The 71,193-nt window shown below is 36.6% G+C and overlaps 5 protein-coding genes across 9 annotated transcripts; 4 read left to right on the plus strand and 1 right to left on the minus strand.

Moving 5' to 3' along the window:
- The first annotated feature begins 11,788 nt into the window (after positions 1-11,788).
- Positions 11,789-17,712, plus strand: LOC113348935 (dolichyl-phosphate beta-glucosyltransferase-like). Its single transcript, XM_026592848.1, has 11 exons — positions 11,789-11,922; positions 12,010-12,074; positions 12,166-12,214; positions 13,068-13,174; positions 14,432-14,477; positions 15,898-16,032; positions 16,258-16,347; positions 16,432-16,560; positions 16,638-16,721; positions 16,886-16,950; positions 17,215-17,712. The coding sequence occupies exons 1-11, from the start codon at positions 11,875-11,877 to the stop codon at positions 17,399-17,401; spliced, it is 1,005 nt and encodes a 334-aa protein (XP_026448633.1). The 5' UTR covers positions 11,789-11,874; the 3' UTR covers positions 17,402-17,712.
- Positions 17,713-18,077: 365 nt separating this feature from the next.
- On the plus strand, positions 18,078-22,705 carry LOC113348936 (calcineurin B-like protein 3). Of its 2 annotated transcripts, none has more exons than XM_026592849.1 (9): positions 18,078-18,175; positions 18,941-19,092; positions 19,345-19,427; positions 19,595-19,654; positions 19,917-20,025; positions 20,441-20,493; positions 20,801-20,881; positions 21,979-22,091; positions 22,333-22,705. In XM_026592849.1, the coding sequence occupies exons 2-9, from the start codon at positions 18,972-18,974 to the stop codon at positions 22,388-22,390; spliced, it is 678 nt and encodes a 225-aa protein (XP_026448634.1). In that variant the 5' UTR covers positions 18,078-18,175; positions 18,941-18,971; the 3' UTR covers positions 22,391-22,705. The 2 variants fall into 2 exon arrangements, with proteins under 2 accessions (XP_026448634.1, XP_026448635.1); XM_026592850.1 differs by lacking the exon at positions 18,078-18,175 and adding an exon at positions 18,240-18,836.
- Positions 22,706-23,336: 631 nt separating this feature from the next.
- LOC113348937 (calcineurin B-like protein 3) lies at positions 23,337-28,067 on the plus strand. 3 transcript variants are annotated; one of them, XM_026592851.1, is made up of 10 exons: positions 23,337-23,481; positions 23,981-24,034; positions 24,553-24,704; positions 24,968-25,050; positions 25,221-25,280; positions 25,571-25,679; positions 26,102-26,154; positions 26,470-26,550; positions 27,585-27,697; positions 27,942-28,067. In XM_026592851.1, the coding sequence occupies exons 3-10, from the start codon at positions 24,584-24,586 to the stop codon at positions 27,997-27,999; spliced, it is 678 nt and encodes a 225-aa protein (XP_026448636.1). In that variant the 5' UTR covers positions 23,337-23,481; positions 23,981-24,034; positions 24,553-24,583; the 3' UTR covers positions 28,000-28,067. The 3 variants fall into 3 exon arrangements, with proteins under 3 accessions (XP_026448636.1, XP_026448638.1, XP_026448637.1); XM_026592853.1 differs by having other exon boundaries at positions 23,981-24,030; XM_026592852.1 differs by lacking the exon at positions 23,981-24,034.
- Positions 28,068-40,722: 12,655 nt separating this feature from the next.
- LOC113351828 lies at positions 40,723-41,814 on the minus strand. Its single transcript, XM_026595754.1, has 3 exons — positions 41,597-41,814; positions 41,215-41,467; positions 40,723-41,091 (listed from the first exon to the last, which is right to left on the minus strand). Exons 1-3 carry the CDS (start codon positions 41,812-41,814, stop codon positions 40,723-40,725), a joined length of 840 nt encoding a protein of 279 aa, XP_026451539.1.
- A 6,720-nt stretch (positions 41,815-48,534) lies between these two features.
- LOC113353849 (DNA-directed RNA polymerase II subunit 4-like) lies at positions 48,535-51,569 on the plus strand. Of its 2 annotated transcripts, none has more exons than XM_026597326.1 (10): positions 48,535-48,745; positions 48,972-49,031; positions 49,181-49,258; positions 49,366-49,467; positions 49,996-50,107; positions 50,218-50,295; positions 50,420-50,453; positions 50,556-50,624; positions 51,086-51,172; positions 51,278-51,569. In XM_026597326.1, exons 1-9 carry the CDS (start codon positions 48,661-48,663, stop codon positions 51,152-51,154), a joined length of 687 nt encoding a protein of 228 aa, XP_026453111.1. In that variant the 5' UTR covers positions 48,535-48,660; the 3' UTR covers positions 51,155-51,172; positions 51,278-51,569. The 2 variants fall into 2 exon arrangements, with proteins under 2 accessions (XP_026453111.1, XP_026453110.1); XM_026597325.1 differs by having other exon boundaries at positions 48,536-48,745; positions 51,292-51,569.
- The last annotated feature ends 19,624 nt before the right edge of the window (positions 51,570-71,193 follow it).

The raw sequence follows: 71,193 nt of genomic DNA on the forward strand, positions 1-71,193 counted from the left end.
GGGAATTTGTTGTCAACACTGACAACCATGCTTTGAAGTTTTTGAATACTTCTGCTAAAGTTAACAGAATGCATGATCGATGGCTTTCCACACTCAACAAATACACTTTCTCCGTGAAACATAAAAGTGGCAAATTGAATCAAGTTGCTGATGCCTTAAGTAGAAGAAGTCATCTATTAACAACAATTCGTAATGAGAGTTATGCATTTGACTATATCAAAGACATTTATCCAGAAGATGAAGATTTTAGCAAACTATAGGATCAATGCAGTTCTCAAACTCATGGGGTTGATGATTTTCTTATACAAGAAGGTTTTCTTTTTAAAGGGAATCGATTATGTATTCCTCAAGGGTCTTTACGTTTACATCTTATGCGATAATTACATGGCAGTGGTCTTGGTGGTCATTTTGGGATAGATAAAACCATTGCCCTGATTGAAGAAAGATATTTCTGGCCATCTTTGAAACGTGATGTACAAAAGTTCGTACAAAAATGCATGGTCTGTCAGAGAGCAAAGGGTACAATTCAAAATACCGGGTTGTATACTCCTTTACCAGTTCCTGATGCACCTTGGGTTGATATAAGTATGGATTTTATACTTGGTTTACCTCGTACTGCTAGAGGTAATGATTTTGTTATGGTCGTAGTTGATCGTTACTCTAAAATGGCTCACTTCGTAGCTTGTAAGAAATCAACTGACGCTTCTAATGTTGCTTCTTTATTCTTTAAAGAAGTAGTAAGATTGCATGGGGTTCCAAAGTCTATCACTTCTGACAGAGATACAAAATTTTTGAGTTATTTCTGGAAAATTTTATGGATGCGCTTAGGCACAGTTTTACAATTCAGCACAACTTCACATCCGCAAACTGATGGACAGACTGAGGTTGTTAATAGATCACTTGGGAATTTGATTAGAGCTAAGTGCCTGGATAATAGTAAGCAGTGGGATGTGTTATTGCCACATATGGAATTCGCTTTCAACACTTCTGTGAATCGTTCTACTGGGAAAACTCCATTTGAGATTGTGTACTCTAAAGTACCTAATCATACTCTTGATTTGGTAGCCTTACCCACAACACAAAGTACAAACACTGCAACCGACTCTTTTGTAGACAAAGCAACTGAATTACATAATGAAGTAAAATCTAAACTGGAGAAGTCCAATTCTAAATATAAAGAGGATGCTGATAAACACAAGAGGTTTAAAACCTTCAAGGAAGGGGAGCTCGCGATGATACATCTAAGAAAAGAGAGATTTCCAGTGGGTACTTATAACAAAACCAAGATGAACAAATATGGTCTTTTCAAGGTTTTAAAGAAGATCAATGATAATGCTTATGTTATTGATCTACCAAATGATTGGAATATCTCCAACACATTTAATGTTCAAGAGATTTTTACGTTTCATAGTGACAATGAACTTCTGGTTTGTTTGGACAACTCGAGGACGAGCTTTACTCTAGAAGGGGGGACTGATGCAGGGCATACTACAATTCCAGAAGATTCCGCTTAGAGGTTTGGCTTCCATGGTTTCCTAGTTTCAGTCTTTCTTATTTTTAGGATTCTTTTAGATTTCCTTTTAGTTTTCTGTTTCCTAGTTTAGTTATTCTTCAAGACTATATAAAGGCTAGATTAAGTCTTGTAAGAGCTATCTATTACTCAATCAAATTATTAAACACAAAACTTATATTTCTCTTCTTGCTTGAATTCTCTTCTCTTCTTGCTTATAGCAATCTAGTATTGCTTTCTTTTACCTTGTTCCACATTAACTTCACTTTTCTATTTCCATTTTCTTATCTATCCATGTGATTTCAGTATGCGAGTGTTGTGACAAACGTTGCAACAAGTACGATGACTATCTTAGTAGAGTTTTGCAATCAGGTTGAATGCCACATGCAAGTAATTGCTTATGTGTGATGATTGGAATGTATGTGGGATGTTTGCAGCTAAAGGACTTATGCAGGCTAATTATTTGGCTTTATACTTTGTGTCTATCCTTAGCAGTTCTTCCAAGGCAAGAGATTGGAGTAGGTTTTGTGGGTATACCTCTTGTAAGCCCTCACGAGACTATAACTCGTCCACTAGAGGTTTAAAGGCCCGTTATTCATGCTAAGAGTAACCGTATCCTCAACGAGATGGAGTTGTTGTATTTAGGATTAGTTTTATTTAGTTTTTATAACTCGTCCACTAGGGGTTTAAAGGCCTGTTATTCATGCTAAGAGTAACCGTATCCTCAACGAGATGGAGTTGCTTCAACGAGATGGAGTTACTGTATTTAGGATTAGTTTTATTTAGTTTGTTCGAGAACTAGTAAAAGCTAAGTGTGGGGAATTTGACAGGTACATAATCCGCCGACCAAAGGGAGGCCTTCTGTAGGATGAGAAATATGCATCTGCCGTCGCAATGTTTGTGCAGAAAATTTCAAATCAGTTTTGTTGAAATTACAATTTCATGAAATTAAGATTGATCTTGAAATAATTGATAGAATTGACCACAAATTTACTTCAAATACAATAATTCTAACAAATTACCAGATATTTTTTTTTTGAAATCTCCATTAGATCGACTGGAATCGATCAATTTCGTCATCATATTCATTGAAAGTAGAAAAAAAAATCACCAACTCTATGAAACCGATAGATAAAAGCTTTCATACTTCCATTTGATACAAATAAACTTTAAAGGGTTACAAATTTCATTGACTAAAGCTTCAAATCTTAATTTACCGAGTAATCTTAATTGAAAGAAACATAATTTACAATTACAGAGAAACAATGAATGAGCGAAACACAGATTCGGAGGAGAAGACCAAGAGAAGATGAAGTTATTTCCACCCAACCTTTACGCGCACCGGCCGTTTCAACCCATTTGCTTCTGCTCGGTTTCCGATATAGTAAGTTAACTGAGTCACCCTTTTCCCAAAATTAATTTTCGTCTCCCCACTTTCAACATCTGAAACAATTTACGTGATTCAATTATCTTATTGCTGTAATAATGCTCAAAAAAGTTGATATCCTCTGAATTTAGTTGAAATTATCAAAAACACATAAATTAACCTAAACCAGCTGGTATAACCGATCTTCATGACTTCATCTTAATTTTCCAAAATGGGTGGGTTCACCACAAAATTTGTTCTTATTTTCAAACTGAGACGTATCTAAGAGAAATTTTTAGTGCTGGTGAGCTAGATTTGCTGCGCACAGAGATGGAGATGGACTGTTGGTTGCTACTGGTAAATGGAAGTAAAGGAAGGCAGTAATGACGTGAAAATTAAGATGTTTTCTTTTTGCATTTTGATAATTGACACCTGTTATGAATGCATGTTGGAAGCAGTTATACGTGTAGCCATTGATTTTAGTTGAACATCTTGCATGCGACAAAACGTATTAGCCAAATATATGTTGTGTGACACTGACACTTACTCAAATACTGACGCACACACCTTTTTGATACATTTGAGACTTATATTTTTTAAATTTAACCATATAGGAATATATAGATATATTTCTCATTTTCTCTCTTTAAATAGGTCACTCTACGCGCGTTTGTATTTTTGTCGGCCTTCCACTGCTGTAGCAGTTATCTAGTTCATATGATTTTAGTGTCCATTCCATACTTGTTTTAGCTATTATTCTTCCATATTTTCGTATTATTACTCTTGTTTGCTCTTGTTTGCCTTTATTAGGTGAATCATCCAAAAAGGAGCTACAAAGTGCTGAAAAGAGCTAGGAAGAGAAGTATTCCAAGTATCCAAGTGCCCAATTCCAAGAGAAGTTGAAGAGGTGCGACGAAAAGGAGCAAAACGCTCAAAATCAAAAGAAGGGTCAAAGACCGATCTTAACTCATTCAAATTAAGGATTTCTCATCACCATCTTGAAGAGAATTTAAAGAAAAAAAGTATGCAAAAAGAATGAGGTCTTCCGAGTTCGGATGAAGAAGTTGTGGCCAAAATAAGTTTTATTGAATACCGAAGACAGTAAAGTTCGCGGACGGGTTTCATACTTTAATTCCGAAAACTTCTGCTGGAATTTGAAGTTTGCGGACTGGGTTCGCAAACTTAGGTAGTAGGAAAAGTGTATTAATACCTTGGAAGGCCTAAGGTCACGTTTGGATTCGTTATTTCGTTATTCCGGGTCGGGTTCTTGAACCGAACTAAATACTTGGAGACCAAGCAATGTAAACCTATAAAAAGGTATTAGGTTATGTAAAACGAATCGAATCTCATATCACAAGTTCTACATCAAAACCTAGGTTTTACCCCTTTAGGGGGAAACCACCATTATTCATCTTCTTTGTAATATGAGTAGATAAATCCTTTGTTGATTAAGGATGAATTCAATGTTCTAAGCGTGAAGCTTTATTAACAATACAAATCTATTGAGAGTTTTTATCATCATCGTTTGTCTTTACCATATCTAGGGTTTATGAATAATTCTTAGATTGATTTGGGATGCATACTAGATTAGTCTATTGATTAATCTATCGCTAGTAGAAGTTATGAGATAAGTAATCTCCGATTAACTCTCTACACAAGTAGAAATCGCGAGACCTTACAGAGGGATTCTGTGGAGCAATCGTGTGTGAAAAAAACACCAACAAGTAAAAATCGCGAGACCTTTGTTATTTACTTTATTTTGCTAATACAAATAACCTATCAATTACACAGCTGTCTGTGGGAATGATCTCCTACTACCGCTATATTACCAGTTAATTACTGAGAAATATATTTATTAATTTGTTGAGCCTACGACATCCCCAACAGATAACGGGTCTCCTTGTCGAATACCCCTAGTTGGATTAATTTTTTTCCAGGTAATCCATTGCAAAGGATTGCGATGGAGGGGGTACTGATGCATTGATGAATCAGTGAGCACCAAGACTCACTGAAGCTAAGCCTTTGCATAAGTTCCATCAGATACTCCCAACCGACTCTATCAAAGGCTTTACTCATGTCCAGTTTTATTCCCATTAGTCCCCCTTTACCTTTATATTTTTTCATTTTATAAACAACCTCCTGAGCCATAAATATGTTGTCGGTGATTTTCCTATTCTGCATAAATGCAGATTGGAAAGGGGAGATAATTCTGGAGATTATTTTGTAGGTTGTATTGCAAAGGCTGATAGGTCTAAAGTCAGTTGGGGACGAGGGATTAAGAGTTTTTGGGATAAGGGCTAGGAAGGTAGAATTTATCTCCTTAAGGAGATGACCAGTGCGAAAGAAGTGTTGCACCTTAGCAATGACATCTTCTTTCGCAGTGGACCATTGGTGGAAAAAGAATTTAATATTGAAGCCATATGGGCCCGGGGATTTTTCAGTTGCTAGTGCCTTGACAACTCCAGTAATTTCAGAGGGGGCCGGATGGAATCGCTGTTAAAGTTTGATTCTCAGCAGCCGAGACTTCAGACTCAAAAAGATCAATAACTGGATGAGAGTTAAGGTTTGGGATTTCCGTAGAAATATTTTTGAAGTGCTGGGTAAAAATTGCAGACATTTTGCTATGAGTATTGTGGATGGTACCGTTCTAATCAGAAAGAGTTGAGATTATATTCTACCTATGTCTATTGAGAGTATAAAAGTGAAAAAAAATTGGTGTTCCTATCTCCAAATTTGAGTTTGTTTTCATTATATTTTTCTTTTCATAGTTGTTCTTCCTGGTTATATAGGATTTCTAGTTCTCTTATTTTCATTTGGATAAGGTCATCCTTAGTTCCATCAATATTTGAGTAATGAATCAAATTTATCGTTTCTAAGGAGTTTCTAATATTCGTCTGAATTTTCCCTAAAACTTCCTTATTCCATTTCGAAAGGTCTTTCTTAACTAGCTTAAGCTTAGCATAGACTTTAAAAGATGGTGATCCAACTATTGGCTGGTTCCAACACCTTTGAGTGATTTCAACTGTTTCAAGAATTTCCAACCAAATGCTGAAAAATTTATAAAGGATAGGGTTGGAAACTGCAATATGTTTGCAGTTAAGGAAGATATGGGAATGGTCTGAGCCTATCGGAGGTAGGTGAGTAAGAGTAGCATTGTTGTTTGCATCCAACCAATCAGAGTTAGCAAGCGCTCTATCTAATCTAGCCTGAATCCTAGAGTGAGACTCCTGTTTGTTAGACCAAGTGTAAATTGGTCCAATAAAACCAAGATCCACCAAACCACAGCCGTGTATGATGTAAGTGATGTTCGTAATAGAATATTCTTGGAAAGGATTCCCCCCAGATTTCTCCACAGCTGACAAGGTGACATTTAGGTCCCCAATGATGAGCCATGAAACATCAATCTGATCAGCTAATTCTTCTATGCAAATCCAGTCTTTTATTCTCTCATACTTTTTGGGATTACCATACAACAAAGTGATGAATTTATTATTATGTGAAGCATCTGCATTTTTAACAGAAATGTGTATCATTTGTGGAGTACATGGACATACATATTTTCATTCCAAGCTAATCCAAACCCCCCTGAAGACCTATAGGCGAAACTAAGGTGAAGTTACTGAAACCACAAGCTTCTAGAGTTTTAGAAACTCAATCATCCTTGCAGCGAGTTTCAGAGAGAAATAAAAAACCTAGTTTAGGGGAAATGCGAAGTTTACTTATATGGGAGGAGGTCTTAGGATTGCCAATTCCTTGGCAATTCCAGGAGAGAATATTCATAGGAGAGAAGCGCAATGAGATAAGAGAAAACTACTACTTTGTTTAATTTCCAAACCTAGCCGTCCTATGTATCTAAAATACACCATAACTAAGTCCAAACCTCATACAAAGTAAGGTTTGACAACAACCAGAGCCAACCTCTTAAACACTAGGGACAGACTGAGGAGAAACAAAACAAAAGAAAAGCAAAGGTGAGGGAGAAGGCAAATCCTAGGAGATAGAGAGATCAAACTGATATTACTACAAAAGATGTCCAACTGATTTCGATGAAAACTTCTAGGCAGTCAAAAAAGGGCACACTAAAATAAAATGCAAGGGAAAGAACTGAGACAGAGTTCTAGAGAGGCTAAGCCAAATTAGCTTTCAAAAAATTAAAACATAGCATAAAGGAGCTGCAGGTCTAAAAACTAGAGCATACAAGTATCATAAACATTCAAATGACATTAGGCTTGCATAGATATCCTAAATATTCAAATATCCTAACATTTAATCTAGTTTTACACCAAATTCCAAAAATAAAGGAAGGAAATTTAGGATTTTAATTCTAAGTTGTTCATAATTTAAAAACTAGGTAAAAGGAGGTGTGGAATTAGAAATTAGTTCATTGCAAATTGTGTCCCTATGTTCAAGATTAGCTCTAAATTAAGGTTCTCTGAGATTTGAAAATTTCAATCTGGTATTTCTAAGTTGCCATAAACTAAAGCATAATCTGGCTAAATTCTAAAAAGTATAATCTTATTCTAGGAACTAGTTAAAAAACAAGAATGATAGTGAGGATGCAATTTAAAAAAATAGAAGGATGGATTGATAACAGGTGATTATAAGCAAATTAATAATTGGAGTCAAGAGAGAAATGATTGAAGAAAAATTTGGTAAAGTTATAAGAGGGGTACCATGGAATCCATCTCCTTCTTTGACCGGTACTTCATAATTGCAGAGCTCGGCTCCGTCTTTAATTTTCCTTAGGAAAGATCTTCATCATCTTTTAGATTTGACCCATACTGATCAAGAAAGAGAGAAGCAGAAGGAAGAGAGTTTGAGTTTTTGCTAGAACCATCCCCCTAAATTTCATCTATTAACATACTAATGAGGCTTTTGGGATAGCGGCTCGGGCCGGAATATGAGTAAGGTCCAGTTTAGGGAAAGGGCCTTTCCTAATGACATGCTCACTGGACCGGTTCTTAGAAGATGAATTGTCACCAAGTTCACAACAAAGTTTTTTAGCGGTGAGAATGAAGGGCTAAAAATATCACCCAAATCAAAGGCTCTTTTTCCTAGCACAGATGAAGATGCAGAAGCATCAAAGAAAGAAGAAGCACTAGAATATGACATAAAGAGTTCACCATCTAAGACATGGTTAGAAGATATCGCCAAGTTAGGCTTCAATCCAGAGATATAGTCAGAGAGACTCTCAAAAAATTCCACTACCTGACTAGGTTCTGTATAACCATTGTACCAATTATCCGAAGCTTCCTCAGACATATGTGTCTCAAGCCTTTGGTTATAAATATTATTAAGCAAACCATTGTGAAGAATAAGGCAGAGATCAATTCAGTGAGAAAAACGGAAACAATAAATACAGAAACGAAAGGGAAGGTTGTCAAACCCAAAGTTAATGGTAGTTCTAGGTGAAACTCCCACTGAAACAAAAACTTGCTTAACAAAGGGTCTTTCTATGTAGATTATTATTGCTTTTATTTTAACTGTACTATCTTCAAGAGGATACAGTTTTCTGGCCTCTTGCACAAAACCATTCCTACCTTAGAGGCTATTTGGGATACTACCATTTCATTTTGCATATTAGATAGAAGACCATGAACAGAGAACCAAGTAGTGATATAACGGAGGTCGCAACAAGGGATAGGGATGAAAGGGAACCATGAAGTAACACAAATTACATCACCATAAATAACCCAGTAGTTAACCATGGTTACCCACGATTTAGAGCCATGTTTTTCAAAGATAATCTTAAAATGATTATGTCAGATGCAAGAGATGATGAACTTATTTTTATTCCCCCACAAAAACTGTAGGGCATCAGTAACATCTTGAAAAGAGCGGGATGCAGTTGTGAAGAGCCTAGCTAAGATACAATATTTACCTTCTACAATAAGAGGTGGATGAGACTCTAAAAGGGTAGATGGATGTGGTCCAAGGATGGATTCAGTGGAGTTAATGCTCATTTTAGCAAATTTGCTAAGCATAGTAAGTAGAAGCAGAGTAAATACTAGACAGAGGAAACGAACAAGAAAGAGAATATGCAGAGAATAAATGAATAGAAGGAAATAGATTCTTAAGAAGTAAATGCAGTGAGAGTGAATTTAAAATATGTTAGACAATTCTTTTCTGAGAGACCAAGAATAAGACAGGAGAAGATAAGGGAGGTTTAAATCAATTTAATTACCGGGTGTTTCAACAATCAAAGCAATAAATATTGATTGAAACAAGAGCAAAGGTACACAGAGACTATTTGTAGACTTAGTTGTGATAAAAATTATAGGCAGAGACATTTAATGGGACATGACCCTAAAGGTTTTGTTTAACCTGCTCCCTGACTAAACTTCAACTTGGCCAGACGCAAAGAGAAAAAATAATAAAAGAAAAGTTATATGCCTATACTAATGCAATTAAGAGGGGGTGGGTGGGGTGGGTGGGGTTAGTTTCAAAAAGTACTAGCTCCCGCGAGATGAAGTAAGACAGAATATGTGATGCCATATCTAATAAGAGAGAAAATAGTTCGACCGTTACACAAACCAAGGTTAATCAAATCGCTCAAAACCGACGCTAGATGTACTAAAAGAGGATGGTCAAAAAGTCAAAGATACAAGTGAATGAATGAGATCCAGTAATACAGTTTCCCATCAGAGAAGAAATTCAAAAATAAAGAAGGGTAGAGGAAAATTTGGTGAGGGCATTAAATAAGGAAAGACAATTTATATCTATATATGATTTCCAACTAAAAACGAAGGGGATACCAATTCAGAAAAGCACGATCACTGAGAAATTACCATCCAGAGCAATTTTACCTTAACCTAGAAGATGGCTTGTAACCACCAGGTAATTCTTAGAAATGTTGTGGTTACATTAACTAGAACAATGCGCTGTAGGAAAGGCCAATTTCATCGCATTTTATTTTACAATTGTGAAGGTTGTGGCAATCAATTGATTATGCAACCAGCTGAAGTGCAAAGGTTAGTGGATTGTAATGAAGGTAATCAGATGAAAAGGTATCAAATTCCTCTAGGGTTTGAAGCAGACTATGTGGACCGAGCCGAAGAGGAATATCAAGGAATCCACCAAGTTGGATAAATGAATATGGGTTAAGTAAATCTCTATGTTCCTTAAGGTGGGATTATAATGTGGAGATATGCTGGAAAGAAAAGAATGTAAGAACTATAAATGAATAAATGAATCTAGTGAACTTTAAATTTAAAAAAGAACTGGTTTGGATTTTTATTTTTTTCATTTGATTCATGCACAACAAAGATTTTTGTTTTTTGAGATTCATGTAAAGTAAAGGTTTTCTCCCTTTCCATTCCAAACCAAACACTTAGATGAAAGATCAAAAAGTATTGGATTGAAACTAAAAAATAGAACAGTCTTGACAATCACTCATGAGGATACAACAAACTTGAAAATCACTCATATGAGGATTCCAATTCCTCTGAGGTACTATATAAATCTAAGGATAGATCTGAATATCAATCTTATTCGAATAGTTACAATATGAATCTAAGGATTTCAATTCCCATGATTCACCACAAATTCACATTAGGGTAGTTTGGTTTTTAATCTAATTTCTATCTACTCAAAGATGAGATTCGAATAACTGAAACAATGGAGAAAAAATTTCTATTAGTTTGGATAAAACGAAACCGCTAAGGCATGCAAGCACTTTGCGAACATAACATGAATAGAGAATCGGGAGCAAATCATTATCACAAGAACTAAAGCCTACCATAAATATAACAACTCTCTAACTTTTGCATTACTAGAAGTTAAGAAATTAGAGAAATAATCAAACATAAGTGCTAGAAGTCTAGAAAAAGAAGTTTTTCATTCAGAGAAGATAAGGTCGAAATTTGAGGAAAACCCCTTCTTTAGAATTATGTATGGGTCTAAGAGAATCATTAGAGCATTGAGCGAGATGAACCGAGCTGCTGAAGAAGACCGATTAGTAGCAGGATCAGGATACCATAAATGGATATTACTCCATTTTTGAGTTTGTAACGACTAGTTTTTTTTATTGTTTTGAAAAATAACCTCCCTCTTTCTGGATGACCATGAATATGCCACATGATCAATCATATGCTCAATAATCTATAATTTCCCTGTTTTCACATGAGTTGCACAATCCAAACATTTGAAAAGAAAAACTAATAACCGACGTGTAAGAACATAAATTTAATGAGATAGTTATATTTTATTTGGAATAATGTGACGAAATCGTTTAGAGTCATGTTTTCAGTATCTGTCCTAGTTAACCAGTAGGTTACAACTGCTTTTTGTAATTCACATGACTCGTCTAAATCTGATGCATTATATCTGATCCGACTTACTATATTTGACTCATTTTTATTTGAAAACAATAGCGTTATAAAATTTTCAAGCCCAGTCAGATGTGTGTCTCACGGTTAGGCTCGTGTTCCGTATCATTCAACATTTTCAGTATCAACAGTCACTAATTTAGACGACAGAACCAATCACAACAAAGTACTTGCAAGTAATGAGAAGTTGGAATGCACATATGCCGCATAATATGGACAAGAAAAAAAAGATTTATTCGAGTTTTATTTCGATAACCGTATTCATTCAATTTGAAACACAAAAAATAAGGACAACAAATTCTTGCCGTGGCAAAAGACCAAGCATGGACTAAACTCTTTCGGCTAATATAGATATCTGATCGTCCTTTTATACGACCGGAGTCAGAGGTACAAGCCGAGTCAGAGTTATGAGACAAGTCGGACTTCAGAAAAATAGAAAAAAATAGTAGATGATTTGAAATCTGTCTCGGGCTGAGTCAGATTGAGAATCAAGGACAAGGTGTAACTACACGTGCACATAAACCTGCAGCAAGCATAATGACTATATGATTTAGATCTGAACAGAAGTCTTCCAGAAACAAACGATCCTACGTATAAAATGCGTTAACGTTTATTTGAAGGTGAATTGTGATAGCAGTTGTACCAAATTTTATACCAGAGCAGGAGCAGGCATGGACTGGCTGTGGACTCTCGTCGAACTTCTTCTCATCCCGGCTCTGGTTATTTTCCTCTCTCAATATCTTTATCATTCTCGCAAATCTCTATTAGGTTCTCACTTAACGAATCTTGTTCATAACCATCTACAGGTATTATTATTAGGGTTTATTGTATCGCTTCTGTTTGAAGCATTCAGAAGAAGATCAACTTCTAGGTAAATTACAACGAAAATCCCTTAGATTACATCTATTTGTCTCTGAATTGCGATTATAAGCTAATTATTATGCTAATTTTCTTTGTTGCAGTCTTCACGATGGCCATCCTTCTTTTGAAGATCCGAAATCGAAAAAAAAGGTAAAATTTATGTTTTTTGGTCTAGAATTAGGCATCTTGAAGAGATTTGATTGAATTTATTTTATTTCGATTTGAATTTGTGGTTATATTTTGCTTTGTTTATAATTCAATCAACAATTTGAGCTGATAAATGAACTTGTACAAGTACATCGAATTGAGTAATTGCTAGTGGCTTTTGACGTAGGCTTGTGATCCTAGCTGAAATTGAGGTTATCAATATAAAAAAAAATGAGTACTTTAAACATCTGTTTAAATCTTTTGGTTCATTTTATTTATATTTCACCATTATATTCTACTGGGCAATTTCTGCTGCTTCAGTTTAAGCAATTGGTTATACATGGTATTATCTCCACCTTTGTTGATGAAGCTTTGAATAAACCATTCAAGACTTTCCCATGTGCACCTCTTATAAACTTCGAGCATATTCCATTTTGTCAATGAATAGTATTGCTCACAACTTCATCTATGATCGCATGCAAATGATCTGATGACTGAATCTCTTGGAGTCTGATATCTTTATTACGTTGATCAACATTAAATCTTTAGGTGAAGATATTGTTTTAAATCTGATGCTTATAATTATGCACAATACGGGTGCACTTGATCTTGTTCGTTTTAATGTCTTCACATGTAAGGATTCAGTCTACAAATCAATAGAACTTCACTGGGTGCTGAAGTTGTGGATTTGTGATCACTAATGTGTTAATTATGATATAACCTGGTGCATTTTCATTAATCACGCATACACTGTTGAAACTGAATGGTGACTGCTGAAAAAACAAACTTTTTAGATACACAGAAATCGAATGGAAACCTTATGATCTTCTGATTGTGTTGGTAACATTTGTGGCAGGTGCCATTTCCCACGATATTTGATCCTGCCGAGAAGTACATTTCTTTGATAATTCCTGCATTCAATGAAGAGCAGAGGCTTCCTAGTGCGCTTGACGAAACTCTGATGTAAGTTGATTTGTAACCAATATGAGGTGCACTCTTTTGCTTTATATCTCAATCACCATTTCTTTTGTTGTTCCATTAATCGCCCTTTAGAAACATCAGTTCATAGTTATATACTAGAATTTTTTTTAGACCCATGATGTTTCTTAATGTGATGTCCACTATGGATAATCAGTGAGAGGTGCACTTGTATACTTCTTTATTTCCATTAGCATAGCTCGAACTATCTTGATCCAAGCTAGAGCATGCAGAAAATTAGGGAATTGCAGATCAACTAGCAACAAGTTATAAAAATGAAAAATTGGCCAACTATACTGTACTTGTCTAAAGAAGAGGTGTACATATGCAGTCAAATGTTTACTTTTTAGTCTGAAGAATAGCCTTTTGTGCTAGGTTCTTGAGTTTGATTCTTTTCTTCATCTGGAAAGTAGGAGTGGTCACTGCAGTAATTTTATTTCTTTCACTCCTATTCAGTGCCATTAGAAATTTATGCTCTTGCTTGTTCTGGAGCTTTATGGTGTCTATTAGCATCCCTGACTTGCTAATCCGAAATGACGTGCTGTTAGAAAAGCTGAATTCCCCACCTAAGTCATGGAACGCCTATTACTGCTGGCAACACCACTCATTAAGTAGGTCCTCGACACTCCTTCTGTGAAGAGGTTCATCGCATTCTGTTCCATGAGAAAACATCATAACACAGAGGACACCTTTTTATGTTATGGTCTTAGTCTTGTGACTGTAGATGATCAGATGCTCGCAGTTGAAGTGTTTCCTCGTTTATTATAAGAATGAGCCTAAGATGACAGAATATTATACAAGGGTCTGAAACCATGTCAGGTTATTGCATTTAATCGTTAGGTTTATGTCATATAGATCTCTATTATTATAATGGCATTATATAATGGCTTAAATAAGCCATGTATACAATTTCGTAATTTGAAATAAAGCAACTGAATCTAACTAACCAAAAATCTAATAATCTAATAGCTCAGTGACCCCATAGATTCTTGACCTTTAATCTTGATACAACCTGGTAATATGATAAATTTACAACCCAACAAGCAATTATAAATCTGTTTTCCTTAGAATTTTCAATTTGCGGTTGCAAAATATTATCTCTTACTAGTGCACATGTACATGACATGATGCTTGTTCTTGGTTTTCCAATGTAAAGGATGCCTCTTTTTGTTGCTCAGTTAAGTAATAAAGTAGTTACAGTATAGCTAAATCTCTAAAAACAGTTGGTTCTCTAATCTGTAGTTATCTTCAACAACGAGCTGCAAATGACAAAGCCTTCTCTTATGAGGTACGTTCTGAACTTCTGACTGAAGTGCGGTAATGCATTCTTTGGTTCAGGATTATGAGAATATATTTCTCCTTAATTGCTTCTAATGATAATATTATACGATATATTCGCATTATATTCCTATTTTATAATGGTATATCGGGGAGTTTGTCAAATTCAGATTAAGAGCTGAGGGATTTACATTCTATTTCATACTTCGTCTCCCAGATATGAAAACCACAATTCACGAGTTCAATTAACTATAGAGTCGGTCACTAATAGTCTATACGGCAGTGCATTGTAAGTGGTGAAAGCTCAATGTTTGACAAAGCTTAATAAGGATTGACATAGAACTTTTTCCTTTATAACTCTTAAATGGAAAATGCGATCCTACTTATTGGAACTATGTAGACTATTATGCTATACAGTGACAAACAAATTAGAGACTGCATACATCAGGTAAAATTGTTATAACATTGATGTTCATAGTAAATTTCATATTTCTGAATCTTTTTTGATTTGCCACCACTAGGTGTGATGAATTGAGGTAGTTCGAATCTAATTATGATTAGGGTCTTGGAATGACTTATTGAGTCATGGCATACAAATATGGAAGTTGGGGGTTTCTCTTGTCCATTATAATGTACCATTATATCATGTCAATGTATTTAGGTAGCTGGGTTCTAGTGCTCACAGTGAGGGAAAATATTTGTGAAGTAATGGCTAATCCATACAAGATTCGCAAAATATCGGCTAATTCCATCACGTATGAAACTGTGAAAGCCCACAAAGACCTCGGGTTCTATTTTATTCTGTTTTTTATTTTGAGCTACATCTGACAACCTATTCCAACAAGTTGAAATAAAGTCAGTTTCTGCTGTCATCTGTTATGTGTATCTATGTTAAGGGCGAGGCGTTGGGCACAAATATGGAGCCGTGGGTCGCTGCGGCTCTGCCACAGTGACATTTAACAAATACCCCCAATATTATATTTACTAGTTACGCAATATGTTTTAGAACAAACCCTAGTCACACGACGTAGACCCAAAATAGAAATTGGCTTTTAATATTATGTGAACAAAGTGGATTCAAATGTAAATTAGAAGCCTAAATGCTAGTATTAGGGTTTCCTTAAGAACTCTAGAAAAGGCTAGCGATGCACCCCATGCAAAAAAGATGCCACTTCGGCGCCTAGGCAGCACCACAGGAACGTAGATGTGTATGCTTTTTGAGCTACTTAGAGAACTGTTTGGAGACTCAGTAGTACACTATTCATTCTTTAAATTATGTGATTTTCATTTTCTCTTTTTCCTAAATATACAGTCTAAGGCAGATAAGATAACTAAGTGTTTATAGAGTATGCTTATTTATTTTTTTATCCATAGGTATGCTTTCTTCAGACAGGGTCGCGTCTTAAGTTAATGAATTACTTCTGAAACAGGTGGTGCTAGTAGATGATGGCAGTACCGACGGTACAATAATGGTAGCTTCCGACTTCATAGAGAATTATTCAATAGACAATGTAAGGGTAATTCCTCTTGGCAGAAATCAGGGGAAGGGGGAAGCTATCAGAAAGGTGAATCTCCCTCCATGCCTTATATTTGTTAGGTTAACACATCATCGAAAACCTAAATGTTGCTCACTGTGGACTCTTGAAGTTCTTGAGCTTTATAGATGTAACTCCGAAAGAGGTGTAGTTACGGTTACATGCCATTTATTTTGTGTTGCTCTTTCTTGTTGTTTATTTTGTTCAATAATATTGACTGAAGTTATTTAATTCTGCGAAAGCAATGTAAAACAGGGAATGCTTCATTCACGTGGTGAACTACTATTAATGCTTGATGCTGATGGCGCAACCAAGGTTAATGACCTTGAAAAACTTGAAAGTCAGGTTTGTATCTGTCCAAGGGCTTTCACATTGTGTGTGGTTGATCTATTTCTCAAATGGCATTATAAGCTGATCTTTCTCCATCAGATACGTGCGCAAGCTGAAAAGGAAATTCAGTCGGCTGCAGTACCTAGTGATTCTAGCTCAAGAATATCGGATATCCCGATTGCTGCATTTGGTTCTCGTGCTCATCTTGAGGAGAAGGCTCTAGCATCGGTTTGTCTTAGTAATCTTGTTCACCTCCTTGTTTGTAGCTTTGTTAGAAATTTATTGATTTTCACGATATATTGCAGCGGAAGTGGTACCGGAACTTTCTTATGAAGGGTTTCCATATTGTAGTCTTGTTGTCTGCCGGTTCTGGAATTCGCGATACTCAGGTGGTCTTCTGTGATATTGTTCTCTGATTTCAGCCGTTGGTTGTTTTTTCCGTTTTTTTTTTGGAGTCAGTAAGCATGCAGTTTCTGGAAGTTGATTCAAGTTTATACTTCATTCCTATAATCGCAATGATATTTCTTAATATAATTCAATCATCTTCTCTCAGTGTGGATTTAAGATGTTTACAAGGGCTGCAGCTAGAAAGTTATTCACGAATGTTCGTCTGAAAAGGTATTTATTGATGATTAGTGCTGGAAAATTCACCTTCACCATGCATGCTACTTAAGTTTTCTGCTTATGTGCTTACATAGGTGATAGAACAGGCTGTAGGAACTTGAAACATTAGTGGACTACATGGTGGCATCCGGCTGACAGAATATACACAGAAGCTGCTGCATCATGTGGTCAACTAGTGTAGTCCAATGGCAGTTCTTGACCCTATATAATACAACATCAGTGTTATAGACTCAACTCATCTACATTGATATTGTGCAGGTGGTGTTTTGATGTCGAGCTGGTATATTTATGCAAACATCTTTCCATCCCTATGATTGAGATATCTGTGACCTGGTCCGAAATACCTGGGTCGAAAGTGAGTCTCCGCAGTATTCCACACATGCTTGGAGAACTTTGCCTGATGTCTGTTGGGTATAGGACCCGTCTTTGGAGTATTCGTGCCTAAAGTAATTTTTGTAATCAACTTGTGATGAATAGAGATTTAGTTGGAAACGAAAGTTGGCTACTTCTGCTAATCTTGTCGGAAAAAAAGAAGAAAATACAGAAAGAGTTGGTTGTTTTCTATTAAAGTGCATGGTCTGGAAAATCAATGTTGAGCAGTGTCCCTTTATAAAAGAGTGGGAGGAAGGAAAAAAATTACCACTAGTTGTTTTAACTTTTAACTGGAAACTACTCTTTCATTAATCAGAGGTTGGAGCGCTAGTTACATATTATTGACAAAATCATATTAATAAACAGTTTATTTTTTATGAGCCATTGGATATAAAATTATCAACTGCCATTCTTGTTTATTAAACTAGGCGTCAAAGTGTGACCTCCCATAATCCTTTTTAACCTAACCAGTCGACAGACTAGACAAATGAGAATACTAGGCATGAGTAGTAGATGGCAGCTTCGATGGAAGTGTCAATTTATAACTATCGTACATATAGAGCAACAAGTGACCTGCCGCTCTCACACTTTAAACGGCAAGTGGCATAATAACGTTTTAGAAGTGTGTTGCACGACCACAGCTACAAGCCATCCTCTGAACTGTTTAAGTTGCTGTATTTGTGTTTGAATTATTATTATTATTTTATTTTTTACAGCAAGTACACTTTAATACAGTACCGCATCCCAATCATGTATTTCGAAATAAATACACCATACAGTTTCTCTCGAGAGGTAGACATGTCGCTGAATATGGAAGAATCCTCTACTCTGTTCCATTCTTTAAAAGGTAATCTCCCTTTATCTTTCTTTCTTCCCGATTCCTTTGTGATTCTTCTTTAGGTCTTGAAATTCTCTTATTTGATCACTCAGGCACCAAAATCCTTTCATTTCATTTGGTCGATCTAGAATCGGTGTATAAGTTAGTTTGGTTCCTCCAATTTCAGTTCTGCTGGAAAAAATTGAGTTACTTTTGGGTTAAAGGAAGGGCGCCTTATGGATCGAATTCGTTTAGTTTATAAATGAAAGATAGGGATTGTGATATTTAAAAATATCTTTTGTGCCGTTGCATTTTAAGATCTTAGTCATAATAAATTTAGTGTATGTTTAATTTCAGAAGAAACCTTGTGTATAGTATGTACGGATTATGTAATTATGTTTCTCCAAGGTAGTGATGAGCATCAGTGATCAGTTTTGGTCATTTGAGATTTTGATTTTAGGGTTTTGATATGACAAGAAACTACGAATAGATGAAGTATCCATCTTCCATTTAATGATATGCTAGTGTCAAGACTGGGGGGACTTGTAAAGTAGCTTTCAGATATGTTCACTTCTTAGCATATTAGCCTGTTTTGACTTCAGGAACGGTGTAAACACAAATTAACTGTCTTAATTATGTCCGTGTGCAATGTTTTTCCTTGGGGAAACTTTCTCAGGGCCGTCCTGTTAGGGTAATATCTTGTTCTTGTGATGAAAAAGTAACATTGTTGTGGTGTTTAAGCACATATTGGCTAATCATCGGTTCTGAAATGACCTAGGTTTTCTTGTTTTACAGGTATGGATTGTGTTGACGAGAGTAAATTATCATGGTGCAGTGCCTAGACGGATACAAGCATTTGTGTGCTTTTGTTTTAAATTGTTGTAATTTGGATTTGTATAAGCAACCTGGACTTGAAGATCCTGAAATTCTTGCAAGCGAAACTGTCTGTAAGTTATCCGTTTCTTGTTAAATAAACATGCGATGTTTTCAACTACTATAAAGCTACTATTTGCTTCTGAAATTAGATGTAAAAAATCTATTCTCCAAAACACAGTTTATTTGGATACACTGTTTCATTTAGTTCCTTAGCTTAGTCACCTGACAGCTTTCTTATTATACTAATCAGAGAATCTATGTAGTGCTCCTTTTGTTACACTGCAGACTCCGATTGTGACTACTACTTGTTTGTTTGGTTACAGTTAGTGTAAGCGAAATAGAAGCGCTCTATGAGCTGTTCAAGAAGATTAGTAGTGCTGTTATTGACGACGGACTGATCAACAAGGTAGATTTGTTCCTGTGTCCAGACTTTTTTTCTGCTTACTTTCGGGTCTCCCTAAACTGTGAAATCTGGAGGTTTCTTTATTTTTGCAGGCTCACATGCGACGGTGCACCTTGTCAGTTTCTTTTAGATGCAGTGTCTAACTAATAATTTCTTCTATCTTTTTACAGGAAGAGTTTCAATTAGCTCTATTTAAAACAAACAAGAAGGAAAGCTTATTTGCGGACCGGGTAATCTACCATACCTAACTCATTTTCTACTCTGTAGTAATCTAGTCTCGCCATTAATAGTTATGTATTATTTGACTTGCCAAGTCATTTCGCATGCTGTCTCTTACTTAGAGCTTTAGATGGTAACAAGTCCCTGGAATTTGATTGGAAATACACGAGACACTTGCATCTACATGCTTTCTTTTTTTAACTGACCATTCCTCCATGTTTATGACTTTTGAGAATCTCATCAGATTGTTTGCTTTGGTTCAAAAAATTTCAGGTCTTTGACTTGTTTGACACAAAGCACAATGGGATATTAGGTTTTGAAGAGTTTGCTCGTGCTCTCTCCGTCTTTCACCCCAATGCTCCTATTGATGATAAGATTGGGTGTAAGCTGCAGTCAACTTCTTTCTTTCCTTGTTTTTTTACCTTCAGTTCTCATCATCTCTGTAAGTTGGAGTTCACGAGCAACTTCGCAATGGACTCTGACCAACAAGAAGTGTACTACTTTGGCCAGGCTGCATAACTAAGGCTCGAAAATTTTCAGATTCTCATAAACATGAAATTTCGAGACTATTGGCTGCTTATGCCATCTGCTGAGAGATAGTTCCCAAATAATTCCTTTTTTGGTGACTGTACTAGCTTGAAGTGAAACATAATTTTGGTTGGCATGATCCTTCTGCAAAAATCATCAATAATAAACTGTCACCGTTACTACTCTTTTGTTATGCAGTAGTTTTCTTGTGCCTCAGTTACATTCTTCTTAATGTTGGCATACTTTAACTTACTCTTCTTTGCCTTCAGTTTCTTTTCAGCTATATGATCTCAAGCAGCAAGGATTTATCGAGAGACAAGAGGTAACAGTTACTGTGTCGAACATATCTATAGGAACTTAACTTCTAGTTCGTGGAGTAGGATTTTAAAAAAAAAAGAAGTTTTGGTCCTGTAATTCACATTTGATAATCTTGACCACCTATAACAAGTTGAAAATCCTGCTATATTGATATTTTAGTGCATCGGACTAAAGAATAACATTTTAAGACTTCACCTTCTTTTCTTTCAATACGTCTGTTTCAGACCCCTAATCCTCTGAAACTATACCTGTGCCGTACTCACTGTAGCTGGTCTAATAATTGTTTTACTTATTTCGACTGTGATGATCAGGTGAAGCAAATGGTAGTTGCCACACTTGCTGAATCAGGAATGAATCTTTCAGATGATGTGATCGAAAGTATCATCGACAAGGTGCTCTATATTCTAACTCAATGAACTCTTCAAATTCCTTTTCATATCAACGTCAGCCATGGTTATCGGTTTCTTTCCATCTAAGGACACTCTTATGCAGTGTAGGACACACAGACATTGTGTCTTACACTAGTAGATCGTGTACCAGGTACTGGCACATAGTTATGCTAGGCAGTGTGTGACGAAGAAACTAATTAACTATTGAGACATATTTAGCTTACCATGTCTAACAACTTATAAGCATACGTCCCCATTCATTGTTACATTGGGTTATCTGTACAGTCACAATAAAATTGGTGACATTAGATTTTTTAGATTGTTCTTAAAAATAGTTTTTGTTGGTCCTGGAAGCTTCTTTACATTAGTGATTAATCCTATTGCGAGACAGTTTATGAGCAACGCGTGAAGGTCTGGCACAAATATTGTAACCACTAATTTGAACAACTGGGGATATCTTAACATGCATATAATGCATAAATTTGAACGCACAGTTGCATATCTGAACTTGTTCCTGTGAAAGCAACAACCTGGAATCAATCTACAAAGGTACAGATATTAATGAGGTGGAACATATCAAGTATGAACTAGTTGATAGAGTTAGTGGTAGGATATGAGAGAAAAATTGCTGATGTCTGAAATTTATTTAACATGACTTTGCAAGTTGAGAGTTACAGATAAGGTTACCATCATAAGTTTCAAACGAAACAGAACTGAGAAAAGGTTAACATCATAACTTTCAAAGAAACGCATATGCACACAGCTTCTCAAGTCTACCAAGTCACTTACAATTTTATTTTATATTCGTGCGTCTGTGTCTCTGTGTGTGTGCGTGAGCGTGTGTGATAGGCTTAAGTTTACAAAATATAACCGTAATCTTTAAAACTTACACTGCTCGAGGTCCGAGACTGGCGCTCCATAATTCTAGAAGCGGGAAATATTTGCCATGTCTTTTAACTTCTGCATTTTTATTTACATATTAGTTATTACTTATGGACTAGCTCAAGCTAACTTTTCCGTATCTGTTATAAAAATTTATTCCTTGTCTGTGCAAATATTTACAATTGAGATTTTTTGGTTCTCTTTCATTGCTGTATCAGACATTTGAGGAAGCGGATACCAAACATGACGGGAAGATAGATAAAGAGGAGTGGCGAAACCTTGTTTTACGACATCCTTCTCTGTTGAAGAATATGACCCTTCAATATCTCAAGTAATTTCTCATTTAAATTTAGTTCATTTCTTTTGCTTCTTATCTCGATCAATCACATTTACATCGGAAATCTTAAGACTCTGATCACTTTACAGTCATATCTGTCTGGATATCTTTCTTTCAATTTCTCATTCATCTTCCATGTTTTATGTTGGGAGTTACGCAGTCACGTATTCCATTAGCTTTACGGGATTCTTCAAGTCTATTTATACTGACAAATCTCGTCTACCTTTCTGAACAGGGACATCACGACGACTTTCCCGAGCTTCGTGTTCCATTCTCAAGTTAACGATACTTGAGATAGTGTCAGAGTTTATTTGTTGAGTGGTGCTGATAGTGCTTGTTTCTTTCTGTATGATTCCGATGCTAGCTTCAGGGTAATGATAAGAAGTGGGCTCATAGTATGCCGGTAATGCTGTTTTACTCTCCTATAGTTTGTGTCAGATCTAAGTGGAGGGATTAGATTGAGAGTTTTCAACGTGAGTCTGACTATTCATGTATTCATGTGACATGTATGAGACTTATAAAAGCAATGTTGTGGTTCTCTCTTTATCTTGCGTGGGGTGGTTACTGCTGAAAACAAAGAACAAAAATAAGATGCTCCTCTTCATATATTATCTTTGTTTCTGATGCCTTACAAGTTCCAAAAGCCTGTCACACCTATTTCATTTGGCTAGTAGGAGAAACTTAGAACAGTTTGAACATATGGTTGTTTCCCAATTTAGCAGCAGATATGTTGGCAGCTATGCATGTTTCTAGTCTCTTCAAGCAGATCATGCCCGACGAGTTTAATATTAGAGAGCTTAAGGGGATAAGTGCCTAGCCTGCTTGGATGTGCACTTGGAAGTTATTTTTCGACTTCTGGAAGTCAAAAAATAAGAAGTCAGTTTGAGTTAGCTTAAGGAGATAAGTGCTTAGTGTGCTTGGATGTGCACTTAAAAGTTACTTTTCCACTTCTGGAAATTAAAAAGCAAGAAATCAATATGGACATCTAATTTCAAAATGATTTCTAGCGGGAAAGAAGTTCACTTTTTAGGAAGTAAAATAGTCCGGTACCCAAAACCGTGCCTATTAGAAACAGTAAAAACGGACAGCAAAGATGAAGGGGTAAAAAGTAGAAACAGTAAAAACAATTCTCAAAAAAGTGAATATATTCTTTCTTCTTTTTTTTTACAAGTGGGGAGAGAGGCCAGAAGAGACAAAGGCCATAAAGTATAAACCCATTTCACTTCATTTCTTCTCTTCTCTTGGAACCTCCTCCTTTTTCTGAAGAGCAAAAGCTGTAGAAGAAGGAGGGCAACAACAATGGCGGAGAAAGGAGGATTCGGGTTTACACCGACCACCGCTAAAAAATCCAGCCTCAAACAACCCGTCGCAGAGTCAGCAGCAGGTTAGATCCCCTTCAAACCAAAAAAGAAAAAAACTAAATTTTTTTAGTGAAATTTAGTTCTACTTTCTTAAATCGTGATGATCGATAAAACAGAAAGAGTTGGTTGGTTTCTACTTCTTAAAGTGCAAGGCCAGAAATTAATGTTGAGGAAAGAAAAAAAATACTAGCTGTTTATTAAACCAGGAATGTCGATAGACAAAAAAGAATACTATGCATGAGTAGTAAATGGCAGGGCGATCTTGAGACCAATTCCTACAGAGCAACAAGTGACCTGCCGGTCTCACACTTTAAACGGCAAGTGGCATAATAACGTTTTAGAAGTGGGTTGCACGACCACAACTTAAAGACATCCTCTGAACTGTTTAGTTCCTGTATTTGTATTTGTATTTGAATTATTATTTTATTTTTTAAAGAAAGGTAATCTCCCTCTATCTTTCTTTCTTCCCGATTCCCTGTAATTCATTTTCTGGTCTTAAAATTCTTTTATTTGATCACTCAGGCACCACAATGGCAAAATTCCTTTGGTCGATCTAGAATCAGAATCTTTGTGTAAGTTAGTTTCGTTCCTCCAATCTCAGGAAATTCAGTTTATAAATGAAAGATAGCCAGGGATTGTGATTTTTGAAAATATCTTTTGTGCTGTCTGCTTCTTGCATTTTAGATCTTAGTCATAATAAAATTAGTGTATGTTTAGTTTCAGAAGAAACCTTGTCTATAGTAAGTATTGATTATGTAATTATGTTTCTCCAACCCAGTGATGATAATCACTAATCAATGACCAGTTTTGGTCGTTTGACATTTTGATTTTAGGGTTTTGATAATGACAAAAACTATGAATAGATGAAGTATCCATCTTCCTTTTATTGATAGCTAGTATCAAGACTGATGAGACAAGTTAGCTGTCTTATTTATGTCCATGTGCAATGTTTTGCCTTGGGAAACTTTCTCAGGGTGGTCCTGTTAGGGTGATATCTTGTTCTTGTGATGAAAAAGTAACATGTTGTTGTGGTGTTTACGCATGTGTTGGCTAATTCTCGGTTCTGAAATGACCTAGGTTTTCTTGTTTTACAGGTATGGATTGTGTTGACGAGAGTAAATTATCATGGTGCAGTGTCTAGACGGATACAAGCATTTGTGGGCTTTTGTTTTAAATTGTTTTAATTTGGATTTGTATAAGCAACCCGGACTTGAAGATCCTGAAATTCTCGCAAGCGAAACTGTCTGTAAGTCATCCGTTTCTTGTTTAATAAACATATGATGTTTTCAACTACTATCAAGCTAATTGTCAACTATTTGCTTCTGAAATTTGATATTAAAAAAATATTCTTCCAAAACACGCGGTTTATTTGGATACATTGTTTCATTCAGTTCCTTAGCTTAGTCACCTGACAGCCTTCTTATTATACTCATCAGAGACCCTATGTAGAGCTCCTTTTGTTACACTGCAGACTCCGATTGTAACTACCACTTGTTTGTTTGGCTACAGTTAGTGTAAACGAAATAGAAGCGCTCTACGAGCTGTTCAAGAAGATTAGTAGTGCTGTAAATGACGACGGACTGATCAACAAGGTAGATTTGTTTCAGTGTTCAGAGTTTTTTTCTGCTTACTTTCGGGTCTCCCTAAACTGTGAAATCTGGAGATTTCTTTATTTTTGCTGGCTCACGTGCGATGGTGCGCCACCTGGTCAGTTTCTTTTAAATGCAGTGTTTAACTAGTAGTTTCTTCTGTCATTTTACAGGAAAAGTTTCAATTAGCTCTGTTTAAAACAAACAAGAAGGAAAGCTTATTTGCGGGCCGGGTAATCTACTCTACCTAACTCATTTTTACTCTATGGTATTCTAGTCTCACCATTAATAGTTATGCTTGTGGCGTTATGATACCTCTATTACTTGACTTGCCAAGTCACTTCTCGTGCTGTCTCTTACTTAGAGGTTTAGATGGTAACAAGTCCCTGGAATTTGATTGGAAGTACACGAGACAACTTAATTACATTTACATGCCTAGCTCTTTTTTAACCGACCATTCCTTGTGTTTTATGACGTAAGAGAATCTCCTCAGATTGTTTCCTTTGGTTAAATTTTTTTTCAGGTTTTTGACTTGTTTGACACAAAGCACAATGGGATATTAGGTTTTGAAGAGTTTGCCCGTGCTCTTTCCGTCTTTCACCCCGATGCTCGTGTTGATGATAAGATTGAGTGTAAGCTGCAGTCAACTTCTTTCTTTATCTGTTTTCACATTTAGTTCTGATCATCTCTATAAGTTGGAGTCTATGAGGAACTTTGCAATGGACTCCGACCAACAAGAAGTGTACTTTGACCAGGCTGCATAACAAAGGCTCGACATATCCAGATTCGCGTAAACATGAAATTTTGAGAGTATTGGCAGCTTATGCCTTCTGTTAAGAGATAGTTCCCAAATATTCTTTTTTTTTTGTGGAGCATGTACTATGTAGCTTGAAATGAAACATAATATTGGTTGGCAGGATGCATCTGCAAAGTCGTCAATAATAAATTGTCACCATTACTACTTTTTTGAAACTGTTATGCAGTAGTTTTCTTGCGCCTCAGTTACATTCTTCTTTATGTTGGCATACTTTAGCTTACTCTTCTTTACTTTCAGTTTCATTTCAGCTATATGATCTCAAGCAGCAAGGATTTATCGAGAGACAAGAGGTAACAATCACTGCATCGAACATAATGTGTACAGGAACTTAACTTCTAGTTCGTGGCATATAGGACTTAAAAACAAAATTAGTTTGTTCCTGTAATTCACGTTTGATATTCTTGACCACATATTACAAGTTTAAAATCCTGCTATATTGATATTTTAGTGCATCGGACTAAACAATAACGTTTTAAGACTTCATCTTCTTTTCTTTCAATACTTCTGTTTCAGACCCCTAAATCCTCTGAAATTATACATGTGCCATATTCACTGTCGCTGGTCTAGGAATTCTTTTTCTTATTTTTTTTGACTTCGATGACCAGGTGAAGCAAATGGTAGTTGCCACACTTGCTGAATCAGGAATGAATCTTTCAGATGATGTGATCGAAAATATCATCGACAAGGTGCTCTATATTCTAACTCGATGAACTCAAATTCCTTTTCATATCAATGTCAACCATGGTTTTCGGTTTCTTTCCATCTAAGGGACACTCCACTTTCTAGATTTTCCAGTGTTGGACTCACGGACATTGTGTCTTTCACTAGTAGACCGTTTACCAGGTTCATAGTTATGCTAGGCATTGTTTGACAAAGAAACTACTTAACTACTGAATATATATTGACCTCTTGCCTAACAACTCATAAGCGTATGTTCCCGTTCATTGTTACATTGGGTTATCTTTTCAGTCACAATATACTTGGTGACATTGAATCTTTTAGATTGTTATTAAGATTTTTTTTTTTTTGGTCCTGGAAGCTTCTTTACAGTTATGATTAATCCTATTATGACTAAAGGGAAGGTCTGATCGTCTGAGGTGTCTCATGCAACTGACACAAAAATTGTAACCAGTAAGTTGAACAACTGGGGATATCTTAACATGCATATAATGCATAAATTTGAACATACAGTTGCATATATCTGGACTTGTTCCTGCGAAAGCAACTACCTTGAATCAATCTAACACTATATGGGAAACAAACAGATATTAATGAGGTGGAATATATCAAGTATGAACTAGTTGATAGAAAAAATTGCTGATTTCTGAAATTTATTTAACATGACTTTGCAAGTCACATAGAGAGTTTGTATGCACACTACTTCTCAAGTATAAGGTTACCAAGTTACTTATAGTTTTTTTGTTTGAATGTGTGTGTTTGTGTGTCTCGCGCACGTGCGTGATAGGCTTAAGTCTACGAAATGTAAGCATCATCTTTAAAGGTTATTCACACTGTGCAAGGTCCATGATTGGCGCCTCCATAATTCTATAAGCGGATTGTATTTGCCATCAGACTCCTTAAAACTTCTGTCTTTGTATTTATGTATTACTTATGGACTAGCTCGGGCTAACTTTTCCTTATATCTGTTATAAAGTTTATTCCTTCTCTTTGCCAATATTTACAATTGAGATTGTTTGGTTCTCTTCCATTGCTGTATCAGACATTCGAGGAAGCCGATACCAAACATGATGGGAAGATAGATAAAGAGGAGTGGCGAAACCTTGTTTTACGACATCCTTCTCTGTTGAAGAATATGACCCTTCAACATCTCAGGTAATTTCTTAAATTCCAATTAATTTAGTTCATTTCTTTTGCTTCTGATCTCGATCAATCGCATTTACATCTGAAATCTTAGACCTCGATCACTTTACAATCATATCTGTTTGGATATCTTTCTTTCAATTTCTTATCCGTTTCCAAGCTTTATGTTGGGAGTTACGCAGTCATGTGTTCCATTACCTTTACCGGATTATTCAAGGCTATTTACACTGACAAATTTGTCTACTTTTCTGAACAGGGACATCACAACTACATTCTCGAGCTTTGTGTTTCATTCTCGAGTCAAGGATACTTGAGATCAGAGCCGTCTTATGGACTAGGCCAGCTACGCTGTTGCCTAGAGCCTCAAATTGTTAGGGCCCAAAAAAAAATTATTATTTATTTTATTTTTTTATCATATAGGTAGTCTCAGACATAGTGTCGACCACAGTTCTTGTTGATAAGTCATGCTGTTATTGAAAGTTGTTTGTTCTGTAATAGCGTACTACTTTCCAATTCCATTTAGCCAGTACTTTATTTTTTGTAAACTTTTATATAATAACGTACTACTTTATTTTTTGTAATAACAATATAATTCATTACATTGGATAATTCTCTTCAAACTAACTTAAATATCCTCCTTAATTCTCTTCAAACTAACTTAAATATCCTCCTTCCTAGTAAATTCATTCAAAATATGATGAATATCATAAGGGGAAGATCAAAATTTACCAAAAGAAAATATGCATGGGTGTGTTATCGTTACATCCATGGAGTCTCCAACTACATATTGTCTTAGAAAGCATGTATTATATGTTCCCCCAAAACGTAGTTTCAAAAAATCGTTGTTAACTTCACTACTACCTAAGGGTGCACACGGTACGGTTCGGCTCGGTTCTTGCCGAGGCCGAGTACCTGTACCTCCCTAGGATCGGGATGAAGATTTTGGACCGGTACCGGTACCGTGTATCTCGGTTCCGGTGCGGTTCCGGCACGGTTTCGGTACCAATCGGTACCTTTTCAGCACAAAAATGACTGCCTTTTCTTTTACCTGTTTTTTCTATAGAACAAATTCTCATTCAAAGCAACAACTAATAAGTAGCAATATTACTAACAAACCAAACAAACAATGTCTTGAAAATATGGAAAAAAAAGTAGCAGTAGCCACAGACACACACACTAAGTCTTGAAAATGAGAAAATCTGAAAAAAGAACAACTACTCAACTAGCAGTGCAGCTAGTGCTTCTGTAATCTTGAATCTTGATCTTCTAATCTATGTCAGCAGCACTTGTGGTGTCATCACTGTTGATAGGACCAAGTAACGCTGCAAAAAAAACAAATAATAGCAGTTAGTAACTATTAGACTATATCTATTACTGCCAAATTCTAAGCATTATTTAGAGTGAGCTCTGTTATGATTAGGATTGCTGGGGCATCTTTTAAAGTGCTTCCGCAAGGCAGAAGTTCCATTTCTGAACATGTTAGCCCTATAAGTCCTTCCACAATAATTGCAAGTGGCTTCTTCAACATTTCTCCGAGTGAAATGGCGCCATATTTCCATCACTGACAAGAGAAAAGACTTTTAATGATAACAAAAAGATACAGCAAAAATTACTCAAAACTGAGTATGCAGCATAGACATGTGTTCTGCTGCAAAGATTACATATGGACAACATAGACCATTACTTAATGTGAAAGAATGAAAGTTGTGTAACTCATCAGCAGGAAAAGATGTCTCCAAAGACATGTGTTCTGCTGCAAAGATTACATATGGACAACATAGACCATTTCTAGAATATCAACAAGTGTTACCAGCTCTATCCTAATCTCATAGATAAATTCCTATCCAGGAAGGGAAACTAATTAGCAACTTGAATCTTGTAATTCAGCCACCACACATTCACATTTACATATCCCTTGAATGCACAAATACCAAATGACAAACCTTGAATGTGCAGTATCAGCAACCCTCTAGAATTACTGAATTAGTGAACTCCAAGAAGGCAAGAACTTAAATCTGCACTTCAGCACCTAATCAAAAGCACAAGAAAAACAAATAAATTAGATTTCAACAACATTTAATAAACCCAATTCAGAAAACCCACTCCACTCCAAGAACTTAAATCTGCACTTCAGCACCTAATCATACACTTGATCAAGTCAGATAACTTCTCAGTACCTATTGATTCTTCATTTCAATAAAATCCATTTTATTTAGACAAACATGGAGGTGATCAAACATAAGAAGATTCATGAAACATAAGAACTAACTACTTGTCATTCTTGTCCTGCTCTAACATGTAATTGCAGTTAAATACTTGGTACTTATATAGCATCATCAACAAAGTCTAACAGCAGTATAATGAACCAAATCGTAATCCCAGATTACTAATTGTAACTAGTAGGAACACCTAACCCATATTAACTTTATAAACAAAAGTTACAAAACCACAGAATTGGAGCATCACTGCAAGTAAATGCACTTTGACAACACCAAAAAGATTGAGTAACTAACTAATTATCTACCTACTTCTAGCAATCATGTAAATTAGAAATCAGAACAATTACTAACACCCTAATTTCATTAACAAAAAGAAAAAGAAGTACTCAAATTACTAAAACAGCACCATTACCATTCAAAGATTAGCACTAGACACTAGACAGTGAATTAGGAACAACATAATCCAAAACAACAACAAATCTCTAACCTTTTACTTCTCTTTCTCCACTCCCTTAGATAATCTGATTGATACTTAATCCATTTCAGTTCCTTTCTTTTCCCTTTGTCTTACCCTGAGAAAGTGTAACCCTAATATAATCAGACATAGCTTTCAAGATCAAAAGATTCAAAACTTCACAAAAGTAATGATTACACATCGAAGCTTTGTCTTGATTTTTCACGAATCATCAACGAAAACATGATTATAATGAAAGAGAGGTACACAGATAAGAAGATGCAGATTAGAAGAAACGTTAGCCTAAATTGAAAAAAAAATAAATCAAAATCCGCAACATCTGATTACCTCTTAGTAAGAACTGAGACATAAACTCATATCAATCAACGAGACAGAGGAGTAATCCAACAGAGACACAGAGTTCTTCACTTATTCTCCTTCTCAGAGACAGAGGAGAGAGTCGACGGAAAGAAAAAAAGAAAAGAAATTGAGAATAGAAACCCTAGCCATATAATGTTTGCTTATATACCACCACTTAATCCAACAGTTATTATTGATCTATCATCCCCTAAATATGACGGCTACAACTAATCGGTACAGACGGTACGGTTCGGCACGAGACTAGGCCAGGGACGTGTACCTGTACCTCCCTAACCTCGGTTCCTATTTTTAGGACCGGTACATGTACCCCGTTCCTCGGTTCGGTACAAAACCAGGTACGGTTCCACCGGTCCGGGACGGTCCGACTCGGTTCCTGTGCACCCTTACTACTACCTGACTTGCTAGTGCATCCGCCGCCTAGTTGGCCTCTCTATATATGTGGTGGATTGTATGATGCTGAATGGATTGCAGGAGGTCTCTCATTTTGATCATATGTCGTAAACATCATGGTGTCTCGATCCGCCTGGTGATGAAATTGACTAGGTTTTGTGAGTCATACTTTTGTCTATTTTTATATTTGTTGTTGTTCTGATGATAAGCATGCCCCATGTCTCACCACAAAAGTTGTGGTTATTTCCAGAAGTTGTGTCGTTGCTATGATCGTGGCAATAACTGAACAAAGAGTACTGAGCATGGTCATCCATTTAGATCAAAAGTACTTTATGATGGATATCAACAAGAAACAATCGAGAGGAAATATAAAGGTGTAGTTTTGTATATATGTTCTTTGATTTTGTTATCACGGAGTTTTTAGTAAATAAGAGATCAATTCATCGAGACGTGGATGAATCAATTATTTTAATTGAGATTTATGGCTTGTTTTTGATAGAGAACTCTAGGATTTTTGAAAAGGACAAGAAACGCAAAAACTGTATACTTGTAAATTGTGTATTTGTCAAAGAATTAAGAAGACTTTTTATTCGAGATATTAGTAGTATAAAGAAGAAAGCGGGAAGGAAGTGTCATTTGATTTTCAGTACCAAGATAATGATTTTACTCTCTATTTAACAGAAGAAGCGCTTAACACAAACATCTTCTATTGTGGATCCCACTACTACATAATAGTAGATACTGAATATTTACTATATAATGGAAAAAACAAACATGTTGTTACATATCTATATGTACTGATGTTTATAATTTTATGCTTGAGACACTATTCATGTCATAACTTGTATGACTGAAATAAATTCGGTATTGGTTTAGATTTCGGCTTTCTTTTATGGACTCTTATTTTTCATTCTTCTTACGTGAAAAAATATGAGTATCAACACCGTTTAATCTCATTTTTGAATCCAACTTTGAAATTATAAAAGAAAATTGAATTTTTTGTAGTTTGGTGCCTAGATTTTGTCAAGCCTTAAGCTTGGTACCAACATTGTTCCAGGTAGGAGTTTGGTGCATGAATCGTACATTGACATTGACTAACTGAACTTCAAAAAAATGAAAAAATAAAAACATAAATAAAAACATTGAGAACGTTAACCCGAACCTTGAGGCAATCTTTAACGAGCGATAGAAATTTGAAAAGGAGAGAGTACCAAGTACACCAACAAATTCTTGCACGAACTTTAATTAATTTAAAAAACATACAATCAATATCATTAGATAATCTTTAATTGAGATTATTGAATCACAAGGATGATTAACCTACAGATTGCTTGTACTTCAACTATAAAAAATAGATCGATATAATGCAGAAAACAAATAAAGGCAAGATACAATTTGTTGTGAACGAGGAAAATCCCGGGACATTGCCAGTTTAGATATACATTATATTAAGCCGCTACAAACAATATCCTAATATAATGACTTCGGTATGGAATGTAGTTGAGATATAATGAACCGTCCAGGATAATATATTGCAGTTGTTTCCCAAAGCCTCATGATTAACGCAAAAACCTACACATTTGATTCTCTTGGTGATATTCTTTACAGGCTTAGAAGTTTCTCCATAATCATATTCGTGAAGTCTAGCGTTATGCTGCCTTAAACATGATGAAAATTAATTTACTATTAGATGATAAATCAATGTGCCAAAAACCTTTCATTAGATTTAGAAGAATTTAAATCAAAACATTATGTCTACTTATTTAATCGTGCAGAGAATCGTAATCACTCTATCTCATAAGCATATCAATCTTGAATAAGTCTAAATGATTTTGTGGTATCTTTAAATTTGATAGTATTGAAGTTTTGTCAATATTCTATTTTAATTCTCGAATGACCTTTTAACAGAAAAGAAGGACCCGTATAGTAGACAATAATTATATAACATATCAAATTAAGATACGTGTTCCGTAGCTATCAAAGAAAATTAGTTCTACCCGTGCTTCACGAATCTCCAAGTAAATTTTTTCAAAGTCTTACCTTAATTCTCAAAGAACTTTCAGTGTTGGTAGACAAACTTTACAACAAGATCCACAGTGTGTGAGGGATTAAGATTTTGTGTTGCATGATATCTCAAATATATAGTAATTGATACTAAAGCTAGGTTGTTTCAAACATAGGCGGTGGGTTTACCAATCCTAGTAATTTTTAATGTCGCTAAATTTAAGTCCTGTCTTTAGATACAAAATATTTGTTTCTTTAGTTAAAACTTTACTTGCATTGGTTTTATTTCCGTAGTTTGAAGTGTTGAAACAATTAAGAATGAAGCAATTACCACATGTACAATACTGCCGAAGATAACTTCAAACTGCTAAAGTTAGGCATGTGCATTCAAAGTTGTAACTACCTGAATTGAGACTCAACATGTATCTCAAGTTTGATAAATTATTGGAAACAACAATAACTTTTCTCGTAAAAGAATTAGCTTTTTTTTATTAGTAACAAATATGGAAAGTACAATAATTATCAAAAGAGAGTTTTGGGATGTTTTTTACCTACAAATTTATATTCACGAACTGAATTAGAAAAAGTGTTAGGAGAAATTTTTCTAAGTAAGGTTCGCAAGCTCAAAATTTAGGTTCGTGAACATCAGTAAGTTTGGGTTCATGAACCTTTCTCTCTCCGCTAGGTTCGCGAACTCTAAACATAGGGTTTAGAATTCAAACCGAAGGCAAGTTCAGGAAACTTCCAGTCTTTTCTAGGTTTGCGAACTTAAAATACAGGTTCACGACCCAATACGTATGAAATTGAAATTTCAAACAATTTTTTTAAATAGGTTTGCGAACCTATACTTTCAAAACTCATTAGAGAATATTTAATTGATTTTAGTTTCGAAAAAGAGATAAACATAAGATTGATTTACTAGACTTTAGCCGAAGAGCTGGTCTGTGACAAGAAAAGTCTTTGTCATTCGATTATTTACCAAAGCCTTTGATTTTTCTTAGATATATAGATAGAACGGGAAATATACTGAAATGAAAATCAATTATTGTAACTAATTCTCCGCTTAGTGTAAGTTGGTTGGCTACACAGGGGCCCTTTCCTCCCTTTTTTATCTAGATTGTTACGGGTTTTATTTTCTGCAATATTGATGACAACATTTCAAGTCCACTAGCTAGGATTTTCTATGAACCTTAGGACCAAAGTAATTTCTGGTGACGTGATCTCTAAAATGCTAGATAGATTAGTTTTCCTTTCTGCTTAAGTTGTGATGTCCATAATTCTCCGCTCTTTGTCATATGTTCTATTTATATCAATTTTTATTTTCTGCTTTTTCCTGTTGGTGCTAGTTACATTTATTAGTTAATTTGTGTGTATTATTTCCCAATTGGTATGTATTGTGTATATGTAAGGTTAGTCTGCTTTTTAACCTGTTTTTGTGTTTCTTGTTGGAATAGGAAAATGACTGCTCCTGTGAAACAAGATGATGCTGAAATCAATACTGGCTATGTTCTAAATGGATGCATTTTTCCGAAGATGCAATTCTCATCAACAAAATCTTCGATTGTGGAAAAGGCTATACCGTCATCCTCAATCATTAAGAAGATATCTCTTTCCTGTACAGGCCGTCGTGACACTTTTATCAGGCTTGTTCGTGATAGAAGGGCTCAGGAAAACATTGTGATAGTGTTATCGCGAGCAAAGAAGTTCAACCTTCACATCTCGTCTATAAAACCATACATACTGCCAGTATTAGAAGACTACTCATTGGGTACCAATGGAGAACGAATGCTTCCTAGGTTAATGAAGAACTACGAATATTTTGGTTATCTGTGCAATTTTAGTTTTAGAATTTTTTTTAGGACTCATCGCATTGTGCTCTTTTCCTTGGTCAAGGTTTTATCCCTTTGTTTTTGGGTTTTCCTTGTCAAGGTTTTTAACGAGGAAACATATGCGTGTCCAACACCCCTAGGCGGTTCTATCATTTATTTTTCTTGTAATATCTTTAATTTGTTAGCTACCGTAGATAACCCAACTTCTATTGTAATGTCGACTTACTTTGAGTCTTAGTTTTTAATGAAATACATAATTCACAAAAAAAAATAATTATTGTAACTAATATTTGATGAATTTCTTCAAATGATGTCTTCGTGTAATCTTCAATATTTAATCTTCAAGAGTAATTTGGATGAACCTATAACTTTACTACCTAACCGAATCTAAACCAAAGTGAACGTTAATAGGCTATACACTGAGAAATAATTTTTTCATCTAAATTAGATAAGATACTTTTCATATCAATACTTGGAGGTTCAACCAAGCATTCATACTAACAATGTCCCCTTTGTCAATTTTAATGACAAAACTTTTTGAAATACAAATGAACTTTTGCAAGTTTAAATTTCATTACAAATGACATGATACTTTCTCGATTTCTTGAAATTTCAATTTTCATCTTCTACGGTTCTTCATGTATTCGTTGAGTACCTATAATAGAACATTCAACAACGATAGATAACAACTTTAACATTACCCTCCCTTTTAGAATTTGCATGGATGACTTTCATTCCGCATATAGTTGTTCTCCCAATGAGTAGTATCGTTTATCACTTTTAAGCACAATATAGTTTTTCAAACATATAGTGTACTACAACTTGTTGTGATACGTTCACCACTTATCCTTTACATGTATATTTTTGCTAGATAGGATGATGAGCGCACATGCATATTAATTAACTCTCTCTTTAGATAATGCAACGAAAATCCATATGTCATTACTAGTCGACTATTAATTTTTCTCACATTTTTTTGTCACAAAGTTGATAAAGATGATGAGAGTTGGGTTCCTCATGGATTAAGACATTAAGAGAACAACTGAGACTAAGAATTCAATCATATCGTTAATGATGATTCCACTAAGTTTCACAACTTAGTTTCTTTCACGGTAGAAATATTAGTGAGACTTTCATTCTCAAAAGAGAACAATAAATGCGATCCTTTTCACTAGAAAAATTATTTTCGCAAGAACATGTAAACCGAAGATCAATCATCAAAAGTATTCATACTAAGTTGTTCAAGGAAGAAGATTAGAGTTATAAACATAACTTTTGAGGATAATCATGAGATCGCTCTTAACGAAAAAGTGATTGAATATAAGAATATTATGGAAAAAAAATGCACAAAAGATATATTCATGAAGATTAAGTATGGAAATCATCATCAATGAACAACTTAACTAAATAAATTCCATTGGAGATAATATTAAGAAGTAACTAATCCATAATATTAATTACTATATAAATATTTAATACAAAAATAATATAAAAAAAAGACAAGACCTGATAATGCATACAATTATCGACGCTAATGTATTTAGTAGGCGCATTAGTACTAATTTAATTGCCTAAAATATCTCCATGTGTTAACAATTCGTCATAATTTTTATTACATGTAATTTTGTAAGTACAATATAATTCTTGTTTTTTGTATATTTTTTTTTTCCTTTCACATATAATACTTTTATGAATTTTTTGGTAAGTATTTTAAAGAAAGAATTTTCTCTAATTTCAAATAATCCATATAAGAAACAAATATCAATTTGAAATGTTGATTACTTTCTCTAATATGAAGAAACGAAGATAACATTTTTTTATATATTAGATATAGATAAATATTCATAAGAGTAAAAAAGTAGAATGTTGTTTGGTGTAAAATCATCATCAGTGATGCATTTTACGATAATATGTAAGAATGTGGTTAAACATACTTCAAATTTTGTGTGCATGATTGCTAGTTTCATATAGATATGACCACAAAATTTCTTTTAACAAAAAGTTATAATGTACTGCTGGCACGCAAAAGTCCCAGATTTTGAGGCACGCCTAAAGCCTCCAAAAACTCTGAGACGGCCCTGCTTGAGATAGTGTTAAAGTTTATTTGTTGAGTGGTGCTGATAGTTATGATTCCGTTACTAGCTTCAGGGAAATGATAAGAAGTGGGATCATAGTGTGTCGATAAAGCTGTTTTATCTCCTATATTTGGTGTCAGATCAACGAGAGGGATTAAGAGTTTTGAGAGTCTGACTATTCATGTGTTCATGTGACATGTATGAGACTTATAAAAACAATGTTGTTGTTCTCTCTTTATCTTGCGTGGAGTGGTTACTGCTGAAAACAAAGAACAAAAATAAGATGCCCCTCTTTATATATTATCTTGGTTTTTGATGCCTCCCAAGTTCCAAAAGTCTGTCACACCTATTTTACTTGGCCAGTAGGAGAAACTTAGAACAGTTTGAACGTTTAGTTGTTTCCCAATTTAGCAGCAGATATGCATGTTTCTAGTCTCTTCAAGCAGATCATGCGTGACAAGTTTTGTATTGCTAGAGAGTTGGAGTAGTGCCCAGCCTTTTTGGATATGCACCCGGAAATTACTTTTCGAACTTTTAAAGTCAAAATGTAAGAAGTCAGTCTGGGTATCTAATTTCAAAATAACTTCTATAAGTAAAAAAAAAGCGAGCTAGGATACACAACCAGAAGTAGTTTTTCTGACTTTTAAGGTGTAAAATTTCAGAACGACTTCCAGAAACAAAAAAGTCAATTTTTTATGAAGTAAAATATAACCTCTATATCTGGATCCCAAATAAAAGCCTTTATTGTGTGTTCCGACGCTGAGGCAATACCATGCCCCAGGTGCATAAAAGTGCGTTTAGATAAACAATCTAGAAGTAACTTTTTGATTTCTAAAAATTAATTTGCGTGTAAGATTTCAAAACCACTTTTAAAAGTACAAAATAAATCGACTTTTTGTGAAACAAGATATCTCCATAAGAAGAAGAACTTCTATTTCTGGAATTTTATTTTTCCAAGCAGAAACAGTAAAAACAGAAAGTTTTTTTTTTTGATGCAAAGAGTAAATTTCATAAATTAAGAAGAGTGAATTACATTGTTTGTCTCCTGCAAGATTACATGATTGATAAAACTTAGAGGATAACTAATCCATGACTTACAAATCTTAAAGATTCTTGCGTGCCTAGCTAAGGAGTCAGCTGGCTTATTACATTTTATATAAATAAATTTGCATATCCATAATGGATTATTGCAAAGTTCCTCTATAATTTCAAAGATAATCGAATGGTTTTCCCAGATAGCTTTACAGTGAAGAACTGCATCTACCACAGTTTGAGCATCCATTTCAAAACATACTTGTTGAAGCTTTAAATCTTCAGCCCACTCCATATCCTTCAACAATCCCTCACTTTCAGCTTGCTCTGCACTGTTCAGTCTGTCTGCATAGCTACATTGTGCCTGCTCGAATCCTCCTGCGAAATTACGCAGAATTAGACCAATTCCTGAATCATTTGTAACAGTTTTTTTGTATGCAGCATCACAACATATAGAGAAATAAGGATAAGAGGGTGGTTTCCAGTAGTTAAGGTCAATGTTGTTTGATGGTGTTCTGGCATTAGCTTGAACTGTCCTCACTTTCATCTCTTTCCCTATGATTGCATTAAGTTGTTCAATTCGCTTTATGACTGTTATTGGATTTGGCTTCAGATTTTCAAAAACACAGTCGCAACGCGCTTTCCAGATCTCCCAAACTGTATTAGCCATCTTGACAACCCAATTTTTGTCAAGCTTGTTCATATCATCTTGAAACCAGTTTTTGATCCAACCATCAATAGTGACATTGTTGGTTTGAGCACTTCTGGTAGCTCCAGGTATATCCAGTAATACAGCTCTGGCAAAATGACAATCTTTGATGATATGAGAGGTTGTCTCCACACTTTGTTTACAGACATCACAGTTTTCACTAGTATACCCTATCTGCCTTGCTAACCTCTCATTACTTAGGACAATGTCTGTGACACATTTCCAGATGAAATGTTTCACTCGTGGAAATGTGTCGATACTCCATATTCTCTTGTAAAGTCTAGCAACTTCTACATCATAGTTTGCTTGACGATTAGTTTTAATATCCACCAGTTTATTGTAGGATGATTTAACTGTAAATTGACTATTACATGTCAAAGTCCACACCAGCCTATCTCCACCAGTTGCAGAGATGTGAATTTTAAGAATTTTTTCCGCATCTTCGTAACTAAACAATCTCCTTACAGTGTCATCTTTCCACGATCTGGAATGTACATCAATTAAATCACTAACCTTTGCATAGTTCTGTGCTTCTGCAGTTACCACATTAGGTGTTGGTGCTGTATTGTTGCCTGGTATCCAATTATCAATCCATTTTTGGATTTTATCTCCATTTCCAATAACCCAAAAGCTCCAGGTCTTTACAAATTCCATCATCCCTTGAATACTCTGCCATGCATATGATGAATTCTTTTTCTTTTTTGCGTGCATAACTGAATTAAGAGGGAAATATCTTCCTTTTAAAGCAATTTTCCAAAGTTGTTGTTGTTGTTGACATAATCTCCATGTCACCTTTGCTAAAAGAACCTTATTTAAGAATTGTAGGTCTCTAAAACCCATTCCACCGGTTGACTTGTCTCTGCAGATCCTTGGCCAAGCTGCAATGTATACTCCTCCTTCATTCGGTTTGTTCCACCAATAGTCTCTCTGCACTTTGTCCATTTCTTTTATAGTTGTCTCAGGGATTTTGAAGACTCCCATATGGTGAGATGGTAACGCATTAAGTACATGCTTAACCATAACAGACCTGCCTGTTTGGTTATTGAACTTATCATTCCATCTTTTTAACCTGAACTTCATGTTGCTGACTAGAGAAGAGAAACAGCTCGTTTTTTTCCTTTTCAGAAATAAAGGGATACCAAGATATTTCTCTTCCAAGGAAATCTTTTTCATCTTTAGTCTTCTTAAGAGCATTCTACAATGTCTTGAAGGAAAGTGTTTTGAGAAGAAAACCGCAGACTTTTGAAAATTGATTTGTTGTCCAGAGATTTCGCTGAAATTGTTGATGATATCCATCATATTGTTGACATTGTGCATATCTTCCTTGACAAAAAGAAGGCAGTCATCTACAAATAAAAGGTGAGTGACTTGCGGTGCACCTCTAGAAATTTTAATTCCTTATATTGCCTTTGTACTTTCAGCTTGGGCTAGTGCTCTTGTGAAAACTTCCATGGTAATCAAGAACAAATAGGGAGAAATTGGATCTCCTTGACGTATTCCCCGTGTTGGTTAAAAGATGTGCAAGGTGATCCATTTAGAAGAATTTGGATTTCTGTGGTAGAGAGACATTCGTGCACCATCTGACACCATTTGGCTAAGAAACCTAACTTCAACATAACATCATTAAGAAAACCCCACTCGACACGATCGAAAGCTTTGCTCATATCTAGCTTCATTGCCATATATTTTTTTTTGTCTTCTTTTTCTTCATGCAACGAATCATCTCATGTGCTAAGGTGATGTTGTCACTTATATGCCTGCCTGGGACATACGTTGCCTGCATTGGTGACATAATTTTGTCGAGATGAACCTTTAGTCTGATTGCCATGAGTTTAGTGATTAAATTATATGTTGAATTGCAAAGAGAAATTGGCATGTAGTCCCCTGGAGTGTATGGTAGCTTTGTTTTAGGTATGAGACAAAGGTTTGTCTTGATCATCTTCTTTAATAATCTGCCAGAGATAAAGAAAGACTGCACCATCTTGATAACATCATCCTTAACAATTGGCCATTGTCTTTGAAAAAACCTGGAGGAAAGCCATCTGGTCCTGGTGCTTTCCATGGCTGCATACATTTGAGCACTGAAGTTATTTCAACTTCATCCAGTATTTTTGTTAGGGCTTTATTATCTGCATCAGTAATACATGTAGGTAATAGATCAAGTAAGGCTGAATTAGATGGAGGATTCGAAGTGCTCATGATGTTTTTGAAGTGCGAGTTGAGAAGTTCTTCAAGGTTGTATCTTCCATTACACCAACTTCCATCTGGTTTTTGTAGAGTTTCAATTATGTTTCTTGTTCTCCTTTTGTTCGCCTGCATGTGGAAGTGTTTTTTATTCTGATCAGCCTCATTGAAGAAATTTTCTATACTTTTCTGTCGATAAAACTCATCTTCTCTTGTATGTCATTCTTCAATCTCTTTCTCTACTTCTCGTACCAGCTGAGTATTATCTTGAACTGAGTTAGGCCGCTGAAGATCTATGAGATGCTGCTGTAAATCCTTGATCTTGGTTTGGATATTGCCAACGATAGCTTTGTTCCAGATTGATAAAGTTATTCTTGTTTCAGTTAACTTTTTGTCCAAGATAAAGCCAGCCGACCCATTGAAACTTGCTGACCAAGCTTTTTCAATTTCAAGTTTGCATGAGTTGTCACGTAACCAGCATTCAAAGAATTTCCAATTTTTGGAACTGCAAAAATCGTTAGGAGACATGTCTAACAATATAACACAGTGATGCGACCCTAAGAAGGGAAGACGCCTAAGACAAGAGTCAGGAAAATGAATAATCCAATCTGAGTTTATAAGAGATCTGTCCAACCTGGTTCCAATATTCCATGTTCCATGCTTATTGCTGGTCCAGGTGTAAGAGTTTCCATGAAAACCTAAATCATTAAGGATTGTTTCTAAGACAGTTTGAGCTAGTTTTGAGGCTCTAGAAGAAGAGCCATTACTATTGCTTCTTTCATTGTCATGTAAGGTAAGATTTAGGTCTCCAATGAGAGCCCAAGGAGCATTGATGTCATAGTTTTCGCACATAGTTTTGATGAAATCCCATTGAGTGTTGCTTTCTTGAGGATAGGGAGAACCATAGACACATGATAAGAACCAAGTAGGTTTGGAAGGGTTGCTAGTAACTAGACAATGAATCATATTTTTGTCATGATAGATAATTTCTAATTCAAAACCATCTTTCCACAATAAACAAATTCCTCTAGCTCTACCAATGGATGAAACATAGAAAATATTTGGAAAATTTAGAGGTTTAATGAACCTAATGATTTTATCCGAGTTTATTTTTGTTTCTTGAAGAAAAAGAATGTCAGGGTCTAGCATTTTATTAAAATCCTTGGCATAGTTTCTAGTTTCTTTGTCTGCAAAGCCATTGCAGTTCCAAGCAATAATTTTCATAGTTGTTTTTGAAACCAGGGTGCTAGAGTGATGAATAACTAGATGCAGATATAAACTGTATAAAGTTCTAAAACTTTTATGAGAACAATAATAATGAGGTTTTAAAAAGCTAGTAATATTAAAACGAGTTGATAAGATATGAGAAGTATTTACTTGAGCAGCTTCTTCAATGGAATTTCTTGTGGGATTAGGATGATTTGCTTTTTGAACCAGAGGAACCACTTCGGAGTTCAAATTGTTATTCATATTTGCATGGGTGATGTTAGAGCACTGCTCGGTCGAACTCGCATGTGTTGCGATATCAACCATGTTTTTCAATGTTAGTGATCAAAACTATAAGTCTTGATTTCTAGTATACTATAACTAAGTCTCGGACTAGGATAGTAAGTGTAGTTGAGATCAAGGACTTCATGGAGATTCATCATACAAGTAGAAGAACTACTCAAGGAACCGATGGAACTTCTCGACAAAAAGGTTAGTGAAGACTTGAACTTATCTGTCACTCAAAAGTCTATCTATTCTATCTCATACTTCTTGAGACAAAAAGTCGTATGCTATATATATAGACTTAGATTATACACATTTGATATTTCGAGCCGAGTATACCTCGCCTATCTATATCTCGAAATATGTGTTGGTAATCTTTTCGCTTCAACCAAGTTTATCTTTACCTAGTGACGCAAGTCATGATATGTTTCAGTCATCTTGAAAATTGCTTTGACGAGAAATGGTGTAACAACTATATAACGTCCTCTAAGAATGTTTCAATGATTGGAATGAGAGTTTAGATTACATATTGATAGACGCATTTATGTGTCTAATATAGCCCAATTGTATACATTGTTAGTACCCATTTTTGTGCTTATTATGTTGTTTTATTTATTTGTAGGAGTTTTTGGAAAAATAATCCCTTGCGGCGAAATGGGCTCAAAAATGTGGCATTTGGACCTCCGTTGATAGTATACCGGAAGCGCCCCAGAAGTGGACCGGAAGTACCCCAGAAATACCTCTGAGGAACCTCGAAAAAGTGCGGAAAACATCCCAGAAAAATTACTAAAGGCACCCATGTTTTGGTTATTTCCACCCCAAGAAGTCTATTTCAACCCCACTTGCTATTTGCACCCCTGAACTGGATAGGGGAAGGTCTTCAACAAAATTCAAATTCTTTTTTTTGGCGGGAAATTTTTCTTCTTCCCTGGCAGAATTTCGTTCGAGATTTTGATGGATCTGTTGGGAGATTAAAGAGCTGAAACTTAATGGGTATATGTTATATTAGTATAAGAAGATATTATGGTGGTTGGGATCGATCAAATTTGGCCAGAAAATCAATTCCCGATCAAAACAGGAGAGAAGAATATCGGTTTCATTTTTGGAAAGAAAATCACGTAAAAGATGCTGCATGGTTGTGGAGTTAAGACCAGATACTTTCCTAGGTTGCGTATCAATCAGTTTCTGAAGATTTTCAAGGAAATTAACGTACACAGAGAAAGAAATAAGAAATTATTCTCAAAAATAATTTTCTTCACTGTGAAGATTTTTGAGGAGTTATGTCGAGATTAAATGAGGCTTAGGAGTATAAATAGTCTCTATGGGTCTACTCGAATGGGTGTCAAGAGTTTGGGGTCGAGAGGAGAGCTCAGGAGGCGTGAATCAAGAGTTTTCAGAACTCTGTTGCTGCTGCTCCTGCTGCTCGTGAAGAACAGGGAAACGGCGACGGTTTATTCATCCGTCGTAACAGTTTCTTCAACTGGATTGCAACATTTATCTTCATTGTAACAGTTCCTTCATCCTCGTTTGCAACATTTATCTTTAGATTTGTAACGATTATCTTCAGCATAACAGTTGAGACTTGAAACAGTCGGTCTGTAACGCAAACTCGCTGTTGCATATTTCCTGTTTCATTGTTTTCTCTTCTTGTAAATACCAATTGAGCTTAATAAATATTTTGAGAGGTATTTCACCATGATGAGCTAAACCCCAACACTGGGGCGATGGAGGAAGCCTTAATTCATCTATGTGGTAATTTTATTTAATTCTATATTTACTTTTTACACTAATTTTAATTGAATTAAGATTTTAATTAATTATTTGTGATTTCATTTGATGGTTTATGCTTAGTCCTAGGGATTTTTGATATGCCATGCTTAAGAAATACAAGTAATATTTTATAAAATCTACTTTGGCAAAGAATAGAGTTAATATTCATTTTGTTTTGAATTATAATTGCCTAGAATTAATTTCTGAACCATTTAAGAAATGAATTTGGCCGAATCCTAAGCCCCAGTAACTCTCACCATTGTTAATATTTTATTGTATATATTTATTTATTTTTTATTAAGTCTAAAAAAATTATCCTTCACAAATCCGAGAGTTTGAACCTCATTACTACAACCACGAAAAAAACTTTAATCACATAACCAATGATGGACATAAGTATTATTGTGGAAACACATATGTGCATAAGTCCTATCCTTTGAACCAAAGTTTGCGAACTTTGTTGATCAAGAGAAACCGGAAGAATGACTTGTTGCCAAGTCCGCGAACTCAGTCTGCGAACTCCCGAACTTCTCATCCCGAGAAATTCTGCTGGAGTTGACAAACTAGTTGCGTGAGTACCAGTCCGCGAACCGATGGAAGGTCTTTGCCGAGATTTTCTGCTAGAGTTTGTAAACTCTGCCTGGTTGCTTAAGTCCGCGAACCTAGTGTGCGAAATTAAGAAGGTTATATATCTGAAGATGAATTATGAATTTAAACTTATAAAGACTAAGGAATGCAATTTGTAAACCGTGGCTATAAAGTTCATGAATCGATTCAAGTGAATCAAATCATCTTTGTTTCACTTGTGTCTTGTGTAGTACATGAGATTTCCTTGAAATTGTACAACTCTCTAACTAGTTCATTTGAGTCATTTGAACTAGTTATGGTGAAGAAGAATATGGTTGGTATGAAATGCTCACATGGCTAACCTTTTGGTTAACTATTGTTGAACCAACAATGTACACGTTTGGGTACGGTTAACAAACCTAGAAGCGTGCATTTCATTTGTGTATAACAAGCTATGTTTTCGATCTAACGGTTGAGAAATATTATCTTGAATCTAAATCAGGTTTTCATCTAAGGGTGGATATTAATTGCTTTGTTACCAAGGCAAAACCTTGATTTGAAAGATTATGTAAGGGGACATCTAGAAACTCTGCAAAACTAATCCCCACACCTCACGTGTGATACTAGTTTGCGTGATAGGGTCGGTTCTCCTTTAACCTTTGGTTTTCTTCTTCTAAAAACAGTTTAAACGATCTAAAGACTTCATTGGGATTGTGAAGCTAGACCGATACTACTTTTATCGTAGTTGTGTGTTCTGATCTTGCATCTTCTATCGTACGAGTACAATCAGATTGATTGGATTGAGATTGATATCTCCGATAGGCAAGATATAAAAAGTAATGACAAACATCTTCGTCTCATTGTTTGTGATTCCGCAACATCTTGTTTTGCTACCATACGATTAAGATTGTTGTGAGGTGATTGATTTATCTAGGCTGTTCTCCGAGGAATATAAGACCAGATTATCAATTGGTTCCTGTTCACCCTGATTATATATTAAAAGACGGAACAAAAACTTTAAGGTTTTTCTGCGGGAGACAGATTGATCCTTTGATAGACTTGTCTGTGTGAGACAGATTTGTTTATTGTCAAAGCCTGCGATTTTGGGTCATAGCAACTCTTAGTTGTGGGTGAGATCAGCTAAGGGAATCAAGTGCGCAGTTTCTTGCTGGGATCAGAGGCGTAGGGAGTGCAACTGTACCTTGGATCAGTGGGAGACTGATTGGGGTTCAACTACAGTCCAGTCTGAAGTTAGCTTGGAGTAGGCTAGTGTCTGTAGCGGCTTAATAAAGTGTGTACTCAATCTGGACTAGGTCCCGGGGTTTTTCTGCATTTGCGGTTTCCTCGTTAGCAAAATTCTAGTGTCTGTGTTATTTCTATTTCCGCACTATATTTGTTTATATAATTGAAATAATACAGGTTGTGCGTTAGATCAATCAATTGGAGAATCCGATCTAACGGTTGTTGATTGATATTTATCGACACTTGGATATTGGTCTTTGGTACCATCCAAGTTATTCCTTGTATTTGATTAGTACTCGCAGTTTCTGTTTGAGTAAATCAAATCAAGTGAGAGATATAAACTCGTTGATATACTTTTAATTGATTGAGTCTTGTTGATTCTCTTAAAAGTATATTCGAGTTTGTCCATACAGATTGCTAAGAGAAATATTGGGTGGTGTTGTTAGACCCCCGCTTTTTCATGTGACATTCTCAATGTTTGTTGGTGGAGTTACATGAATATCATGTGGATTCATGGATGGTTCTTGATTGAGAGTCGAGTTTCTCATGCGATTTGCCTGCCTTGACTCTTCCATTAGATCTTCCATAGTCCCTTCTTCATTCATATTAGTGGATGTACTTCTCTCATCTTCGTTTACCTCATACACATCACTTTCCTCCTGCATGTATGCTTCATACTCCTCCTCAGTTAAACTGTCGAGATGCAACAAGTACTGGTATTTCATGCAGTTATGCTCTTGGTGATCGATGACAAAACATTTGTCACAAATTTTCTTGGGCTGTAAGTCCCAGTGATAACGGATCCAAACATCCTTCTCGCCCAAAGTCTTCCAACAGCCTCCTCTGTATGGAGTTTTCTTGAGATCCATTTCAATTCTGGATTTTACAGTGTTTCCATACCATGGCATGCCGTTTTCAGGCTTTGTTGAGATCTTCTTACCCATAAATCCAATAGCTTTGTCAATGACAGTAACATTCATGTGTTCAAGTTTTAGGTACTTGAACTGAACATTGAATTCTTGATGAGTAAAAACATAACCTTAGCCAAGGTGCCAGCGACAAACTTTTGAATGGCGAATAAAGCTTCACCTACTAGCCATGGACTATTTCTAATAACTTAATCTCTCTCTTCATCATTGTTCAATCTAACCAGCATAAGATTGTGACCCATAACTCTGATTTGCTTATTCCTATAACCCCTCCGCAAAGAGTTGATCTCTTCTCGAATGGTTTTCATATCTATCTTGTCCTTGTGCATGAGTTTTCCTAGTATAGCGAAATACCATTCCTCCACTGCTGCAGTAGTGGTTTGCGGAGATCCAACAACTCTTCTTCTCTCAGTTGGGATTTGAATGGTTGCGTTTATGAGTTGCCTTGACAACTCATTGATTTTGTTTGCACGAGGATTTGAGCTTTCAGCCATTTTGGGTTGAGAATAATCTTTTGGTATATGATTTTGATGTTGCACAAAGTTTTTGTGTTGCTTTTGGTACTGCTGTTTGAGGTATGAATATTTATAGGAGTACAAAAGATATTTCGAGGTAATTGACAATCTCGAAAATTCAATTCAAAATCTTTGACGAATGGTTGAGAGTAGGTTGAATAATATTTTGTTTGTTTGAGTTTGTTATGAAAATAATCTGCATTAATGACTCAGAGAATTTCTTTATGAATGGTGTTTGATTTATGGAAATTTGGGTAGCTGTATATAGGTGGCAATAATATAGGGACCATGCATTGATTATAACAACTGATTGACTGCTGAAACTGAAAGTTTCTGTTTTTACGTAGTTTACACACCAGGATTTTAGGAGGGAGTTGAGTTGTTTGAAAATTTGCAAGCTGAGAGATTCTGAGTTGAATTCTATGATTCTCCGATTGAAATCTGTTGATTTGGGCGATGACTAAAGTAGTCATTCTATTACTGCTATGAACAATTACCATAAAATTAGTGATTAGCACCATTGCTATCCAAAGAACTATATTTTCAGAAGCAATCATCCTGAAAACTCCACCACTGGTTTCCCACAAGTAATTTGAAGACCTGCAAAGGTAAAGCAACACGAACTATTCCATAAAGGAATGTCAAAGGAAATGAGGATAAAAGGTTTCACTAGATAAGTTCACAGAAACTAGAGAAAAGAAACCTATATCATAACTAGAACAAAAAATGAAAGAAAAGTTAAGAAAGATCCAGGAAAAAAAAACAAGTTGAGAGCAAATAATTAAGCATAAAACTAGATTCCAAAGGATGATTCCACAAGATCGAATGAAAAATTAAGAACAGATTACGTATGATTCATGATTAGATTGATAGAATAAAGAGAAAGGTGTCACCGAAATTCTACTGAGCTAACTCAGATGGTCTCCCGATCCTCAGAGCATCTCCTTTGGATGTAACGCCGTCAGTAAAAACAGACAGTAAAGATGGAGGGGTAGAAAGTAGAAACAGTAAAAACAATTCTTGAAAAAGTGAATATATTCTTTCTTTTTAATTTTAACAAGGGGAGAGAGACCAGAACAGACAAAAGCCATAAGCCCATTTCACTTCATTTCTTTTTCTCCTTGGAACCTCCTCCTTTTTCTCGTAAGAGCAAAAGCTTTAGAAGAAGAAGAAGTAGGGCAACAATGGCGGAGAAAGGAGGAGGATTCGGGTTTACATCATCCACCGCTAAAAAATCTAGCTTTAAACAACCCGTCGCTAAGTCAGCAGGTTAGATCTTCTTCTTCAAACAAAAAAAACTTGATATTTTTGTTTTTTATGAAATTTTATTTCACTTTCTTAAATCATGACGAGAATTTGTTGAAAAATGAGAGACATAATTCTTCTCCGCCTTCCTCTTCTGCTTTGCAAAGTTTTCAGCTGCAAATAGAAACTAGGGTTTTTCTTTTGCAGTCTGACTGACACAATTTCTTTTTTGTCTCTTTTTGTGAAATAGTTGGAGGTTCATCAAAGAAACATAAGACAGTGCAATTTGATACTGAATCAGAATCTGAAGGTTTGTATTTTCTGAAAGATGTTTTGGTTGAATTGCATGTGTATAATCTGAGCTAGTTTTGTCCCCCCACCACCACCATTTTACTGGTTTCAGGGTTTTTAAGTTCAAATTTGTTGAAAGATTTCTTGATTTGATGATGAATATTGCAGGATCACCTGTGGCTAACCATAACAATGGTTCATTAAAATCGAACGGGAAGGGTCTCTTTGATTCTCCAGCTTCTAAAGGTACAACTTTTGCTAATGTTTTTCTTTAATTTTTCCAGTTTCTATCTTTGCAATACTATGGGGTTCTGGGCATAATGTACTTATGTGATGCTACATTTTTTTTCTAGGGGATACGGACAAAGGTGGGAAAGGAGGCAAGACAGGAAAAGGCTGGGGAAAAAGCAGTGCACCAAAATTGCCTGTTGTTGTACAGCTTGAAATTGAAAAAGGTTTGTACATTCTTATAATTTCGAATGCATTAGGCAAAGAGCCTTGGTACTGTTTTTTTTTTTTTTTCTTTTCTTTTCCCTGAATCTCTCAATGAGAATTTTATCATTCTGTGCCTTTCATTACTAGTGAAGCACTTTGCTGCCAAAGTGCTGCAGTTGCCTTGATTGCTTCTGCCATTGTCTAATTTTTTGGTTGTCTGATATATTCACAAGAAAGGCATGATTGTTCAATTTGAACTTCATAGTAACCTTTTCGTTAATCAAGTGTCGCTTCTCAAATATTGTGTTTAAATTTTTGTGCAAAATCTGCTTTAGTTTGCTACTGATGAACCAAGGGAGATACAGAGGTGTTACTTATGCTTCGTGCCTTCTCCAACCTGCTGTCCATTTTTGGTTACACATTAAAGGAATGTAGTCTTATACCAGACACCATAACATGACTCCTAGCGTAAGTTATAGGATTCGGTCATGCACTATATGAAGGCGGACATGTAACACATATTTGTTTGTGGTGATTTATTCAATCAGACCTTCCAAAGAATGCCAAATGCATGATGGACTGTGCGGCAGAAGCTGCTCTACAAGGAATCCAAGACCAGCTATCCATACTATCACGGGACCCAACTATTAAACTACCCTTGTGAGCAATGCATTCTCTTACTTCTAGCTGTTAAGCCTGTTATATTATTGTTTTTTCTTATGTGGAATGGATGAATTAATCCTACATTGTCAATGCGATGATTTTTTTAGGGCATTCAACAAAGCATTGGAGTATGCAAAGGGCAGTAGCCGATATTCAAATCCCCTGGCTGTTTGGCATGCCCTGGAGTATCCTTATATTACAGCTTATGCCGCGTTAATCTAGATAGCAATTTACTAATTTTGCAATTTTATACTGTTACGATTTCTGTATATTAGCCATCCATTTTGGATTCATTAACCAAAACTTCAGAAAGCTCAGAGTACTCAAAATTACTGAAAGCGAGGTTTGTATTTCAAATCAAGTAACATCTGGATATATTGAAGTTGTTGGTTAAAATAATTGTGTCCTGTAGCTGAATTTTTGATTCATAAAAATCTTCTTGCAGCTATGCTTGATCTCAAATGTATGTCCTGATACAGTTGACGAAGTTTATGCTCTTATTCCATCCTTGAAGGTATGTGGGTCGTCTGATGCTTACAGTTTGATAGTTAGTGACTTGATTATTTCCTCATTTTGCTTCAACCTGATCTATACTAATTAGAGAGACTTATCTGACTAATACTCAGCAAACTGTGACCAATCGTCAATGTACTCATCATAACCTCTGGAACCTGGAGATTGTAGGTGCTTCAATATTTCAATTCTCTTCTGTCACCAAAGCTACTTTGACCATATACTTTGTGTCTACGAACCACACCATCTGAAGCAATTTCTTAACTAACCTTCTTGTGGTTAAACTGTCGAGAGTGGTGGGGGGTTTTGGAAGCTTAATAGTTGATATGTATTCTTGCTGTTTACATATTCTACCATAACCATTATGAAGATACCGTCCTTCTCTTTATCAAGTTGATCCATCTCAATTGAATAAGTTACACTGTAGTCCAATTCAGTCATTTATGTCTGTTTGTTTTTCAGACGAATAGGCTCATGACCGAAGGAGCCATCAAGAATCTGCTTTATGAGTTGGATAACCTTAAATCCTAAATGTACAGACAAATGGAGGTATAAATCAACAGTACTTATTTACTTCATCCTTCAGTTTTTCCTTGTATTGTCTCACCTTTGGTGCTTCTGCTTTAGTTAATTAACTAAAATTAAACTACTTAGCATTTGATTTTCAGGACACGATAGGAGTAGATCAGACAAGCCTGGGGTTTAAGGTGGATGCAGTTCTTTACTTCACCTCTTCTTATTTTGCTACCATATGATATGACTACGTTAGGGTTACAGAATTTTCATTTTACTATGAACGGGGTTTTGTTAGTTGATGTAAAGGGTGGGTGAAGCGGAATTATTTTCCCTACTTTTGTAACCAAGTTTACTTCAATTGTGTTCCATAACAGATAGATTCTGGTGGCAAATATGTTTGGTACTTGGTTTTAATTTTTTTTTTATGGATCATCTGACTTGTAAATTTAGTCATATGATGATCCCACTCCCACCCATTTTTCCTTTCCCACCCATTTTTCCTTTCTTTACGGGCCGGATTGGGTATACCCAGATTAATTGGGGTGTACGGTATACCTAATGAGACAAACTAGGGTCATCTTGAAGTAAACACAAAACACCTTAGTCATATATTTTTAAAAATTGCTAAACTATCCTTGATTAATTGGCACTAACCAACCTATTTAGTTAACTAGATTAATTAGTTGAATTAAAAGTTATGAAATCTTGTTTTGGTTAAATTGAAATTATGGATTTTGTTCGAAGATTTTTGAGATTTTTTTTGTTTTTTGTTTGTTATAACGGAAATGACACCACACTAGTCAAACACTTTCAGAAATTACAGTATGAAAACTCGGTATGTTCAATTGAAACAAAGTATGCCGACCAAACTTAGTCGGCACGCTCGACAAGAAACAAAGCATGCTGACCAAACATTAGTTTTTCGCATTTATTAGTCGTCATTGTCGAAAATGAAAAAGCGGGGTATAACAACCTCACCCAATATTTCGATTAACAATCTGTATGAACAAACTCCAATATACTTTCAAGAGAATCAACAAGACTCAATCTTAATAAAGTAGATCAAAGAGTTATATCTCTCTTTCTTGATTCAATTCTTACTCCAGCAAATAAAAATCTGCAAATTTTGTGTTGACCCAAATTTTGCTAGGAGTTGATTCAGCAAAGTCCACCTCAACCAACATATTAGCATAATACCTAACTTCGCATTTTGCAGTAGCTACATCAATTTTGATTGGAGTACCTATCTCCTTACAGATTTCAAATAATATTTTCTCCTTCCAGAATTCAAGGCCTAACCCTGGGAAACGAATCCATACTTGAGCTTTAGAACTTCTGACATTTGCAGGACGAAAATTTGATACCCAATTTCTTACTCTGAGAACTTGATAATTGACTTCCCATTGCCCTGCTTTGATATAATTTCGATCAATTCATTCTAGTTTAATGGTGAAAACACCTTTTCCTAATGGAATAAGCATACAATCTCCAACTAGTTTCCACTGCTGTTTTAGAATTGCAGAAGCATCACCGAACTTTGTGTTTTGTAAATTCAATCTTCCAATAAGCGAGAATTTCCAAGGATTTAAAGCTTCTTCAAATAAATCATCAGGCAACTCAATTGTTGGAATTTTTTTTTACAACTGAGAACCCTAATTTTTCACCATGAAATTCATTAATTGGAGTGGTTTTAGGACCATAATCCATTATGAAACCACTCAATTAATGCTACTAATCATGAAGAATCAGAAAGCAAGAGAAGTTACGAATTTAACACCTGAATTAATGAGCGTTGGAGATCGAATAAACGAAGAATTTCGCCGAGTTAGTCGTCGATCCTCAGACAGTCTCTCTCCTCAACTCAGTCCGATCCTCTCTATGATACCAATATAACCAAATTGTGCAAATAAAAAATTTACTTCTTAGGAATCTCTTTGTTTCTCAAAAGAAGATGGAGGTCTTGTTTTTCATAATTTAGAACAGTACAACATGGACTTAATAACCAAACTGGCATGGAGGTTGTGTACTGAATCTGATAATCCCTAGGTAAAAAACATGAAGGCTAAATATTCTCCATACTGTGATTTCATACATCTACAGCAGAAACACCAGAACTCATCCTAGATTTGGAAAGAGATTGAATTAGGTCTTGAGAATGTTAGGAAATTCCACAGATGAGATGTAAGGTGTGGAACTAAAACCCTAGTTTGGTATAACAAGTGGATTATAATATTGGACACTTCTCCCGAAAAGACGAGGGTACCCAAATATACCTCAATTTAAAACTTTTCCACCTATAAGTCCTTTCTCCGAAAGTGATTGTCTATGTACTGAGTCGAGACAATACAACTAATCGGTTCTACACTTCGTGTGATCGTCCATGGATACCAGATCAAGACAATACAACAACGAAGTATGTTTACTTGATAAAAGGTTCGTACTTAACCAAACACAATAGGTTTACTATCAAGTAAATAAGAATTAACGTTTGTGTAATTTAATTTAAATTATAATAACAACAATTATAATTGCGGAAAATAAAATTAAATGACACAGCAAGATTTTGTTAACGAGGAAACCGCAAATGCAGAAAAACCCCGGGACCTTGTCCAGAATTGAATACTCTCAGGATTAAGCCGCTATACAAAATCAAACCAACTTCGTATAGTTGAGATCAAGCAACTAAACCTATAGTTCACCTAGTTCCGTTTGTATTCCCACGCCTCCAAATTGTAATAAGTTACGTACTTGGAACAATTCCTTTGGTTCGTATTCCAGAGTTCAAAACCGAAAGAAAGTAACGGCATTGTCGATGTTGACGCGAGCAATTCTGATTCTTTGAATGCTTCAGAGACCACCCAAGTAAGTATTTCCCTTGAATTTTATCCATATAAGTATAAACTTGTTGATTTATGAGTGAATGAACGATAATCCATGCGAATATTGAAAAGCTTTGCCGAAATACGTCATCAGAAAATTCAGAACTCAGCTTTTTAGCAAAAACGCCATAAAATCTTCGTCCGATGTCAGATTTTCGCGATCCACATATGTATACTTATGCCCAGGAAATTTCCAAGATTTTTTAAAGAAGTTTTTTAAGTTTTGAGCACGTTTAGAGGTTGAAATCGACGAGACAGTAAACATCCAGGAGATTTTCAGAAAATTTTCAACTGGCATGTAGTCCAATGTTTTGGCCACAACTCTTCACTCGTTTATCCAATTGATGTGAATTTTGGATATGTTATAGAGGACATACATTTTAATAGAATGAAATATGAATCAACCTTTTATTCCTTACCAATTTCTCCCAGATCGTATCTTTGTACAGGGAAGTATAAAATCACTTCAGACAGTCTTGCTGTAGAACGTGTCTTTTGTGTATTTAGACCATTTGCTTGTGTCTTGAACGCTTGATGAAGGATTTCAATTCCATTGATTCATTCGAGATCAGGACGCCTTGATTAATACATGAGCATGGTGCTTGCAGCCATCTTGTTTCTATCAGTCGTAGAAACATCACTTCTGAAACCCTGGTCACGGGACCATAACTGAGGTTCCACTCAAGAGGGGGTGGTGTAATGACCATGGTTTCATGTCCCGGTGGTAGCACTCCTTTTATGATGAATTATTAGCACATGAGAGTCTGGTGCCACAGATCTTGGACTGTGAAACTTATCGTCGTGATCAGTGGACCGTCAGTCCCGGGTACTTTGTTAAACCTCTCCTTTTCGTTTTCTCTTCTTCTGGCAAGACTTGGATAAAGGACCCAGGTATAAAAACTGATGTAAGGACCTAGGTGTTCGAAGTTGGAGGTAACTTGATGAATTACTTAGCGGAAAGACCTGGTGGACACCGATCGACTGTGGAAGTTATGAATCCCATCTAAGAATTGCTGCTTGTATGTTGTACGCTCTGGAAGATGTAGGAACCTCATACGACGCCGAAATTCGACGCTTCACCCAACTTTTGAAGCTAAGAGACTGAGTTATTACATGAGAGAAGAATCACTCAATTTGGAGTTGTAGAGGTCATCCAACGAAGCGTGCACATTTGCAATTTGTAATCCCGTACAAATTTTTCAGATTTCGTAGACCTGACGGTAAAGGCCATATCTTTCAGCTCGTATGTCATATTGATGCGCCATTTTGATATGTTGTAGAATATACATAGGCGAACATCTTTTGTTGAAGAAGCGTTGTCCTATTCCTCACCCATTGGTACGTTTTTGTAGACCCATGGCCTGACGTGTTTTGTATCTCATTTGTAGAGGTGATGAGAACATCTTGTAGAAAACTTTGGATCATGCCCACCAGTCGTGCAAGCTTTGGAAAGACTTTCATGTTAGCATGTTATCAGGTCTACACATCTTGATATGAATAATTGGTTCTTAGAGAAGTCCACTTCATGTGTAACACTTCAGAGAATGGTTAGTTGATGAAGTCATGTCATGAGGATGTTGCTCCTTAGACAGTTGTTGATGCTGAGATCACGATTGAGTTTCCTCTAGAAATTCTTGTCGATGACGAGACCATGGATGGAGTTCCTCCAGATATCCTTGTTGATGCAAATACTATGGTCGAAGTTGCTCCAGAGACCGAGAAGGCTAGAACCATGATTATCGACATAGTCTTGCTCCTCCATCCAGTGGGCCGTGAAGTGGCTTTGTCATGGAATTGACCTTGTTGTGGAAGAGCGGCAGCGGACTTCGTTCAATAAGATCAAGTCCCCAGTGTGTTGAAGGAGTTTTTGCCATCGATGAGTGACGCTTCATCTGCTCCACACGTATTATCATGGGATAGTGAAGACTTATCGATTGTAGCACTTTGATTGTGTCGGTGTTGAATCAGTGTGTCATCGTCGAGATATTTGTGCTGAAGCTAGAGGCGCTTATTATTGAAGGTGTACTCTTTGATTGGGAGTACAATTTGAAGGATTCTTAGATGCTTGTGCATTGAAGCGTCACATCCCTTAAGAGTCGAATGTCTTTCGCCTGATCGTCTTGGCCTCGAGTATCTTCTGTTAATTCAGCATTCCTTTTGCGGTAGGATTCTGGTAGGCTTCTAAGAGTGTTAGAAAATAAGAGCAAAGACAGCCTACAGTGATACCTGCAAGTGCACAGGGTCAGTTGTAGCTTGTGTGCAAGAACAGGGTCATTCCACAGGGACTTGGGGTGTGATGAAGTTTTCCTAGCTAATTCTATATGCAAGGCAGTGACAAAAGATAACTGTGAGATGTTGGAAGGAAGCAAAGAAAGTGACTAAGAATGACAGTGGAAAAAGCAGTGAAGAAAATGAAAACAGTGGGAATGGAAGTGTGATTCTAGGGTTAAGATTTTCCTTTCACCTAGCTAGTTCACCTAGGTTAATTCCTTGTCCCTAATGGACAAGAGGGTCTAGTTCAACCTAGTCTCTTGGCCAGGGCAATTCATGTGGCAAGTTATCTAACCTAAAATCCTTAGTTTAACCCCTAGCATTGCCTATCTGATTAAAGCATAAACAATCACATGTCAATTAGGTTTCTAGGTCTCTAACTAATATGGATGGTTAATCCCTTAGAACCACCACTGACCCCTAACATTAGTGGTCTTCTTACAGAACCACTAATCACAAGTCAGTTGGGCTTTTAGGAATCTAACTAGCCTAAGCTATTTTGAGTTCAACAAAAACTAACCTAATGGCTAACCATCATGGCTTAAGGGTCTTCTCACCCTAGTGTGGATTCAGAACATGTTTAACATAATAAATATTTGAAATTGAAATTAACTGAATTATGAAATTGAAATTGAAACAACAACATTAACCCAATTAGGGGGTATCTCGGATGACCCAAGAACCCTTTTAACATTCTACATCAGTTTCTATTTATAGCTTTTACAAAACCCTAAATTTCTACAAACCCTAATTTGAAAATCCCCAAATCAGCAGGATTAGGGTTTCGAGAATAAATAAAATTAACTCACCCTCTGATGCAAATAGACTCGACCCATGCTTCTTCTGACCTTCCTGCTCCTCTCTCATGCTTCAATTTCTGTCTCTAACCTCACCTATTTCATCAACTTCTAAACTAGGGTTCTAGGGTTGAGAAGTTGATGTAATAAGTGGCTAGAGAGGTAGGGGATGTGATGGTGGTGTATGCGATGGTCGGGGAAGAGGTGATGGTGGCGCAGAAGGTGAGGTGGTGGAAGTTGCAGAGACAGGGTATGCTGGTGGTGGTTCTGCAACTGTCGGGGGTAGGGGAGAAAGATGGAGGTCGATGGGTTTGAGGAGAGGGAGTGTTTGTTTTGGGTATACTGATTTAGGTACTAGGATGTTAGGCGGGGACATCAAGTTTTGATGTTTCGCGACGGTGAGCCGTGGGATGTGGAGATGAAGGATTGATCTAACGGTGAGATGGAAGGAAGCGAGGAGCGACCGTTGGATGCGGAAGTACAACGAAACTGACGGCTCAAGATGGAGTTAGGTGTTGTAGTGTTAAACAGGAGCTTCAGACTTTGATGTACTGGCGATGTTGCGACCATTGGATTCAGATGTGATCCAATCTGACGGCTAACGATGGATACGGGTATGGATATTGGAAATGGGTTTGGGTAAGGGTTTTGGGCCTTGGGTATGCCAAGCCCATATCTTCTTTAAGAACAATTCTTCCTCTTCAAGCCCACTTCTAGTTGATCCGGCTCTTGCAAACATCATTCTTCGCTTCCTCCTAGCGAGAGTCTTTGCCGTTCCTTTGCTCTTTTCGCTCTGTGAGATAACCAGGCTTTATTTAGTACCTAAAAATGCAAAGTTAATTAAGAAAAATATTTATTCTTGAAAACAATGAAAATACAGAATATGGGATAAAATGTAGAATTAATGCACAAAAGATGAGTTAAATGCCAAGAAAAATATATAGAAATATGCACTTTTTAGCACTCATCAAATACCCCCAAACCTGAATTTTACTTGTCCTCAAGTAAAACAAAGCTAAGGAAATCCTACCTATACCACTGTCGCTGGTCTCTCGAATGCATTTAGCGTATGCACTAAGCCTTTTAAACCACTAAGTGTCCCTAGTGGACGAGTTAAGTCTCGTGAAGGTTTGCTTAGAACGTACCTACAAAGTTCTAGGTCAAAATATAAGCTCAGATTCCATCAAATGTGACATGTGCAAGTCAGTTAAAGCTCACAGCAAAATGGAGATGTCAATCTAGCTATCAAAGGCACAATCCTAGCACTGATAACAAATAAAGACATGTGATAAGAGTGTAAAGTGTATCTACACATGTGTAAAGAAAGATCGGATGTTATGACTACTAATCACCAAGAGATAGTTTCTCAGGCTAAGAACCAAGGTCGAAATCTAGCTAGCTGTCCGGACTTTACGAGAATTGTGAATGAGTTGGAGGTGTTTCACAATTACTCGCGTTGTACATCAATGGCATACACCCTTCCTTGCTTATTACAATAAAACACAAAAGATGACTCTTTACATGACTCTTATTTACATTGACTACTCTCTTTTATTTTTGAAACAAGAGAGGATGGAATTGATAAATACTTGATTGATTTTTTCATTTTTTTCATTCTTTTTTTTTTCTCTGAATATATACATCATTTTTTTTTTTGATAAGGAAACACTTTTGATACATATACAAAAGGAAACAAAAAATTACATGACACTTTGCAAGAGGTAGCCCTTTTTGATGCACCCAGTTAAATTCGATGGTTGTTTTTCTTAATGTAACCTCCACCTTCTATCCCAACCAACCAAAGAACAAGCTAGTCAAGTTTCGTTCAGTATTCTAAAGTGATTGGCAATCGTGACTTCCTATCAAACACCTTGAAGATCGAGGCTATACATGTATTGGTAGATCGTGCGCGTGCAAATTTCTTATCACTATGTGAATTGTGCTAGAATCAGGGTGCCTAAATATCTAGACTAAGACTCCTAATAATTACATATTTGCACAAGAGTCAACATTTCAAGGTAAATGAGCTCCATTTTTATGTTTTTTTTTTCAATTTTTAATTTTTTATTTTCATTTTTCATTTTTTTCAAAAAGAAGGAGTTCTTGTTTTCAATTATGGCATATTATCAAAGTATCTACTTTTCACCCCCAAACCTAAACTAAACGTTGTCCTCAATGTTTCAAAATATGAACAATATTATAATACAACATATGAAGAGGATCATGCTGAGTAGAGAAAAAGGAAAGAGAATACCCGATTTCGGCGAAAGCAAGATTAGAACTCCGTTATTCAAGGCAAGAATCCAACATATGTCAGCCGAGATCATATTGGATTAGCAAAATATGTACAAAAGGAACAAAAAGGTTTTTAAGAAATTTTATCTACTGGATTATATACAAAAATTCACCATACACTAACAATCTAAAGAGTTGAGGATCAACCCAAAAGACAAAGTGTAGAGGTTTCAACAGCTTCACACAAATATAACAGGAAAGAAACGCAAGTGAAATTGTGAAACAAAATGAGCTACCCCCAAACCTGGATTTTTCAACGGATAAAATTTTGGGTACAAAATCTCGCAGTTTTGGGGGTTCATCATGCACAAGGTCTAGCTCGAAATGAACTTTGCTAGGGACGGGCAAACATGCTAATTCCAACTGTGGCTCCTCAAAGATATTATACTTAGATGCAAAATAGTCCAAAAGGACTTGGGAAGCACACAGTTCCAAACCTAGGTTGGGCATTCTCAGAAAAATTGGTTTGACAATATCGGTACAAACCAAATCTAGGTTGGGTGGAAGGCCATCAGATTGTGACTTATGTAGGAAGATAGGCACATCATTATTAATCACATCAAAATCTCCTAAGTCTTCTACAAGTGTCACAACATGCTCACCATGCTCACAAAAATCAGAATCATCAACATCATCAGAAGAATTATTCTCATGCATCGGCAAATCAGTGGAAACATCACAACGTGACCCAGGTAGAGAATCAGACACAACAATTATATTCTCATGCATATTAGTGTCAACAGAAGATTCTATATTACCTAAATCATTTTCATAGGACAGATGCACATGCTCAAAATCAGTATCAACATCACATGTATATGGAATACTAGAAGAAACATCATTCATGAAGGTCGAGGCAGAGAAGCCTAATGTATTTGAACCCAAAGGTTCCATAACATTTTCAGTATAGACATGTTCTTCTAACATAACATCATAATCATCATCATCATCATGATAGGGATTTTGCAATCTAGGATAATTTTCAATCCTAAGGTCGGAGCTATCACAAGAATAAGACTCTAACTCATGGGGGTGACTCATACCATGTGGTGTTGTCCCTTTTTCCCTAACAGATTCCCATTGATGGTTTTTCTCTGCAATCTCAGCTAAAAATTTCCATGCATCATCCACAGTTTTATCAAGAAATTCACCATTACACATACACTCAACCATGGCTCGAGATTTAAAGTCTAGTCCCTCATAGAGGATAGCGACAAGTCTCCACTTCTCAAATCCATGGTGTGGACATTCGCTCAACAAATCATTAAGACGTTCAAAATAGTCAAAAAAAGTTTCCTCATCCAATTGGACAAAACAATTGATACTTTGACGAATAGCGATGGTCCTATGATGTGGAAAGAATTTTTTAAAAAATAGATCTGTGAGTTGGTCCCAAGTGTTGATTGATTGTGGTCTCAAACCGTAAAACCATGTTTTGGCCCTTTCCTTTAGAGAAAATGTAAACAAACACAATTTCAGAGAGTCTTCGGACATATGTTCAGGTTGCATAGTCCGACAAATTTGTTCAAACTCTCTTACATGAGTATAGGGGTTCTCAGTATCGAACCCTCGAAATATAGGAAGTATTTGTATCATGCTTGCATTTATTTTAAAAGGGTTATTGGTTTGAGGTAAGACAATACATGATAATGGAATTTTTATTGTGGGATACATGTATTCATGGAGAGCACGAGGTTGGCCCATATTGAAAAGACACAAAGCCCACTATTTGGTTTTAATGGGTTTTCAAAAATTTGGTTTTTTACGGGAAACTTTTGGTTTTGATGGGAATGAAAAACATTTGGTTTTTGATGGGAAACATTTGGTTTTTATGGGATTAAAAATTTGGTTCTTATTGGGATAAGCCCACTGTTTTGGTTGTGCTTTGGTGAGGCAATGGGTTTTGGGAACTGTTGTGAAACAGAGCCCAACTTTCGGCCTAGAGTTTGGGTACACGGCCCACTAACGACTTCAGCAAGCCCAGAAACTAATGAAGCCCAGCTGAGTTGGTAGGTTCAGTTAATCTTGTTTAGGTTGTTTGTTGGGTTTTTGAAAGTTCATTTTTTCTAATTTAAAACTACAGGCCCAAATCAATCTAACACCACAAGCCCACAAGCAATTAAACAAACAAGCCCACAAGAAATTAATTACAAATCCAAAAGAAAAATGGAAAAAATTATTACAAGCCCACAAATTAAAAAATGGAAGCCCACAGGTTGGGTTCTCTTAATGGGTTTAGGCTTACTTGCTTAAGCACAGCCCAGCTGCTCAGTTTGGTTGCAAAAGCCCAGTTGGGCTTTGGATCATCCTAAGCTTTGGCTTCAACACTCAAGGCCCAGTTGGGCTTTGGTCTTTCTTCTTTGGCTTGTGTAGCCCAGTTGTGTTTTGGTCTAGCTACAACAGCAGCAGACAACAACACCAGATCAACTCAGCAACAGCAACAGGCTTGGCCTGGCAGGAAACAGCAGCAGCACCAGGAAGCATAGGTAGGCTTCAGGCAGCAGTTCTGGCACAAGCAGCAGCAATCAAGGCTCAGCAGCAGGAGCAGATCAGCAACAGGAGCAGATCAGCAGCAATCAAGGCTCAGCAGCTTCACTAGTTCAGGGCTTGGGTTCTTTCTAGATGCAGCTTTGGTTCAGCAAGTTTCAGCCTTAGCAGCACAGCAACAAGCCCAGCAGCTCACAGGAGTCTTGGCCTGGCACAAGCAGGAGCACCACAGCAGCACAAGAGCACCAGCACCAGCAGCAGCAGAGGCAGGCAGCAGCAACAGGAAGCAGCAGCAGCAGCAACACCTGTTGGCTCAAAAAGAGATGATAAGTCTCTTTGAAGCAAATGGGTGGAGCAAAGAAACAATGAGGGATAACAGCAATGAAATGCAAACCAAGATGCAATATGCAAGATGCTGATGCAAGTTACACTAAGATGCAATATGCTGATGCAATACAAAACAGTTAAGTTACACTAAATGCTCATGCAAGAATGCAATGCAAAGATGAATATGCAAGTTATGATGCAGGAATGTAAGCAAGAAAACAACTTCTACACAGCACCAGTCCCCGGCAACGGCGCCAAAAACTTGGTAGGCTTCTAAGAGTGTGAGAAAATAAGAGCAAAGACAGCCTACAGTGATACCTGCAAGTGCACAGGGTCAGTTGTAGCTTGTGTGCAAGAACAGGGTCATTCCACAGGGACTTGGGGTGTTATGAAGTTTTCCTAGCTAATTCTATATGCAAGGCAGTGACAAAAGATAACTGTGAGATGTTGGCAGGAAGCAAAGAAAGTGACTAAGAATGACAGTGGAAAAAGCAGTGAAGAAAATGAAAACAGTGGGAATGGAAGTGTGATTCTAGGGTTAAGATTTCCCTTTCACCTAGCTAGTTCACCTAGGTTAATTCCTTGTCCCTAGTGGACAAGAGGGTCTAGTTCAAGCTAGTCTCTTGGCCAGGGCAATTCATGTGGCAAGTTATCTAACCTAAAATCCTTAGTTTAACCCCTAGCATTGCCTATTTGATTAAAGCATAAACAATCACAGGTCAATTAGGTTTCTAGGTCTCTAACTAATATGGCTGGTTAATCCCTTAGAACCACCACTGACCCCTAGCATTAGTGGTCTTCTTACAGAACCACTAATCACAAGTCAGTTGGGCTTTTAGGAATCTAACTAGACTAAGCTATTTTGAGTTCAACAAAAACTAACCTAATGGCTAACCATCATGGCTTAAGGGTCTTCTCACCCTAGTGTGGATTCAGAACATGTTTAACATAATAAATATTTGAAATTGAAATTAACTGAATTATGAAATTGAAATTGAAACAACAACATTAACCCAATTAGGGGGTATCTCGGATGACCCAAGAACCCTTTTAACATTCTACATCAGTTTCTATTTATAGCTTTTACAAAACCCTAAATTTCTACAAACCCTAATTTGAAAATCCCCAAATCAGCAGGATTAGGGTTTCGAGAATAAATAAAATTAACTAACCCTCTGATGCAAATAGACTCGACCCATGCTTCTTCTGACCTTCCTGCTCCTATCTCATGCTTCAATTTATGTCTCTAACCTCACCTATTTCATCAACTTCTAAACTAGGGTTCTAGGGTTGAGAAGTTGATGTAATGGTGGTGTCTAGAGAGGTAGGGGGATGTGATGGTGGTGTCTGCGATGGTCGGGGAAGAGGTGATGGTGGCGCAGAAGGTGAGGTGGTGGCAGTTGCAGAGACAGGGTATGCTGGTGGTGGTTCTGCAACTGTCGGGGGTAGGGGAGAAAGATGGAGGTCGATGGGTTTGAGGAGAGGGAGTGTTTGTTTTGGTATACTGATTTAGATACTAGGATGTTAGGCGGGGACATCAAGTTTTGATGTTTCGCGACGGTGAGCCGTGGGATGTGGAGATGAAGGATTGATCTAACGGTGAGATGGAAGGAAGCGAGGAGCGACCGTTGGATGCGGAAGTACAACGAAACTGACGGCTCAAGATGGAGTTAGGTGTTGTAGTGTTAGACAGGAGCTTCAGACTTTGATGTACTGGCGATGTTGCGACCATTGGATTCAGATGTGATCCAATCTGACGGCTAACGATGGAGACGGGTATGGATATTGGAAATGGGTTTGGGTAAGGGTTTTGGGCCTTGGGTATGCCAAGCCCATATCTTCTTTAAGAACAATTCTTCCTCTTCAAGCCCACTTCTAGTTGATCCGGCTCTTGCAAACATCATTCTACGCTTCCTCCTAGCGAGAGTCTTTGACGTTCCTTTGCTCTTTTCGCTCCGTGAGATAACCAGGCTTTATTTAGTACCTAAAAATGCAAAATTAATTAAGAAAAATATTTATTCTTGAAAACAACGAAAATACAGAATATGGGATAAAATGTAGAATTAATGCACAAAAGATGAGTTAAATGCCAAGAAAAATATATAGAAATATGCACTTTTTAGCACTCATCAGATTCCCCACTTGTGCAGACATCATAGCTTTCTGATTTTGTGGAACACATGGACACTCCTGCAAGGCTACAGAGAAACTCCCAAAGTGTTCTTTGCCATGATTGGATATCTTCTCGGTAATGAATGTCTCAGTGAGATGCTCGATTCTAAGAGGTAGTGGAGCTATCCATTCATAACGTCTTGCAGAGTTGCTAGAAGAATTGAGTCCCCATGCTGGGATAGCATGTGAGGAAATAAATGACATAGACATGGAAGGAACGAGACTTGCCTGAGTGCGGAACCTCTTGATGAATGTCTATGCATATTTTTGCAAGTTCTTGCTTCAACCTCGTCAAAGTTCGAAATTCCTCCAAGTGCTCTGATGACGGAATGTCCGACAAATCTTCCGGATCAGAACTTTCTTCGTTGGAGAGATGTGCAACCAAATGCGCTTTGTCAGTACCCATCTTTTTAGCGTGGATCCATGCTTGTCTGAAGAACATGTCATATCCTGGATCTTACTGATTATGTGAAACTTGATTTCTTTCCAGGTTGAACTTATGTTCACTTTAAGAGTGATGTAGCCATAAGTATTTCTGAATGTTCCATCCAGGTCTCTGATTGAGACGGGATCACGACTAGCTTCTTGTCGAGTGATGCTTGCGGCTTTGAGGGTTTTCAGTGGAATGATGTTTATGGCGGTGTCAGCATCGATCAACATTCTTCCGAATTTCATTTCCTCTCCTCTGAGATGAACTGTGGTAAGCAGTCCCCAGTTGTGCATCTCCTTGTCCGTCGATCAAGGTTCAAGGAGTATTTCCGGATGGACAGACGTCTTGACAAAATGTAATTCGGTGTTGTGAACATGTATTTCCTTTGTGCCTTAGACAGATAGATCAGTTTCACAGATATGCTCGATCAACGATTGAACTGCTTCTTTGACTAGTTGTTCAGAGAGTATAAAGGTTCTGATTAAAATAGGATTCTTGTGTACTCATGGGATTCTCCATTTCTTCTTCAGTTGGTTCTCTCTGATTGCACCACATTGAACCCGACTTCCAGTAACTCGATCACTCCTTCATGAAAAGAGAGAAGTTTGAGCCTGTCTGATCATTTCCCCGTTCGTTGATGCCGGGTCGAGGTTTGTGCATTTCAAGATGGAATGTTGGAGAAGCGCTCTAATGTTGTGTCTCGACTTTCCTTTTACTTCCTTCTGCAATAGTATTTGTGGAAGGTTGGAGATTGTATTGTTCGTTGAATGAGTGTCAGATGTCGCGAGTTCCACGAGGTTCCTCAATCATTGAAGACTTTGTTCAGTAAAGCAAGTGTAGTAAGCGCTGATCGTTTGGATGCTTCATGAAGTTCTGAGAAAGTGTGGAACAGAGGTTTTCCAGCAAGGATCTGTAGACCGGGATGATTCTGTTGATGCACAAGTCTACAAGTTGCTTCTCTGTGACGTTTGGGTCGTGACAGTCTAAGGCTTGAACTCTGAAACTTTTCATATAATCATTGGGATGTTCACTGCTCCTTTGAAACATCCTTCCTAGATCAGAGAGAGTGACTTTCTCTGACACGAAGAAGTATTTTCTGTAGAAAGCATTAATCATCTCTCCCTAATCGGTGATACTTCCTGGTGCGATGTTGTTGTACCAGGTGTATGCTCTGCCTATCAGAGACTTTGAAAATTCCTTCAGACGGACAACATGGTTGTGCTCGTGTTCGCACAATAATTCCATAAACCGAGAAACATGTTCTCGAGCATTGAATGTTCCATCATAAAGAATGAATGTTAGAGAGGTATAACCTTTTGGAAGAGGAATCCTCTGTGTGGCAGCATGATATGGAGGTTGGTGACGATGGACAGATGATGTCTTGTTTTTTCCTCGATCCTCAAAAAAGCGCTCAAGGCCTTCACGAGTGATGAAACTTGCAGGTTTCATTGTTGGCGAGTCATCTGCAGTTTTGCAGACTTCTTCATCATGTACATACATTGATTGAGAGATTTCAGGATCAACATTTGAATATGTTTCTTTAGATTTTCCTATCTCGCGCTGAGGCTGAGTTCTTTCAAACGCGAGCTTATCTGTGATAGTTTTGAGATAAACACACAACTCTTTCTGTATTGCAGCCATGTCAGTCTGAACCTTCATGAGATCAACTATGGTAGGATGATTTCCTCTGGTTTCTTCAGAAGATCCGCTAGGAAGTGGATTGTTGATAGTGCCAGTAGCATTGCTTGCAGTATTGACAGGAGTGATCATTGGAGCACCAGCACTAGGAGGAGTAGTAGTAACATGTGGCGTGACATTGCTGTCCGGAGGAGTGGTGTTATCGGTACCACTAGAACCTGCAACGTTGAGAGGAGTAGTACTTGCAGTGGGAGTACCACTAGACTTTGCAATGTTAGAGTTGGGTGTTGAACCCGGATTGGTAATTGAACCAGATCTAAGACCGACCATCTTTCAGAGAATTGAGATTGTAACCGAGAGAATGATCTACCACTGTGGTCGCCAATCTGTAGATGGGGAAAAACAATTTGCTGGTTTTTACAGAATTGAGGAGACGGATGTGTAGATACTCCTTGAACCTAGCGAAATGTTGAACCTCACACAGATGCACTGCAAGAAGGGAGTGCTGTCAGTTCGAGAGATCAATATCTAGGACTCCGGTCTAAACCGAGAACAATGGCCGTTCCAGAGTCAATTCAGTCACAAGAGAGGATGGGTTTATCTGTAGGAGGAAATCTAAGAAATGTGCGGGATCAATGGTGATCTGAGATTGTAGGTGTGTTGTGAATTCAGCGTAGGAACGCTCTGAATGATTGAATTTTACTCAGTTGAGAGTGATTGCTCAGACGATGAGTTCGTGTAGACGAAAGATTGTCTGTATGAACTTGCCGAGAAATTCCTTGTTCCCCTTCAATCATGATTCAAAGGTCTTTTTATATTGCTAAATTGAAAACACCATGATCCCATGAAGTGTGACAGTTGATGGAATCAGAGAGTGGGGAAGTGGGAAATCATGTCAAAACCAGTTGCTCATCATGCAGAGACTTGGTTAATTTTCCACCCACTACTTTGGTGACTCTTCCAACTGATTGCACGACTTGCTCACATTATCATCGTGTGTTTAGACACACATGTTGTAGACCGCCAGACCAAAACCCTAGTTAATGTCCCCCCATGTGACACGATTGATGTCTCATGATTGTGGAGTCAGTTGCTGACTTTATGGGACGATGAGTCCTTGTATTGCTGAGTTGAACATAATTTGCAAATATTCTGAGACTCATGGATTGAACATGCCTGCTGAGGCAAAATATCATTGTCATATTGATAACCCGAGCAAACCGTATTTGCTGAATTGTTGAATATTGATAGTTGAACCAATATTCTTTAATCTGAGCAAATATTGCTAGTTCGAGCAAATATTGTCGGTTTGAGCAGATATTGCTAGTCTGAGCAAATATTGCTCGTTTGATGAATTGTTGGTAGCAGGACCAAATAAAATATTAATTTAAGATACTGACTTCTGGGCCGAGTATAATAAATAAAAGTGTTGATCATGGGATCAACATAAAATTATCAACATTTGAATCTGCTCAGAATTATGTTTTGCAGAACTCTGGATTCAAAACCCTAATTTTAATGAATTGATAATTTATTGAAAATCAACCGCAGGGCAAAGCAGGGACCGGTTACATGGTATGATGAGTCCACCATGTAACACCCAGATGCTCGAATGAGCAAAATACCAAAGTCTCTTGAGAACCAGTTGGTGAAACAATGATTAAATGCTGGTTTAATCATTTATTAAAATAATGCTCGTGTGAGCGTCAGATAATAAAACCTACTCATGAAAAGATGAGGTACCGACCAAGAGGTCATGAGACCGGACCTTGGTGGTCGTGGGACCAATTGATGTTCGTTTGAGCAAACCCTCAATTGTTTGAAAAGAGTTTGAACCTAATACGGGCAATTGAGCAAATTAGGTCAAAATAATTAAAACATGTGGGACCGGCCATTTGAAAGACTTAGGGCCACCCTTGGTCGGTCAAGGGGATGTGCCCGAGTCACCATGGTGTCCGTGTCTCAGTCCTGAGAGCTTTGATATTTTCTGGCGCGCGTTTGAGCAACATTTTGAGAAAATATGCAGAATCCAGGGTTTTGCTGAAACTAAGAAAAATTCATGAGATGATGCAAAAATAATAAATAAAACAGGGGATTGCAAGGTGTAGGACCGGCCACGACTAAGGCACGACCGGCCGGCTAGGAAGTTTGGTCCCACACATTTTTCCCAGTTTTATATAATTTTATGTATTTTCTCTGAATTGAGGGAAATTCCATGAAACTGAAGAGTTTTATGAAATTAGGGAAATAAAAAATAAAAAAATAGGAAATGATGGAGTGTGGGACCGGCAATGGCCAGCCAACCAAAGGGCACAGTCCCAGGGCACTCTTCCCAATTTTATGTATTTTTCATGATTTTAGGGAATTTTCACAAAATCAAAGAGATTTGTTGAAACCAAGGTATTTTGTTGAAATCAGGGAGTTTTCATGGAATGAGGAAAGCAAAACAAATAATAATAATAAAATAAGAGGCGTGTGGGACCGGGTAGGGCATGACCGTCCGGCTAGGGCCCGGTCCCACGAGTTTCCTTAATTTTATAATATTTTTCATGGGTTTAGGAAAAATTCATGAAATCAGAGAATTTCCATGGGATGAGGGAAATAATAAAATAATAAGGAAGCGTGAGGTGTGGGACCGGCCACGGCTAGGGCATGGTCGGCTGGCTAGTGGGCTTGGTCCCACGACACCTTTTCCTAAATTTATTATTTCTTTGGCGCGCGGAAACACCATGGGACTGGGAGTTTCCTTGAAACGAAGGAGATTTGCTCAAGTGAGAGAATTTTCATGAGATCAGGGAATAATAATAAAATATGATAAAATATAAAATTGGGCGCGTGACTGGCTGGTTGGTGAGCCCAGTCCCCTGGCGCCTTTGCTAATATTTTATTATTATTATTTTCTTCCTATTTTGCATAGGTTCATCGTTCCTTCGTGTTCTGAAATGCTCATTTGTGCATTCAGATGCTGGTCTGTGCATTATTGCTAAGTACACTTGCACCATTTTAGTCAGGGATTATTCGATGCTCAGATGCCCGTACGTTGAATATTTATTATTAACCCATGGAATTCTGTTGGGAAGAACCATAAATTGAAGTAACGAAACATTCAAAGAAGAATCGTAGAATATAGTTGAATATTCAGTTACTATTAGAGATAATTAATTGATGGCTCTATACTGGCAGACATGCTGTCTAGGAGCATTAATTATCTGAGAGTTGAGCAATATGAACTTGCCGGAGTGTCATATTTCTCCTATATAGTCAGGGAAAACCTGGTTGCATCCTGAAGACGTTGTTGCTCTATACTAGCAGGCATGCTGTCTAGGAGCCGTCCAATATTTCGATTCTATACAGAAATAATTACTGAAATTGCTCAGTATTCACAAGATGTGCCGTGGTCTCAGCTGAGAGACTACACATCTACATATACTCTGAGAGACAACCTTCTCAGTCAGAGATTTATGGCACGAGCTTTCACGCTTTAATGAGAGTTATGAGTCTCAATACTCGCCCGGTTTCCAGATCAGGAGCATGTATAATTAGGGTTTTAAGATTTCACCCTTGTCGAAAATCCACCATCTACAATCAATAACATTGACAAACATGCTTGATATAGCAACGCATGCGAGTTCGACCGAGCAATGCTCTAACAATCTCCCCCTTTGTCAATTTTAGTGACAAAACTATCAATACATATGGAATACAAAAACGATAAAGAAACTTTAGTAGCTCCTATTCCACATGTCTAATCTTCAACATTCCTTGAAATCTTCGTCACTTCCAAGTACTCCAATGATCCCAAAGGTTGTAAGTTTAGCATCACCGTTGTTGAAGATCCGTAGCTATAAGAATGAGAAAACATAATTCTCAATCATTGTCATACAATGTCATAGTATTATTACACAGTGTCAAAGTTCAATTGTATCACAACTTTAACAATAATACTATGGTGATATGTATCACTCCTCCTTAGTCAATACTCCGTCTCACAATGGAAACCACTCCCCCTTACACAATGATCCGAAAACCATATGTATTTGTAGTGTGAACTACATATTAATTCTCCCCCTTTTTGTCAATAAAATTGGCAAAGGTACAAGAACGGGATCATAATGAAATTTCCGTAAGAGACATTTCATGACTAAAAAGAAACAACACACATCATCTTATTTAGATGCAATTATATAGCCGAAGCTAATAGCATTCATCAAGGAGTTTAAAGATACAAGATAACCCCTCTAAAATTACACAGCCGCACACCCCTCAAGATATTACCATTAAGCACAAGTTGAAAAGAACTCTCCCCCATTTGATGTCATTCCCAAGGGAACAACAACGAGCGACCTTAATTTCAAAAAGAAAAGAAGGATTTTTATTGGACACCAAAACCATAAGAATGATTTTTATATCCAAAAACTCAATTAAATTAGTCATAAGTAAACCCATGATTAACTTAATCGGAATACATAATCAAATTAAACACAAAAGTGATCAATTTAATTGATTGTGCTCAAAATAAGTAAAGTTATGGAGTTACGACTAAGTTAACCATTCGAGAGTGACTGGATTAATCGTTCATATACTCAACAAAAGAGAAACTTATTGAGTAATAACTAAATAACCCAATAAGATGATAAATTTAGTTCAAAATTCTCAACATAAAGTATCTTACGGAACAACCAACAAAGCTAATCAAAAATTAATCAACTTGGTTGTATCGTGCTCAACATAAGACACATTACAATGCCTCTCAGTATT

The sequence above is a fragment of the Papaver somniferum genome, chromosome 2, assembly GCF_003573695.1.
Source record: "Papaver somniferum cultivar HN1 chromosome 2, ASM357369v1, whole genome shotgun sequence".
Lineage (NCBI taxonomy): Eukaryota > Viridiplantae > Streptophyta > Magnoliopsida > Ranunculales > Papaveraceae > Papaver > Papaver somniferum.

Excerpts from the sequence above, each read along its gene's own strand:
- LOC113348935 (XM_026592848.1), top strand. The coding sequence starts at position 11,875 with ATGGACTGGCTGTGGACTCTCGTCGAACTTCTTCTCATCCCGGCTCTG. Across the intron at positions 12,075-12,165 it reads AGAAGAAGATCAACTTCTAG|TCTTCACGATGGCCATCCTT; the intron begins GTAAATTACAAC and ends TCTTTGTTGCAG. Across the intron at positions 14,478-15,897 it reads ACAAAGCCTTCTCTTATGAG|GTGGTGCTAGTAGATGATGG; the intron begins GTACGTTCTGAA and ends CTTCTGAAACAG.
- LOC113348936 (XM_026592849.1), top strand. The coding sequence starts at position 18,972 with ATGGTGCAGTGCCTAGACGGATACAAGCATTTGTGTGCTTTTGTTTTA. Across the intron at positions 19,093-19,344 it reads TCTTGCAAGCGAAACTGTCT|TTAGTGTAAGCGAAATAGAA; the intron begins GTAAGTTATCCG and ends GTTTGGTTACAG. Across the intron at positions 19,655-19,916 it reads AAAGCTTATTTGCGGACCGG|GTCTTTGACTTGTTTGACAC; the intron begins GTAATCTACCAT and ends AAAAAATTTCAG.
- LOC113348937 (XM_026592851.1), top strand. The coding sequence starts at position 24,584 with ATGGTGCAGTGTCTAGACGGATACAAGCATTTGTGGGCTTTTGTTTTA. Across the intron at positions 25,680-26,101 it reads TGTTGATGATAAGATTGAGT|TTTCATTTCAGCTATATGAT; the intron begins GTAAGCTGCAGT and ends CTTTACTTTCAG. Across the intron at positions 27,698-27,941 it reads ATGACCCTTCAACATCTCAG|GGACATCACAACTACATTCT; the intron begins GTAATTTCTTAA and ends TTTTCTGAACAG.
- LOC113351828 (XM_026595754.1), bottom strand. The coding sequence starts at position 41,814 with ATGTGCGAAAACTATGACATCAATGCTCCTTGGGCTCTCATTGGAGAC. Across the intron at positions 41,468-41,596 it reads ACATGGAATATTGGAACCAG|TTCCAAAAATTGGAAATTCT; the intron begins GTTGGACAGATC and ends CGATTTTTGCAG. Across the intron at positions 41,092-41,214 it reads TTCAAGATAATACTCAGCTG|GCGAACAAAAGGAGAACAAG; the intron begins GTACGAGAAGTA and ends TTCCACATGCAG.
- LOC113353849 (XM_026597326.1), top strand. The coding sequence starts at position 48,661 with ATGGCGGAGAAAGGAGGAGGATTCGGGTTTACATCATCCACCGCTAAA. Across the intron at positions 49,468-49,995 it reads ACAGCTTGAAATTGAAAAAG|ACCTTCCAAAGAATGCCAAA; the intron begins GTTTGTACATTC and ends TTATTCAATCAG. Across the intron at positions 50,625-51,085 it reads CTCTTATTCCATCCTTGAAG|ACGAATAGGCTCATGACCGA; the intron begins GTATGTGGGTCG and ends TTTGTTTTTCAG.